At 36.2% G+C, this 61944-nt stretch overlaps 4 protein-coding genes and 2 pseudogenes across 5 annotated transcripts in view; 1 reads left to right on the top strand and 5 right to left on the bottom strand.

The window, feature by feature from the left end:
* The window catches only part of LOC120201888 (protein TRIGALACTOSYLDIACYLGLYCEROL 1, chloroplastic-like), a 1689-nt gene extending 521 nt beyond the window's left edge, over positions 1-1168 (bottom strand). Inside the window, exon 1 of the mRNA XM_039202418.1 lies at positions 566-1168. Coding sequence (XP_039058349.1) covers positions 566-1012 — 447 coding nt within the window. The 5' untranslated portion in view covers positions 1013-1168. The remainder of the gene's footprint in view (positions 1-565) is intronic.
* A 9376-nt stretch (positions 1169-10544) lies between these two features.
* On the top strand, positions 10545-16093 carry LOC120201884 (annotated as a pseudogene).
* A 186-nt stretch (positions 16094-16279) lies between these two features.
* LOC120201947 (mediator of RNA polymerase II transcription subunit 28-like) lies at positions 16280-16729 on the bottom strand. Its single transcript, XM_039202456.1, has 2 exons — positions 16589-16729; positions 16280-16497 (listed from the first exon to the last, which is right to left on the bottom strand). The coding sequence occupies exons 1-2, from the start codon at positions 16727-16729 to the stop codon at positions 16363-16365; spliced, it is 276 nt and encodes a 91-aa protein (XP_039058387.1). The 3' UTR covers positions 16280-16362.
* Positions 16730-21382: 4653 nt separating this feature from the next.
* Positions 21383-23691, bottom strand: LOC120201883 (probable aldo-keto reductase 2). The gene is made up of 4 exons (XM_039202415.1): positions 23221-23691; positions 22966-23138; positions 22775-22877; positions 21383-21820 (listed from the first exon to the last, which is right to left on the bottom strand). The coding sequence occupies exons 1-4, from the start codon at positions 23638-23640 to the stop codon at positions 21479-21481; spliced, it is 1038 nt and encodes a 345-aa protein (XP_039058346.1). The 5' UTR covers positions 23641-23691; the 3' UTR covers positions 21383-21478.
* Positions 23692-29382: 5691 nt separating this feature from the next.
* LOC120201946 lies at positions 29383-41124 on the bottom strand (annotated as a pseudogene).
* Positions 41125-42269: 1145 nt separating this feature from the next.
* On the bottom strand, positions 42270-44658 carry LOC120201882 (probable aldo-keto reductase 2). Of its 2 annotated transcripts, none has more exons than XM_039202413.1 (4): positions 44189-44658; positions 43933-44105; positions 43742-43844; positions 42270-42771 (listed from the first exon to the last, which is right to left on the bottom strand). In XM_039202413.1, the coding sequence occupies exons 1-4, from the start codon at positions 44606-44608 to the stop codon at positions 42424-42426; spliced, it is 1044 nt and encodes a 347-aa protein (XP_039058344.1). In that variant the 5' UTR covers positions 44609-44658; the 3' UTR covers positions 42270-42423. The 2 variants fall into 2 exon arrangements, with proteins under 2 accessions (XP_039058344.1, XP_039058345.1); XM_039202414.1 differs by lacking the exon at positions 42270-42771 and adding an exon at positions 43096-43155 and having other exon boundaries at positions 44189-44655.
* Between the last annotated feature and the right edge of the window lie 17286 nt (positions 44659-61944).

Below are 61944 nucleotides of genomic sequence, written 5' to 3'. Positions count from 1 at the left end.
CTCGGTAATCTTACATTACTAATAGTGGATTTTTTGGGGTATATTACCGGGAATGTCATTACCTTCCTTTCCTTAGGTATTGTTAGATTACCGGTGTTTTGGACTAAAATGCCCTTAATTTTTTTTTCTTTAAAAAATATCCTTATTTTGTCATTGAATAATAAAAATTTTACAAAGGTTAAATTATAAATTTATCCTTAAACTATTTTAGATTTACAAAAAAAATCTATAATTAAAATTTTATATGAAGTTCGAGGGTTAAAATAAAATTTTACCCTTTCATTAAATATTTTTTATATTTTCAAATTTGTAAAAAATTATATAAATTTTATGAATTTAAATTTTTTAAAGAAAATATATAAATATTTTCCAACTTGTTAAAAAAACAAATATATAATAAGGACAATTTGGTCAAATATACATTCCAATAATCTTTTATTCCTTTAACCAAATACGGTAATCTTACATTCCTGTTAAACCAACCAAACACAAAATACAACATTCTCTGTTAATCTTTTATTCCCCATTAGTAATCTTACATTCTGTGAACCAAACGCACCCTCAGTGTTTCTGTTTGCTCAGAGACCTGCATTGTTCCTAGTTCTGCAGCAAATACACTTCCAATACGCCCGATAAATGTTACCACATGACTTAGTTCCCTCGAGAATGCTAAGGACAAGACACCACCAACTGATCGGTTCAAACCCAATCGGGTAAATTCTCTAACAAATTGAATAGTGAAGGCCATGCCAACGAATGCCGCGGTTAGAAGACAAACCCTGACTGATTTAGGTCCAACTCTCTCCAGTTGTTGGAGGGCATTCCTCCAGTGGACTTTACCCTTCAGAATCCGAATAATAACCTGTCCGGCAAGGACAAGAACAGATAATCCTCTCCATAAGTAACTTGGAGGAGACCATTTGTTAAAGATTGTTTCGGGTTCCGAAGAGGGTGCGTGGTTTGTATTGATGTCTTCTTCTAGTGCAGGGGCATATGCATGGCCATCATCCATGTTGGAAATCACAAACAATCTAGTTTTGCAGAACGGTGTCAGAAATCTAAGATGATGACCTCTTCATTGAAGAGAAGTTTACTTGAATTCAAACCTCCGAGTTTCATCCACCCATCGGATGAGTTAGAGATCCTTCTACAATCAATATGTTTAAAGATATTGTTGAGTTAATCGATTGACGGAATCGGCCAAGAGGGGAGTGAATTGACAATTAAAATTTTGTGGAAGCTTTTGCAGAAAATTGAAATTAATTGCACAGCGATTTAGAGTGGTTTGACTTTCTCAATCAAAGTCTACGTCCACTACCTTAGCTATCCACACTCAGGATTTTCCAACAAATTCACTAATTTGTTCTTTATTTTGAGGTCAAAGAGATAACCTTATAACACCCTCAAGAATTATACCCCAATTCTTGAGAACACTCTTTCTCGAAGAGAAGATTACAAATTTCGCAAACTTACAAGAAAAACCTCACAAGGTAAAATGTTTACACAATTTTAGAACAAAGAAATAACACTCAAGAATAAATATAATTGAGCACAATAAGTGTTCTTGAAAGCAAAATGAATATTGAATGAAAAATACGCTTGAAATGCTCAAACTTGAGGTTTGATGCTTTCTCTTTGATTCTCTCTTGATTCTAGTTGCTTGATATTTCTTGTTATTGATCAATGGCTTCTAAGCTTGCTTAAATACACCTTGAATCATTTTTGAACATTGGGGATCATTAATAAAGTTATTGGAGCCGTTTAAGTGTGAAAACAATTAATATTTCTGCTTGGAGCATGGGGAATCGGTACCTCCTCATGGGGAACTGGTTCCCTAAGTGTAAAATTCAAATATTCGACCGTTGAACAGTGGGGGGAATCGATACCCCTGGGGGGAATCGGTTCCCTCCGAGCATACTGGAATTTCTCGGAGCCAAACCATTCAGGGGGAATCGCTTCCCTCTGGAAAAACTGTAATTTTTGGCTTTGAAACGGTTCGAAATACTTTGTAAAATTGTTTTGAAATTATTTTAAGATTAAAACTTAATTTTACACTTTAGTAAGGATTTAAAAATGAACTTTGAAATACTTTGAGTAATATTTTGATATTCGATTTAATATATCGAATATGCTTAGAAAAATCATTTTCAAAATTAAAATTCTTTTAATTTAATTTATTATATCGAAACATCAAAATGTTTTCAACAATCTCCCCCTTTTTGATATAACAAAACATTTTAAGATTTTCTAATTTCAAAATGAATTTTGATTTTGAAAAATACTACTCCCCTTACTTTAACACTTCTCTCCTTTAAAACATTTAACACTTCTCCCCCTTTTTGTTAAATCAAAAAATCATTTTAAAAGAATTTAAACAATGTTTTGAAAATTGATTATAAATATAGCTTAAGCTGCTAAGAACATAATCAAGAGAAACGTTAGCCATTAGTTTCATAATCAATATTCATAAACAATGTGATATGGCAAAATTGGTCATATATCTAACATGATGAAAATGATGCAATAATGAATAAGTTTAACCAAACCAAATATATAGAAATATAAGTTCAAACATCCATAATCCATCAAATAATTTCAAATATCCAACAACAAAAGTAAAACAATCCAAAAACATTCAAAATGTTTAAACAATAAGCTTTAAGTTCAAAGTACTAAAGCAAAACACAAAATCAAGCATCCGTAGGAGGATCGGGAGGAGGAAAATGAGCTCGCATAGTGGCCATCTCATGTGAGAGTTCATCAATGAGTTCATTCATAGAAGAGTTGTTTGTGCGCATCTCCCGGAGAATTTCCAATTGTTGAGCTCCCATTGTGGATAAATGAGACTCTATAGAAGTAAAACGCGAATCTATGGTAGCATATCAGAAATCGAATGTCTCCATAAAAGATTGAAAATATGGAGGCATTTGATTCGTTTGTTGTGCTTTCTCCTCGAGCTGCTCAGGCTCATCTTCGGCTTCATCGATATCTCGCATTAATTGTTCAAGATCAGGATCGTCGTCAGCTACCGGTGGAGCTTGTGAAGAACTAGCTCCTGGAGTATTCTCAGTGCTTCGAACCCATTCACCACTTTGTTTATCCTTAATCCATCCCGATCTCGTTAAGGAAAGGAGATTGATTTGTTTCTTTAGGGGAAAAGAGGCATCAAGACCAACTCTAAGCCCGGCTATAGAAAAGATATTACTAAGAATACAACCGTAAACTAGAGAAGAACAAAGTTTCTTATTTGGAACTTGGTTTACGGTTTCAACAATTTCAGCAAAAATAATCTCAAGAAGATTTATTTTAAGATTATTTTGGAAACAATGTAACCACAAAATATCTAAAGCACGAAGAGTATAGTAACGACCTCCGGATGGTCGAAACCACCAAGTGATCATTAGATGAAGAAAACGGTCATGAAGATCTAAGACACTCGCATTATCCCTTCTTTTATAATGAGAACCTAAAATTTGTTTTTCATTAGATAAACCATCATTATTTAATCCTAATGTATTAGCAATGTAAGCTGAATCAAGATGAAAGTATTGTCCTAGAAGATAAGAACGAACTGCTATTGTTTTGGTTTCAGCTTGATTTTTAATACACACGACATTAGAATAAAAGATACGAACAAGTTGATGAAAAACTTGAGGTTCAAGGTTACAAAGTTTATCAAATTTCCACTCTCGTAGGAGATGAAGATATCTAAAATTGATATCAATCATAGCCTGAAGAGATGGGATACGTTCTTCCCTGATTTTGTAAGAGTCAAAATATTGATAATACCAAAAACGATGATTTCTAGGACCAGGATGATTGAAGCACAAGTTTTGGATAGTCAAATTTGGATCAATGTGATTAGGATTAGGAATTGGAGGGATAGGTGAAGGATTTGGAGGTGGATTGGATTGACGGTTTGAGCGACTAGATGATAACCTTGCACGTTTTGGATTGGACATGGTTTAGTAAAAATATCCGCTAATTGGTGCAAAGTATCAACAAATTCTAGAACTACATCTTCCTTAGCGACATGGTCTCTAATGAAGTGATGTCTAATTTCAATGTGCTTAGTTCTAGAGTGTTGGATGGGATTTTTAGTGAGACAAATAGAACTAGTATTGTAACACTTAATAGGAATAGTACCTACTTCAACTCCATAATCAAAAATTTGTTGTTTCATCCATAAAACTTGTGCATAACAACTACCAGCTGAAATGTATTCCGCTTCAGTGGTAGATAATGCAACACAATTTTGTTTCTTTGAAAACCAAGAAATCAACATATTTCCAAGGAATTGGCAAGTACCGGAGGTGCTTTTCCTATCTAATTTGCATCCTCCATAATCCGCATCAGAAAAAGCATACAAGCTAAAGCTAGAGTCTCGAGGATACCAAAGTCCTAAACTAGGAGTGTCCTTAAGGTATCTAAAGATTCTCTTAACAGCTAGTAAATGTGATTCTTTAGGGCATGATTGAAATCTAGCACATAAGCAGACACTAAATATAATGTCTGGTCTACTTGCAGTTAGATAAAGTAAAGATCCAATCATTGACCTATATAATTTAACATCTACACATTTACCTCCTTCATTTAAGTCAAGCTTTGTTGAAGAGCTCATTGGAGTGTCATGAGGCTTGCCATTTTCCAGTCCAAATTTATTGAGCATATCTTTGACGTACTTAGCTTGATTGATGAAGATGTCATCTTTTTTTTGCTTGATTTGGAGTCCCAAGAAAAATGAGAGCTCCCCCATCATGCTCATTTCGAATTCGCTTTGCATTAGCTTAGAAAATTCTTGGCAAAGAACATCATTAGTAGAACCAAATATTATATCATCAACATAAATCTGAACTACTAATAAATCTGAACTACTAATAAATCTTTACCTTTATGCTTTAAAAACAATGTAGTGTCAACCTTCCCTTTTGAAAAATATTTTTCAATTAAAAAGTTTGACAATCTTTCATACCAAGCTCTAGAAGTTTGTTTTAAACCATAAAGTGCTTTTGTCAATTTAAGAACATGATCCGGGAATTTTGAATCTTCAAAACCCGGAGGTTGTTCCACATACACTTCTTATTTTATAAAACCATTTAAAAATGCACTTTTAACATCCATTTGATATAATTTAAATTCATGAAAACATGCAAATGCTAATAACATTCTAATTGCTTCCATCCTAGCTACGGGAGCGTATGTTTCATCATAGTCTATGCCCTCTTCTTGAGTATACCCTTGAGCAACAAGTCTAGCCTTGTTTCTCACTATATTACCACTCTCATCAAGCTTATTCCTAAATACCCATCTAGTACCTACAGTAGATTTATTACTAGGCCTTTCAACTAATGTCTATACTTTACTTCTCTCAAATTGATTTAACTCTTCTTGCATAGCCATAATCCAATGTTCATCATTTAATGCTTCTTTAATATTCTTAGGCTCTATGCATGAAATAAATGCAACATAATTACAAATATTTTTAAGAGAAGATCGAGTTGTTACCCCTTTGGATGGATCACCTATAATCTCACCATCCTTGACATAGTTGTACTCTCTTGGATAAGATACTTCCCTTTCTTCAATGGTTGGATTCTCGAGAGGATCATGAGTTTCCTCATCTTTCGTTTCTTCCTTTGATGATGATTCTCCAACGTCATGTCTAACGTCATTTGTATTTATAATACCTACATCATCATTAACACAAGAATCCTTCCTCAGAAGGAGATTATCATCGAAAACAACATGTATAGACTCTTCTACAACTAAAGTGTTTTTATTAAATACTCATTAAGCTTTAGAATTTAAAAAATAACCCAGAAAAACTCCTTCATCACTTTTAGCATCAAATTTGCCAAGGTTTTCTTTACCGTTGTTCAAAACAAAACATTTACATCCAAAAGGATGAAAATAGCTAATGTTAGGCTTTTTATTTTTGAAAATTTCATATGGAGTTTTTCTTTAAAATTGGCCTAATCATTACTCGATTTACAACATAACAAGCGGTATTTGTGGCTTCCGCCCAAAAAATATTTTGGCAAATTATTTTCACAAAGCATGGTTCTAGCCATTTCTTCTAAAGTTCGATTTTTCCTCTCAACAACTCTATTTTGTTGAGGGGTTCTAGGTGCTGAAAAATTATGGCTAATACCATTAGAATTACAAAACTCAATAAATCCAAGATTTTCAAATTCAGTGCCATGATCACTCCTAACACTAGTTATAGAGTAACCTTTTTCATTTTGGATTATTTTTGAAAATGTGATGAAATGTTATAATGCTTCATCTTTAGTACTTAAAAATAGAACCCAAGTATATCTAGAATAGTCATCTACCAAGACAAATGCATATTGTTTTCCACCCAAGCTAGTAGTCCTAGTTGGCCCAAAAAGATCTATAAGGATCAATTGTAATACTCTACTACTTGATACATTATTAATGGATTTAAAAGAAACTCGCTTTTGTTTTCCTTTAGCACAAGCATCACAGATTTTATCATTATCAAATTTTAGTTTAGGCAGCCCTCTTATTAAGTCTCCTTGAATTAGCTGTTGGAAAACACTCATGCTATCATGTCCTAGTCTCCTATGCCATAACCAACTATCATGCTCATCCTTAGCAACTAGGCACAAATTAGTTATATTAATAGAATATAAATGCACCATGTATATGTTTCCTATTCTATAACCAACAAGCATAACCCGATTAGATGCAATGTCAATGACTTTACAACCATTAATTTCAAACATGACATTGAATCTCTTATCGCATAATTGACTAATACTCAATAGATTATGCTTTAATTCATTCACATATAACACATTTTTAATTTGTATGGAAGAGATATTACCTATAGTACCAATACATTCAATGTGACCTTTTGAATTATCACCAAAAGTCACTTCGCCTCCATTTTTGGCGTTAAGCTCTATGAACCGGCTTTTGTCTCCGGTCATGTGTCTCGAGCATCCACTATCAAGGTACCATGAATTTGGATTTGTTTCCCGTGCCTTGTAGCAATGCTCCTTTTTCTACAAACATAGATTAATTTCTAATTTTTGGTACCCAAATTCTTTTGGGTCCATATTCATTAGTTTCTAAAATCCTTGTCCCCTTTGGTATCCATTTATGAAGGACATCCTTATCTTTAGTAGTAATGAATTCTTTAGGAACCCATATACTCATAATAATTTTACCATTCAAGGTTCGTTGAGGACTTCTATGATTGTAGCTTCTAAAACTTTTCTTAACAAAGTTTGATTTTGAATTCTCACCTTTTTCAAAACTTTTTGTTCCAACCTTATTAAAAGAAGTTTTAAGATCATCAATCTTCTTTTGATGATCATCATGAACTTTTGAAAGTAAGTTATGCAAATCAATATTTTTCTTTTTAAAATCATTAATTTTGATTTGCAATTCTTTGATCTTACTTTCAAGCTCATTGTTGGTCTTGAATATAAGACTATTTTCGTTTTTCAATTTTGAAATATCATTTTTGTATTTTGAAAATAGAGTCTTATAATCCGAAGTCAACCCATTATAATCCTCTAATAACTCATCATAAGATAATTCATCCAAATCAAATAAGTTAGAGGTTACCTTAGAATCTTTCCCGATAGCCATCAAGCACAAGTTTGCAACTTCTTGTTCCTCTTCATCGGAACCTTCTTCATCACTCCATGTAGCTACATGAGCCTTGTGCTTCTTTTTAGATTGACCATTTTTCTTCAATTGTGGGCAATCATATTTGACATGCCCTGGCTTTTTGCATTCATATAAAATGATCGGGACTTTCTCCTTCGATTCAGTTTTGAAGCCTTCATGACGTTTGAATTTTCTTTCTCGGTTGGGCATCATCAACTTTCTTAATCGTTTGGCAAATAATGCCATTTCCTCGTCATCATCATCGTCATTTGAATCACTCTCATCTTTTGTGGATTTGAGAGCAACTCCAATATTTTTCTTCTTCTCCTTCTCCTTTGGTGTCTCGTCAATATTATCGAGGTCCACTTCATCTTCAAGCATCATTTCATGAGTGAGAAGGGAACCAATTATTTCTTCAAGAGTTAAGGACGTTAGGTCCTTAGACTCGATGATTGTCGTCTTCTTTGATTGCCACGATTTTGGAAGGGAGTAGACTAACTTCCTCACAAGCTTTTCATTTGAAATGATCTCTCCATATGATTTGAGACCATTGCCAATCGTTGAAAATATATCTGTCATAGCTTTGATATCTTCATTTGGTTTCATCCTGAAATTTTCATAATTATGCGTTAGAATACTAATTTTATATTTCTTTACCTCATCGGTACCTTCATGAGTGACTTGAAGTTTGTCCCATATTTCTTTGGCGGTTGTAAAAGATGAAACTCTTCCGCATTCATCTGGTCCAAGAGCACAAAATATGGTATGGATGGTTTTGGAGTTGAGCTGGAACATTCTTGTCTCTCATTCACTCCACAATCTTGGATGAGTGAGAGGCTTGATGTATCCTTCTTCTACGGCATTCCATGCTCCCATGTCACTTGCTTGAATGAAGTACATCATCCTATTTTTCCAATAGGCATAGTTAGCCCTATTGAAGAAAGGAGGCTTGTTGACGGGCATCGAATCGAGACCGGAGTCGAAGTTTAAAGTAGAGGCCATTGATGACTTTGATTATCGATGTAACTCTTCCTGAATCGACTCAAGAGGCGATCAAACCTTCAAATGAGTTAGGCTTTGATGCCAATTATTGAGTTAATCGATTGACGGAATCAACCAAGAGGGGGTGAATTGGCAATTAAAATTTTTTGGAAGCTTTTGCAGAAAATTAAAATTAATTGCACAACGATTTAGAGTGGTTCGACTTTCTCAATCAAAGTCTACGTCCACTACCTTAGCTATCCACACTAAGGATTTTCCAACAAATTCACTAATTTGTTCTTTCTTTTGAGGCCAAAGAGATAACCGTACAACACCCTCAAGAATTATACCCCAATTCTTGAGAACACTCTTTCTCAAAGAGAAGATTACAAATTTTGCAAACTTACAAGAAAAACCTCACAAGGTAAGATGTTTGCACAATTCTAGAACAAAGAAAGAACACTCAAGAATAAATATAATTGAGCACAATAAGTGTTCTTGAAAGCAAAATGAATATTGAATGAAAAATAGGCTTGAAATGATCAAACTTGAGGTTTGATGCTTTCTCTTTGATTCTCTCTTGATTCTAGTTGCTTGATATTTCTTGTTATTGATCAATGGCTTCTAAGCTTGCTTAAATAAACCTTGAATCACTTCTGAACGTTGGGGATCATTAATGAAGTTATTGGAGCCGTTTAAGTGTGAAAACAATTAATATTTCTGCTTGGAGCGTGGGGGGAATCGGTACCCCCTCATGGGGAATCGGTTCCCTAAGTGTAAAATTCAAATATTCGACTGTTGAACAGTGGGGGGAATCGATACCCCCTTGGGGGAATCGGTTCCCTCCGAGCATACTGGAATTTCTCGGAGCCAAACTATTCAGGGGGGAATCAGTACCCCATTGGGGGGAATCGGTTCCCTCTGGACAAACTGTAATTTTTGGCTTTGAAACGGTTCAAAATACTTTGTAAAATTGTTTTGAAATTATTTTAAGATTAAAACTTAGTTTTACACTTTAGTAAGGATTTAAAAATGAACTTTGAAATACTTTGAGTAATATTTTGATATTCGATTTAATATATCGAATATGCTTAGAAAAATCATTTTCAAAATTAAAATTCTTTTAATTTAATTTGTTATATTGAAACATCAAAATATTTTCAACATATATTAAATCTAACTGCCCGTTTGAATCAAGGAATTTAACATTCCCAGCAGGCATATTTGTTTCCTGATGAAGGATACACATGTTTGGTTGGGGTATGATTCCCAAGTGAAGGTAATGTTACAATACCAACAGGACATTTTGGTGTTTTATTCTTAGGAATGTTATTCCCATATATGTGATAGGTTTTATTTTATCCCCATGATAAGGGCTAAAATACCCCTCTTTCCAGCTTGCCTCTGCACGATATCTTCTTCTCCCCCGTGCTGCGAAAAATTCATCATTTTTCAGTGAGATTCATCCTTTGCTTTCTCTCTGCTTACCTTCATTCAAACACATTGTAAAGGTACATTATCTTCCTTCTCTGTTTCCCTCTATCATTTTGCATGTGCTTTCTTCTATTTCTGTCGTTCTAATTTTAATTAAATCGTTTTTTTTCTTTTGTGGGAAACTCTTGAAATACCCTCACTTTTAGTGCATGATTGTTTCATTTGCTTCATCTGTGGTGTGTTTCATTTGTTTATTTTTGTGATTTTGATAAGGTTGTTATCGTGCTGCAAAAAATTCATCATTTCCCAGTGAGATTCCTGGTAAGATTTCTTCTCCACTCCCTTTCTTCTCCCCGTTAACGTATGTTTCTCGGTCCGAGTCGCTTAAGTTTCAAATCTGCAGAGTCTTGCTAACTTTTAATTTCAATGAATGAAACTCTGGGCCAAATTCCTACCAGGAACAGTGGTTCGGTTATGATCCGTACGTATTTCAACTCTCCAAATCCCCCTTAAAAATGCTTACATCATTTTCTTTTCCTTGATTTCTTTTTTTTCTCGAGTGATGATTGCAGAGTTGAAGAAGTCGTTGCACGCTGTGTTCTCACAATTCAGAAAGATACTGGATGTGTTAGCATTGAAGACGCTGAAACACAAATGTCAAGCTTAGGTTATTTTCGAGGATGTTAGCTCCGCTACCAAGGCTCTTAGGCGAATGCAGGGCTTTCCCTTTTATGACAAGGAGATGGTATATGTATTTTTGCAATTGGTTCCTTGTTTCTGTCATTGATGGATACTGCAACAAGTTTCCAAGCTCCGCTTTTAATATGTCAATTGTTTTTCCTTGTTTCTGAATAATAGGAAGTATATTATGAAGATATAGGCGAATTTTATGGATATTTTAAATATCAACCATGTTCTCTATCTGCATAAGGGGCATAGTATTTGCTACTAATATTACTAACTAACAAAAGCAATGTTTAAATGTTTACAGAGAATACAATATGTAAAGACTAAATCAGATATAATTGCAAAAGCATATGGCACCTTTGTACCTCGAGAGAAGCGAAAGAGGCATGAAGAAAAGGGTACGTTCTGCATTGCCTCTTATATTCAGTTGAAAATGTTAAAAGTTGAGCAAGTAACTTTTTCTTGTTGTATATGGTTTGGTTCGATCAGTATCGTTGATGTTTTTGTTGTTGGTAATAAGTTATTTCCTCTACTATTACTTGGATCTCGAAGCTTGAGCAGAGGCGTGGCAGAGCCGGCGCATATTGCGCGACGGCGCAGGGCCCCACAAAAATAGGGGTCCCAAAACACTGATGTAAAAAAACAAACATTTGACGTTTGGGAACACAAAAACATCGACTTTTTAATATATTTGGTGTAATACAACTGTACTGCTGATTAATATAATACTGTATTTAATGTTTTGCTATTGTTCCAGCTTTTCAACGCATGTGATTTCCAGCTTTTAACTGTTTTGCATGTGATTTTCAACTTTTCAATTGCTTTGTTTCCAGCTTTTCAATTATAATATTATTTAACAAAGGAAAAAATACATATTTTCTTTTTATTATAAACGCATGTTTCCTTCTTATTATTTCATAGACTTCGATTCTTCGTTCTTAATTCTTAGGTATTTTCCCAAATTCAATCTCTTTACTAATTTCAATTTTGAGAAATTGAATATTCCATTTCCAGGAGAAATTAAAGAGATGGGTATTACTTCTTTTTAATTTAATGGTTCAACCTTTTTTTCTTAGTTGTATTGGTAATTGTAACTAATTAAGTTTTGTGCTTTTTAGTTCTTATTATTGTATATAAATTGCAGATTTGATGATGTTAATTTGAGGAGAGTTGCCGACTGCAAGTTGAACTCAGAACTCTGGTGCTATCTTATCTCACTTTGATTTGTTTTTTATTTGTGTTGTGTTGATTTTGTTCAATATGATTCAAAAATATCAATCTGGATATAAAAAGCGTCAAAAAACTAAAAGAGTAGAACAATTAATTCAGTCTAAAAAATGTGCTTTGGATAAGTTTTTTTTAAAGGATACCCAAGTAGTAGAGGAAAATGATGTTAATTCTCACTCTCAGGAATTAAATGGAACTAATGTTGATGGTGAGAATGTTGAACAAGAGGAAATTGTGGATGGTGTTGTTAATAAGGAGAATGCCAATATTTCCCATAATTCTGAACAAAATATGGACCATAATTTTGATCATACTAACCGCAATGTTGAACAAAATGAATCTGTTTATGTTGAGATATATGATCCAAGAAAATGGGATTCTCTTGGGTCTAAATTAATTGATATTTTGGTTGTAAATGGCCCCAAAAGAGACTTGAGCATTGTGAAAGGCCCCAAAGACAAATTTTCTTGTAGATTTTCTTCAACCTTTTATACAAGATATTTGTTGAATGGTGAAACTTGTGATAGGGAATGGCTTGTTTATTCGAAAGAGCTCGACAAAGTGTTTTGTTTTTGTTGTAAGATTTTTAAAAAGGGTCCTGGTCTTGGGAAAGGTAATTTAATAAATGAAGGATATAATAATTGGATGCATCTTAGTACTAGACTTACAGAACATGAAACAAGTATTGACCATGTACTAAACATGGCAACTTGGTGTGAACTTAGGCATAGGCTGCAACAAAATGAAACAATTGATAAAGTTGCTCAAGAACAATTCAAGAAAGAAAAAGAGTATTTGAAAAATGTTATTATTAGAATTATTGTTATTGTGAAGTATCTTGCTAAAAATAACCTAGCATTTCGGGGGGAAAATGGAAGATTATATCAAAAGAGCAATGGAAATTTTTTGGGTTTGATAGAAATGTTGGCTGAGTTTGATCCTGTAATGATCGAACATGTTCAGCGTATTACTAGTGGTAAGATTCATCACCATTATCTGAGTAATGACATTCAAAACGAGTTGATACTTTTGCTTTCCTCCAAGATTAGATCTATTATTATCAATAGAATAAAAGAATCTAGATATTTTTCTGTGACGTTGGATTGCACACCAGATGCTAGTCACCAGGAACAAATGACTCTAATTATAAGGTGTGTTGATGGCTCTTCTAATACTTTTAAAATTGAAGAATTTTTTATCGAGTTCTTACAAGTTAATGATACAACTGGCCAAGGGCTTTTTAAAGTGTTAGAAGATGTGCTTAAATCTCATGATCTTGATATAGATAATATTAGAGGTCAAGGATATGATAATGGGTCTAATATGAAAGGTAAACATCAAGGTGTACAAAAAACACTATTAGATTTGAATCCTAGAGCTTTTTATACTCCATGTGGTTGTCATAGTCTTAATTTGGTTTTGTGTGACATTGCAAACACTTCAAATAAAGCAAGGGATTTTTTTGGATTAGTTCAACGCATATATATTATATTTGCTAGTTCAGCAAAGAGGTGGGATATTTTAAAACATTATGTGAAAGAGTATACTCCCAAATCACTGTCAGCCACACGTTGGGAAAGTCGAATTGATAATATCAAAGCAATAAGATTTCAAATTGTTGAATTAAGGGAAGCCTTACTTGAAGTAGCTACTGTTGTTATTGATTCTAAAACTAAGAGTGAAGCAAAATCTTTAGCAACTAATGAGCTTGGTAGTTTTGAGTTTTTACTATCTACAATCATTTGGTATGACATTTTATCTGTTGTGAACAAGGTTAGCAAATATCTATAGTCAGAAAATATGGTGATTGATATTGCTATGTGTGAGATAAAAGGATTGATTTCCTTTTTCAGAAATTATAGAGATGTTGGATTTTCAAATGCCATGGACCTTGCAAAAAAATTAGCCATTGAAATTGGAGTCAACTCTATCTTTCCTCAAAGGCGTATAATACGTAAAAAAAGACAATTTGATGAGGTTGATAGTGAGGAGACATCATTATCTCCAGATGAATCATTTAGAATTCAATATTTTATCTACATTGTTGATCAAGGTATTTCATCATTGAAAAAGAGGTTTGAACAATATGAATTATATGAGAGTGTTTTTGGATTTTTGTTTACTTCTGAAAATTTGCAATCAATGGATGACATTAAACTCCAATCATGTTGTAGTCACTTTGAAAATGCTCTTAGGAGAGGTGAGTTTTCTGATTGTCATGGAAATGATCTTTTTACTGAGTTAAAATTGCTTAGAGAGATGTTACCTAAGGAAATGATGGGATCAATGGATATATTAAGGTTCTTGAAATGCTTCAATTGCTTTCCAAATGTCACAATTGCATACATAATTTTATTGACTATACCTGTTACTGTTGCTTCTGCAGAGAGGAGTTTTTCAAAGCTAAAGTTGCTCAAGTCATACTTAAGGACAACCATGATGCAAGAAAGACTAAATGGACTTGCTTTAATATCTATTGAGAGTGAAATTTTGGAAGACGTTGATATTGAAACTTTTATAGATGATTTTGTTTTAAAGAATGTAACACGAGTATCACGTTTTAAGTGAATTTGTAACTTGTATTTTTTTATGGATGTGATGTAACTGATGATTTGAAATTACTATTTAAGTGAATTTTTTTAAGTTAATGAAATTAGTCATTTATTATTTTAGAAAAATAATTTCTATATCTAAGGGCCCCTTTACAAAAATTTGCTCAGGGCCTCCAACAACCTAGCCACGGCCCTGAGCTTGAGTTTATTAAAATCCTTGTTAGAGCATTTCATAGCATACCATTGAGATATTATGGTTGAATCTTTTCAGAATCTGCATGTAGATGCTTATATTTTAGACTTTAGTGTATCTTTGATAAGCATCAAGGTTTTGGAGAAGTAAAACTGACGATGCTTATATTTTAGACTTTCAGTACTAAACACGTGTTATCTCTCTCTCTCTCTGACCTGTTGCTTATTCTAAACTGTGGCATACCTTTTTATCTGTTCTTTCATGTTCTTCGCTTGAGATGTGTATATGTTGTCTCAATGTAGGAGGGAAGAAACGGAAATAGCAACTTGATCCTAATCAAGCAACAGCAGGTTTGAATCCAGGTTATGCGGATGCTTACGGTGCAACACCTCTTGTAAGTGATATGAATATAGTGTCTTATTATGGATTGACCACGTTTCTCTCTCTATATGAACCCTGGTTGAAATTAACTTTTATTATTCTGTTAGTATGGATTATTTAGAAGGTTATATATTTCAGTCTTTGTCCAAATTTATAATTTTTGAGCTGCTGAATTTGGTTGCTGCAAGAGCATCTTTATTCAACTACATGGGAATTTTCTTTGCTTTGCTGTGTTGAAAACTTATGGCCTATTTGTTTGCTCTGATGAAATCTCGGATGCTAAGTGAACTTGACCATTCTATATCATTATACTCTATGAGACTCGTGATGGTGCACAACATAACAGTTGAAAATTGGATACTTTTGAGTTGCAATCGAATGAAAAACATGGTTATTTGTTTGAAGGTCTAGTTATATTTTTTACTTTGAAATTAGTATCAGTTACATATCAAGAAAAAGGAGAATGTTAAGAGAGTAGATATTTCTCATTACTCTCTCATTTTCCTCCAAAATGCTGCAACTATCACAATTACCCTACCTGGGTGCTAGACCAATTGTTCCAGAAGCTCCCGCGCCACCAAATAACATTATGTTTATTCAGAATCTTCCTCATGATGTAACCACAATGATGCTACAAATGCTCTTCAATCAATACCCTGGTTTAAAGGATGTCAGAATGGTGGAAACAAAACCAGGTATTGCCTTTGTGGAGTATGAAAACGAGATGCAATCAACAGTTGCGATGCAGGAACTACAAGGTTTCAAGATGCAGCAAAACCAGATGATTACTTATGCAAAGAAGTAGACGGAAAGCCCGAAATAGTCCTCTTCTCTTGCATCCAACTTGAGAAGAAGGCAATGTGTATGGACCATGGATGATGGTCAATTAGATAGCAATTGCCATTTAGTCTAATAGTCGTTTTGTGGCATATTCTCTTTAACTAGAGCTTCAGGATTGTTACTATAGATTGTTTACCGGATGTTTATGTTTTAATCTATGAATTATTATTAAATTCTATATATTTTAACATTTGTTGCAGATACTAATCAGGTTACGTAAGTATGAATCAAATGACTAAATTTAATATATAAAGAGATTGTATTAATTGTACTTTCTTCAGTTACACAAGCAGCATATATAATGCAACTGTCACTACCAAGCAATAACACAACTGGTTGTGAAGCTAGACCCTAGGTTGGATCAATCTCAAACGAACTATAATCCAAGAGATTAGCATATCATTAATGCTTAATTCTACTCGGCTATACTCTCTCCAGTTCAGTATTGTGTTTAACCAGTTGGTCACTCAAATCCTTTCTCCATCCTTGAATCAGTCTCTCCTGATTCTTGATGATCTCGGACTTCATTTTCAATTCTTCTTCCACTGTTGCAATCTCCTGTTAGAACAAGAAACAAGTCAAATTGGGCTTCTTTGGAGTGTCTTAATCATACACCGCAATCATCTACAATAAAAGTTGATGGGTTTACTTTTATGAGCATTTCAACTTTGGTTGGTTGATCCTCACGTTGCAAGCCAATGAAGTATAACTGAAGCTTCTTGGCAGCCTCCATGAAATCTCTAGCATGCCTCTCCACATCAACTATGGCAATTGCAAATAAAAACACCATTTTAGAACACAAGAATTTGATCCAAAAAGCTTATATTAACTAAATTTATATGAACTTTTCTGGGTACTACGTTAGTAAGTTAATGCATTCATTAAAGTACATCTGTTTGATTCTGAACAGTGATAAAATATGGAACCAAGCATCAAAATAAAATATCGTCAATAACTGGTATTGAATTTAGATTGTTGAAATATCCTTGGAAAGTTACACTAAAGCTTCCTTAATACATCTAATTATGCCTTCCAACATTTACAATTTCTACATTTTTGGTGCCTTGTATCAGAGTAAACTATTCCAAATGCAGTTAGAAGCAGCCATTTTTATTTATTTCAGCCGGGTAGTAGTGCTTGCACGTAGGTCATGAAGAATTCCAGCTATCGATGCATCAGGTATGGAATCCTCTCGGAAAGTTTCCAAGTGTCTTGTATAAGACCTGCTAATGAAATTCTTGTATATGACAGAGAAAAAGGTTTTGGGTTTCTAATTCAGGTTTTTGGGAGGAAAAGTGTCTTTTCACTTTCTGTCTGATCCGTTGACATTAAATGATGATGATGTAACACAACGACGACTGTAGATTAAATATTTTTTTTCTTATGTTGTAGATCAGGCTTTAAATTCAATACTGAAAATCTCATTAATTTCCAGAAACCATTGACTGAAAAAAGTTTTCTTGAAAACTATATTAGCAACGTTAACGGCAAAGAAACGTTAATGGTGAGTTAATAGTCAAATTTTCTTGTCAAGAAATAATTGGTGAGGAGTAAAAAGACGTCAAGAGGGGAAAGAGGAAACATATTCCTTTCGTCGGTGCTCATGAATGATTCCATCCGGGGCCAGGTTATCAGCCAATGCTTAGCCTCGAAAAGCACATGCAAGTTCCTTGATTGCTACGCCGGTGCAAACAAGTGTGACACACCAGTTGAAGTAATCAAAGTGTTTCAGAATTCAATCTTCTGCTTACAGCCCTTACTCTGCGTTTGATGTTCGATTCGATTATGGTGAGTTGTTAGGGGTGCACAAAAAATCCGAATATTCGATTTTGCGAAAAAAATATCCGAAACTGGATTTGGGAAAAACCGGTTTTTTTTAATCGGATCGGATTTTTTTTAAACCAGTTATTTTAACCGGTTTGGAGAAAAAAACCTAGACCGGTTTTTTTACCGGATAAAAAACCGGTTTGAAAAAAGCCGGTTAAAAAACCAGTTTTTATCCGGAAAAAAAACCGGTCTGGGTTTAAAAAACTAGCCGTTAATATAGCCGTTGGGGGGTTTTGTGACCGTTTTTGACCGTTTTTTTTCTTTAAAAAATTACCATTTTACCACCCTAAACATGTATAAATAGGTTGGGGATGTATTTGGTTGATTACAAATTTCTCAAATCTTATTACACAACACTTAAACATCTCTCAAATCTTACTTTTGTAATTTTTTGTTCATCATGAGTAACACGGCTGAATCTTCCGTCGGGGGAAACCTTAAAGTCGTGAGAGTGATCGAACACACTCGAAACAAAGACATTTGGGATCACTACGATTTATGTGAGATGTCAAATGGCTCGAGGAGGGCGCGTTGTAAACTTTGTCTAAAGTTTCTTGCATCGGAAGGAAACACAACGTTGAAGAACCATTTGACAAAATCATGCAAGGCACTTCGCTCAAGATCGGATCCTAGTCAATCGAATCTTACACCGCAAGGTGGTGTTTTTGTTTACGACAACGAAAAATTACGAGAAGCGTTTACAAAGTTCGTGATTACAAAAGCATTGCCGTTCGACCACTTTGATGATGAAGATTTCACGATAACAATTCATCAACTAATGCAACCACGCTATACTCAAGTAAGTCGTACTACCCTTAGAAGAGATGCTATAAAAATGTGGCGTACAGCGAGGGGAAAAATGATTTTAGGATTCCAAGAACACCGTTATGGTGTGTCGCTTACATGTGACGTTTGGAGTTCCCCTCATAATACCAGAAATTCTTTTTTAGCCGTTACGTCACATTGGTTAGATCAAGATAATTGGCAAATGATGAAAAGAACAATCGCGTTTGAATTATTCGGTGAGCCACATACCGGTGCTAATTTATTTACACTTTTAAAAAGGGTAATTTGTCTTTATAAATTAGAAAATAAAGTTTTTTCTATATCCTTTGATAATGCATCGAATAATACAAACGCGGTTCCAAGATTGAAAATATTACTTTCACCGATTTTAGACGGTGCGTTTTTTCATACCCGTTGCGTTGCACACATAATTAATTTATCCGTGCAAGCCGGTTTGGAGGTTATTGAGCCGATTAGATTAGAATTTAAAACAATGATAAAATCGGTTCTTTGTAACAACAACAAAAGACTAAATGATTATAAACGATTTTGTAAGTCCGTTAATAAAAAAGCTTTGGGTCCTAATTTGGATTGTCCAACTCGTTGGAACTCAACTTGGATGATGATGCATACTGCCTTAAGGCAAAGGGAAACATTGCAAACATTTCACGATCGGCTTTTCGAGATGGGTCATGTCCCAAACATTTATCCGGATTCGAGTTGGGAAACTATAGCCAAATAACCGATTTGCTTGAGGTTTTTAAAAATGCAACAACTTTTTTATCCGGTGTTTATTACCCTACTAGCCCGTTGGTTCTTAATCAAATATTTTGTTGGCTACCCGACTAAATGACTTTGAATTTGAAACCGAAGTTTTTCAAGAAATTGGCTTTGCAATGAAGGAAAAACTTTTAAAATATTTTAAGGAGATTCCCCCCATTTTTACTTGTGCCGCCGCTTTAAACCCAACGTTAAATGTTGGTGGGGTTGAAACACTAATTGAACAAATTGCGTTTGCTTTTAATCTAACCGATGATGAACCCAACTTTGTCCAAAACCAAATAAATTATTTTAACAAATGTTTTCGAGACATGTTTGCAATTTATTTAACTAAATACGGATCAAGTAGTGTAATACACGATCAAATGAGAATGAATGTGGAATCATCTAGTAGACGTCCAAGTAACATAAATTTGAATCTTTTTAACACTCTTGTAAATTCTCAATCCAAACGATCACGTACTACCACCCCAAGTAGCGAGTTGGGAATTATATGTCATGCGATTTTCTATCAAAAATGACATTTGAAGAGTTTGAAAGTTTGGATATTTTGGCTTGGTGGAAAGAAAAGGAAGAACAATTTCCGATTCTAGCCGCCATGGCCCGTGATTTACTAACCGTCCAAGCTTCTACGGTAGCTTCGGAATCCGCTTTTTCTGTTAGTGGCAGGGTTATATCGCAACGGAGATCAAGACTAAGTCCCGAGTCGGTGGAAGTATGCATTTGTTTAAAGGATTATTTGGATGGAGCGGCTCGTAAGCAACATATCACCACCCTAGAAGATGCAATTGATGCCGATTTGGAAGCAAACTTACACATTGAAGAAGTCGAACTTGGAATATCCCCTCCAAACGAAGAAGGCGAAGATGATGAAGAAGAGATGGCAATGTAGTTTATTTTATAACTTTATTTCAATTATCGTAAACTTTGTTTCAATTATCGAACTTGAAGTTTTTAAGTATTTGAATTTATCGAACTTGGAAGTTTTTAAGTATTTGAATTTATCAACTTGGAAGTATTTAAGTATTTCAATTATGTTGAGTTAATTAAGTATTTCAATTAAGTATTTGAATTTATCGAACTTGAGGTTTGATGCTTTCTCTTTGATTCTCTCTTGATTCTAGTTGCTTGATGTTTCTTGTCTTTGATCAATGGCTTCTAAGCTTGCTTAAATACACCTTGAATCACTTCTGAACGTTAGTGATAATTAATGAAGATAATATAGCCGTTTAAGTGTGAAAACATTTAATAAAAATGCTTGGAGCGTGGGGGAATCGGTACCCTCTCATAGGGAATCGGTTTCCTCTCATAGGGAATCGGTTCCCTAAGTGTAAAATTCAAATATTTCGACCGTTGAATAGGGGGGAATCGGTACCCCCTATGGGGGAATCGGTTCCCTCCGAGCATTCTGGAAATCTCGGAGCCAAACCATTCAGTGAGGAATCGGTACCCTTGGGGGGAATCGGTTCCCTATGAGCAATCTGGAATATTAAAATCGGTTTTTTTATAACCGGTTTTTTAAAAAAATCGGTTTTTTTAAAACCGAAACAGGTTACACCGGTTAGGATATCCGGCCCTCCAAACCGGTTAAAAATCGAACCGGTTATTTTATAAACCGGTTTTTTTTCTATGAGAAAAAACCGGATCGGATAAAAACCGATCCGGATCGGATTGAAATCCGACAAATGTTCATCTCTATGAGTTGCATTCCGATATTATTTCATCTTTATTCCTTATATGCACAATACACATGGTACTTACCCAAAAATTAAACCTGATATTCAATTTACATCCCTGCAAATGACATCAAACATGGCAGAGTGGAGTATCAAGGAGACCCCGTCTTGGTTTTCAGGAGATCGAGTCTTTGCCATTTGAAAAGAAATTGCAATTGTCGGACATACGTAAAAAAAATAAAAATCCAAGCAACACAGGCTAATATGATCATGCAACTTACCGTAATAGCACTTCTCAGAAACCTTTGCTTTATTAAACAGGAATAGACGATCTCAACATATGCTTACAAACCTACAACCAAGCTTGCCATATATCATCAAAAGACCTCTTATTACATCCAACGGAATTTTCGTTCTCTCAAAACAAAGTAGAGATACATTAGTTCCATAACTCATACTGAAGATTAAATCTATGTGGCAGGTTTCCATGAAGACAAGGGAGGAGTATCAGAGTCATGGTAGGTTGTGATAGCTGCGCTATATCGGTCTCCCTTCACCGAATCTGCTGAAGCAATGGATTCCAGCTCCACCATCTCTTCAGGTGTTAATTTTATGGACAAAGCTCGGATGTTCTGGTTGAAGTTTTCGACCTTGGTGGTTCCAGGAATGGGACACACATCGTTCCCTTGGTGATGAACCCAGGCCAATGCAAGCTGTGATGGGGTGCACCCTTTCTTTGTTGCTATCGCATTAACTCGATCATACAGTCGTTTGTTATGCTCGAGATTTTCTCCTTGGAACCTTGGCATATGCTGTGACAAACAAACATTCATTCAAATGATTATCTCGTTCAAAAATAAAGATGATCCACACCAAAATCTTCTCTGTAAATAATACAGATGCATGACTCAAAGACATTTCAGAAAGCCCATGACTTTGATTAATAGCACAAATTTTAGAACGGTCAATACAAGGCACATTAGATAATTTAAACATATTTGCTTATGGTGAGCCTTAAGAAGAAGCCAATGATTACTATCATATATAAGATAACAGACTCCTCAGAAATTCTCTACGTGCGAATTAAGGGCATTACTACTCAATACAATTTTTACAAAAATATTTGAAAAGAGACTCAAAGCTTACCACCTCAGCATTTTGTTTCGCTAGGTGATTGCTTGATGCATGTAATACACTACATAATGGCAGGGGAATATGGAAGAAAAGAGGAAAACATTACCAATATGATCGAACTTCAGTTCTAAACTACTCAGCCATTACCACAGGACAGATAGAGACTGAATGAAAATTTTCAACCTAGTAAACATCAACATCTAGTTAAACCCAATTTACACGAGTTTAGCATTGAGGCACCTTGAAACTAAAATCCAGAGTTTACCAATATGAAAGCCCTTGAAACTTTTCATGTGCTAAGTATCTGTGTCCAAAACTTTTACGGATGTGGGAATGGAGATATGATATGAACCTCAAATGACAATTCCAACACTCACTCCTAAAGTCCAAGTAATGTAAGAGTATGCTAGCAAATAGGAGACTGTTGCAGGACAACTTAAGCATCAAGGAAATACTAGATGTAAGATACAAAAACTCTTCTCATGTCCAGAAACTCTTAATTTTCTTATGCCAGTATAGATGTAGATTTTCTCTGATTTACATATCTCAATTACGAATATGCACCCAAAACCGTGAAACTAGATATGCCCGAAAGTACAAATTTGCAATGTTGAAACATATCTACAAAGAACCTTTCTGAAGTCACCCTCGCCCAAAGTTTCCACCATTTTCGGCCCATATGAAAAGAACCCTCTCCCCAAAGGACTGTAAGTAACAATCCCAATCCCAAGTTCCCTGAAAGAATACTAAGAATCGCATCAAAACAAGAACACCAAATCAGTAATTTTTTAACAAAAACCATTAGGTCTTGTTGATAAACAACCTGCAAGTAGGAACAATATCTGCCTCCACATCTCTAGACCACAATGACCACTCCAATTGCACAGCAGTTATTGGATGAACAGCATGAGCCCTCCTAATAGTCGATGCAGACGCCTCAGATAAACCTATGTACTTCACTTTCCCTTCTTCAACTAGTTTCTTAAGTTCTCCAATCTGTGCATTCAAAATATCACAATTTAAATCCATAATACCAATCATAAGAAAGGACAAAAAAAAAGTTGAAACAAAAACAAACCGTGACTTCAATAGGGACCCTGGTATCCACCCGATGCAGATAATAAAGATCAATACAATCAACACCAAGACGTTTCAAGCTACCTTCACAAGCCGCCCTCACATAAGCAGGGTCACCCCGGATTTCATTTTTCCCATCGGTAAAAGCTATACCAAACTTAGTTGCCAGTTCGACCTTGTTTCTAACACCATCTTTGAGTGCCTTTCCGATAAGGATTTCATTGGTGTGGGGACCATAAACATCGGAGGTATCAAGAAGGGTAACCCCAGAGTTTATTGCATGGTGGATGAGAGCAATCATATCGGGTTCTGGCTTCGGTGGACCGTAGAAAGCGGACATCCCCATGCATCCAAGGCCCTGTGCCGACACTTGGAGGCCTTGGGAACCCAACTTGATCCTTCCAACTTCTGAATTCGCCATTCTTGAGCTGTGAAAGCTGATGCTAAGTTTGGTGGAGATGTGTGTGGTGGGTATGGTGGGGGTTTATGGGGAGAATTTAAAAGACAAGAAGACGCGGAAATCGATTACGTAACGACCGATGTTTACAAGAGCCCGCATTACGTAAGGACGTATGTAATGCTTTCGACCTTTCTTTGGGTCAATATTTCGACTTTTGAAGTTTGGTTTTTCACTGTTTAAAGTCTGACTAAAATTAGGTTTGAACTGAAGTTTAGTTATTGTTTTTCTAGAAAAAGATTACAGAGAGGTAAAAATATCGAGTAAACCATCGAATTTATACTTATCTTTTATATTTATATTTGTATATTTTTATTCATCAAATTCGATTTTTTTTTTCATTTTGGTCAATTAAATTATTAAATTATTAAGTTTTGATTACGTAGATGTTAAGTATCATTAGTTTTAATGATGTATCACATTAATAAAATGAGTTCGTTTTCAATTTAACTCATAAATTTTTGATATATTATCGATTTGAAATAAATAATAGCACATTAGTATTCGAAAGGCATGAAGCAAGATGTATGGCATGGAAAGACAAGTGATGCACAATCGACAAGAAAAAGGGCCTTAGGGTAGGTTGATGATGTCAAAATAGTTTGTGGGTGAAAGGGTCTGCATAAGAGGGGTGTGCAATGACGAGGGTGTGGTTCGAACAATAGACGACATTCGATTGAAACAAAGAAAGGTGTAGAAGCATTAAGGTTTTTTGTTAATAGGGATTAGTGCAGTGTAAGACGATCAACAAGGGCGTTGGGTCCTATGATGAGGAGAGATTAGTCGACTTTCACTGGTGCATACAAAGTAGGTGGCTATCAATGAGTGGAGAAATGATGTAAAGAGGATTTGGGTTTTCGATAAGAGAAAAAAATGATATAAGAGGTTAGGGGCTTTTGGTGTAAGTGTATGTTCGTGAAAAGTGCTTGAAACTCGGATAGAGGTGATGGACATGAAGTACCGCACGATGCATACAAAGTGTCACACAATGTCCACAAAGTGACACGTGGACACAAAATTTCACATAATACCCACGAAGATCCACGACACACAAAGTGTCACGTGAAATATCACGACGCATACGAAATGTCACACGATGCACATAAAATGCCATGATACAAACAAAGTATTACATGATACACACAAAATTCACACGATTCACACAATGTACACGAAATGTCACACGATGCACAGGAAATATTAAACTTTGATAATCATAAGACGTTATGATCAATTTTCATAACATCTCAATAACATGCGATATCATACCTCGACTCATAGATAGAACATACAATACAAAGACTTATTACAAGTCTCTATTCATCTTAAATGCATTCATAGATTTCCTATACATATAATTATACTGGTGTAGATGAATATCTCCACATATTTCATATGATCATACTCAGATTGTGTAAACATAACCAACTTGAAAGATATCATATAATTATACTCATATTGTTGTAAACATGATCAACTTCACATATTTTATATGATTATATTTACACTAGTGTTACCATAATTAATTTTACATATTTTATATAATTCATAATTACACTATTATAAACATGATCAACTTCACAGATTTCATATAATCTATAATTACATTAGTGTAAATATGATCAATTCTATGGATGTCACATACACATAACTGACTTAATGTAGATACAAACACTTCACAAATTTTACATATATATACTTACAATGGTAATATTATGAATGTTTCACAGATTTCACACATGTTACTTACATGGATAATATTATGAATGTTTTTACATATTCCAGAACAAATAATTACATTGGTGTAGATATCAACATTTTCATAGATTTTACATATCACATATATATTTTTTACATTGTTTCACATCACATATTTTAAGTTTATTAACCACTCAAAAATAATTGTAATTATAAATTCATGAATAATATCATATAAATTAAATAGGGTAAATTATATAGGTGGTCTCTTGTACTTTTAGTCCGTCTGGTTTTGGTTATGAAGTTAAAAAAATGATTTTGGTCTCTTACATTATCGATATGTATAGTTTTGGTCTATCGATCATTAAATTCCATTAACCTACTAACAAAAGTTTGAACTAACATTTAGAAAATAAAATAAAAAAAGACGTTTTTTCTTTTCTTTTTTTCTTCTTCCATCATAAACTTACAAAAGGATAATAATGGATAAATGGATAATTGTGTAGCCACCATAAACTCTACTTCCAATACCCTCTTAACAACCACTATCTCATCAAATAAAACCCCTTTGAAAACAAAACTAAAACTGCCTCACCCTATGAAATTCTTTTTCAGAAAATTATCTGTTATAGTCTCGAGATCAGAGTTTGAACCACATTGAACATGTGTTAGGCCTAAAACTGAAGTTCGAGCATACTCGTAACCTTTTCCTCTCTTCGGCCATTATGTAGTGAATCACATGCGTCAAGCAACCACCTAGTGAAACAAAATGGTGAGGTGGTAAGCGTTGAGTTCCTTTTCAAATAATTTTATCAAAACCGTATTGAGCAGTAATGGCCTCAATCCGCACATAGAGATTTTCCGAGGAGTCTGTTATCGTATATATGATAGTAATCATCGGCTCCTTCTTAATACCAGAGCTGACTATATTTATGTCCCTAAATATGGTCCCTTACCTTGAGTTTTTAGAGGACTGCAAATATCTCTTGTGATCCATTTATTTGATTTTATCCATTAGTTGGGTGAAAAGCCTCGCCGTAAGCAAAACAGTTTATAATTATCTGACGTGTCTTGTTACTCTTGTACATTTTCAAACAAAACGTCATGAAAGTTTCGAATTTGTGCTATTAATCAAAGTCATGGGATTTCTGAAATGTCTTTGAGTCATGAATCTGTTTTATTTACAGAGAAAATTTTGGTACCGCTCATCTTTATTTTTGTTCGAGATAATCATTTGAATGAATGTTTGTCACAGTTTCTGCCAAGTTTCCAACGTGAAAATCTCTAGCATAACAAACGACTGTATGATCGAGTTAATGGGATAGTACTAAATAAGGGGTGCACCCCATCACAGCTTGCATTGGCCTGGGTTCATCACCAAGGGAACGATGTCTGTCCCATTCCTGGAACCACCAAGATCGAAAACTTCAACCAGATCATCCGAGCTTTGTCCATAAAACTTACGCCTGAAGAGATGGCGGAGCTGGAATCCATTGCTTCAGCAGATTCAGTGAAGGGAGGCAGATATAGAAGCATTTTCACAACCTACCATGAATCTGATACTCCTCCCTTCTCTTCATGGAAACCTACCATGTCGATACGATCTTCAGTATGAGTTATGGAACTAATGCAAGGCCTTGGTAGTGTTCTATAAATAGTAAATATCTACTTTGTTTTGAGAGAATAAATTGTCCGTGAGAGGTAATAATAGGTCTTTTGATGATATATGGCAAACTTGGTTGTGGGTGTGTAGCTAGGGGCGTAAATGAACATAACGTTCGATGAACCGTTCATGAACTGTTCGTATAATGTTCGTTTATATTTGTTTATTAAAATAAACAAGTATGAACAAAAATTTTATGTTCATTTAATAAATGAACAAACTCAAACAGAAGTGCGTTCGGTTTGTTTATGTTCATGAACAAGCTCGTTTATAAGCTAGTTTATAAGTTCGTGTATTTTTTTATATTTTGAATATTAGTGAAAGTACATAATAAATTGAATACATGATGAAATTTGGAGTTTAAACTAAAAATCCTAAGAAGTTTAAGCACTAGTTTAATCATTTTCCCTATTATAACACAAGAAAAAAAAACCCTTTCCAGTCACTTTCTTTTTCTTTTTTATTCTAAACGAACATGTTCACGAATGCTAAAAGAATATATTCGTGAATGATAAACGATCCCTAAACGAACACGTTCGTGAATATTAAACGAACACGTTCGTGAACGTTAAATAAACAAACACAAACACCTTAAAAAATAAATAAACGAACATAAACACAATACTAAAAAATTAAACGAATATGAACACCTTCAAAAATAAACAAATAAACACAAACACAACTTTATTCGTTCAAGCTCGATTCATTTACACCCTTACATGCCGCATATGTTGAGTTTGTCTATTCCAGGTTCATAAAGCAAAGGTTTTGAGAAGTACTACTATAGTAATATGTTATCTTTTTAGTCTAATTTGTGTATTTCTCAACTTTAATTTTTTTTTTTTGGGATAATGACAGAATTCTCTAACGTTTGTATAAATGATCACTTTATTTTTATTCTTTTATTCTTTTTTTTATTATTTTTACCCTTTAACATTTCATTTTTTTATCAAAACAATCTTTGTTAGATAAAAAATATTAGTTGACTAACTTTCAACATACATTTTCACTGTATTTTCCATTTTGTTTTAATCGTTTTACCCTTCAATATTTCATTTTTTGTCAAAACAGTCTCCGTTAGATAAAATTGTTAGTTGACTAATTTTCAATACATATTGTTAATGTGACATTTTCATGTGTATTCAATTATTTACGTGACATGTGTCGTGTCATCATTTTAGGTGACATAATACATACTACATTATTATATTGAATGACATTATATATGGCACATCATCACTTTCGATGACATGACATGTACAACATCATCATTTTGAATGATGTAACACATGTCACATTATCAATAGATTACATGTGAAAATGTTATTTTAATAACATGTATTGACCGTTAGTAAACTAACATTTTTTATCGAATATGATCTGTTTTGATTAAAATTAAAATGTTGAGGGATAAAATTATCCAAAAATAAAATAAAGAGCTAACTGATCATTTATGCAAACGTCGAGAAGTTGTCATTATGCTTTGCTCCAATGGAGGGTCTCCCTTTATTCCAGACAATTCCAACTTCCCACAGTTCCGTACTGCAAATCCAAAACCGGGATCCCTTGTCATCTTTCTTTACCCTTGTCATCTTTCTTTAACTTTCTCAACTCCCTCAATTACTTCTTTAACTGCAATGTCAAATGCATCCTCAAATCTCTCATTCCTGGACTTGGGATCTCCATAGATCACTTCGCTTTACAACTTTGTTTCCTCATGGGTAAGACTCGATCTTCCAAAATCCGAGACAGGGTCTCCTTGATACTCACTCTGCAATGTTTGATGTCAATTGCATGGATGTAGACCGAATATATGGTATAATTTTTTGGTAAGTACCATGTGTATTGTGCATATACGGAATAAAGATGGAATAATATGGGAATGCAACTCATCAGGATCGAATCGAACATCAAATGCAGAGTAAGGGCGGTAAGGGTGGTAAGCAGATGATCAAATTCTGAAACACCATGATTACTTTAACCGGTGTGTAGCACTTTTTTGCACCAGAGTAGCAATCAAGGAACTTGCATGTGCTTCTCGAGGCTAAAAATTGGCTGATAATCTGGCCACGGATGGACCGGCGAAAGAGGATAGATATCGCCTTTTTGGACTCCTTGCATGTTTCTTCCAACGGATTACATCAATGTGGGTTGATGGATGAAAGTAAGTCGGATATGGTAATGCAATTTCATTTCAATATGAGCTTGGTTCTATAGATAACATGGTCATAGTTACTGATTCTCGCATTGACACAAGGTTTGTTATCCCACCTATGATTCACTTAGCGTTATATGTCGCTGTAGGTGCCATCCAATAAACAACAGTAAGGAAGCTATTAAGATTGTGATGCTGACAAAGAGGCCGGCCTGGTTATACACAGTTCTTCAATGAATCTCCGGCTCCTTGGAAGAAGCAATATGATAGTGAGAAATCAGCCATGAAAATACCAACAAGAGAAATAACCACAGCCGATGTTGTTGACTCGCCCACACCTTTGGCTCCTCCCATGGTGGTTAGCCCCCAAGCACAGCTGACAATAGATATGATCATGCCAAAAACCTGAGACTTCATCATTGAACTAATTATATCCCATGCTCGAAGAACCCTTTGAGCTGAATCTAAGATTATATTAATGCTAATCACATAAACACTCTCTGCCTGTAACAACTCGGAAAAATTTAGAATAATATTAAATTAAAATTTGAGGTTAATTGTGAAAATTGGTAAATTTTAGGGACTAAATTGAAAGATTTTAAAATTTGAAGCTTGTTTTAGAGTTAAAGGAAATTCAGGGACCAAACCCTAAATTTATCCTAAAAGTGTCGACAGCTTTGGTGATTTAAGCGTGTTTTTGGTTTCAAATCAGAAACCACAAATGTTAAATTGCTCAAGTTTTTCTCCTCCCGTACCCTTAATTTCAAGTCTGATTCTGAAGTCGTTCGACCTCCAATCGTAAAATTGAAACCACCGTCGTGTTCATATTTGACCCGTGAACAAAACCCAGTAAATCAATTATAGCAAAACGCGGCCAAACGTCGGGAATTTCCAGTCAAAGTATCGACGTTTGTTTTAGCTCTATCGCCGAGAAAATCTTAAATTCACCGCCGATCGTTGCTCTGTTTACGACACCTCCAGCACCATCGTGTTCCTTGTGTCGTTGCGAGTCCGCCGGTGTCAACCTTGTTCGCCGTAGACGACAGCGCGTGAGGAGGTGGAGCAGTCAAAGATTCGGCCGAGTTGAAATCGAGCTCTCCGCCGTCCAAAAATTTGAACCGATCGTTGTAAGTATTTCGAAATCGCTCAAAATAATTTTTAGAAATTTTTCAGGGATTTTTAGGGCCCCGGATGAGGCCTCACGCGCCACACGCACCGCCGCAGGGAGAGTGGACGCCGCTGGAAATCGGTTTGACCAGTTTTCAACCGGTTTTGACAGGTTTGACCGGTTTCGACCGGTTCGAACCGTTTTGACCGGTCTGACCCGACCTGACCGTTGACCGTTGATCGTTGACTTCCTTTGACCAAAACTTAAAATGGCTTTGACCGAGCATTAAACGACAGTTAATCTTTTCCGAGTATACCTATCCTGATAGTTTTCGACGTGCCAAATCTGTTTCCGCTGTCCGTTTTGTCAAATTCGAACCCGAAGGCTTCCAAATTGACGGTCAAAGTGGTTGACTTTAACTTTGACCAAGAATTTGAATTTGCGGAAAGTCATACTTTATGTTTTTCGACGTCCTGATTTCGATTCCGCAATCCGTTTGGCCAAATTCAGACTCGAAATACCCTAAATTGATAGTCAAACCCGAAAAATGCTTATATACTTAAGAAGTTTAGCTTTGAACAATTAAATAGGATTTGAGACTGATAAATTATTATTGTTTGAAGGTACAAGAGACTCTCCGGATCGTTCGACAGCTCGACCCAGCTCTTCTAGATCAGTTAAATCACATGTGCCAGTATTCACCCGTAAGACCCGTAAATTTTATGATTTTAGAGATATATTTATATTACTCATAAGTAATATAGTGTTATTGTAAAATAGGTTCGAAAACTGTAGCAGAGCGTGGTGAAACCAGCAATCAGTAGATTTGCTATTTGAACCTATTATCGAGGTGTGTTCCCTACTTATTACTGAACTGTTTTATTGGTTTTAATATGTGGTACACCGAATTCATTAGCTATTGTTTTATGGATGCACCAATTTAATGTGACAATTTATGGAATATGGATGCTATCTAATTTTTGTTTTGAAATGGTATATGATTACCATGTTTTTGGATTTATGGAATTTATGTCACAGTGCAATTGAATTTTGGAATTGAATTACGATGGAATAGCTCTGATCAAGCTAAATGGGCCTAATGTGACTCTTGAGGGCCCCAAGATGTTTCATTAGGTCGGCTTTCCTTTGCTGTGTGCTTAGGGTAAGCTATATGGACTTATTGACTTGGACTTAAGGATACAAGCTTCATAGCATATCCTTAAGTCGGCTTTCTTTTTGCTATGTTCATAAAGTAAGCTATATGGAAAATAATTTTGGGAACTACTGATGGTATACCAGAAAAGGGTTTAAACTATGATTTTCAAAAGTTAAACTCTTTTATGAATTTGTGAGATTTATTGGACTATGATTTGTACCTATTATGATTTTATGGAAATGTTGGGACACACTGAGCCTAGCTCACCTTTCGAAAATGTTTTCCCCCTTTCAGATACTGTTGGTTAGATACCTCGGTTCGAGCACTTGGAGGATCAATATATCTCTTGAAGTAAATCAGATTGTAATGTTTTTATTTTTGCAAGTTGACTTTATTTTGGTGACATGGACCTTATTTTAAAATATCGGATTTTATAATGATGACTCTTTTGCTATTACTGTTCGGTTTATTGTGATTTTGAATTTGAAGACATGTTTTAAATTAATTTATTACTTATTGGTACTATATTTACGAGTTGGATTTTGATAGTATAATTTGTTTATAATTTCATGTTATTTATAATGTGATTTTATATTGATGGAATAACGGTTTCGAAAAATGTCTTTAATAATCATAATGTGATCCACTAGACTTAGTCGAAACGCATAGGCCGGGTCTAGGGGGTTACATTTATTGGTATCAGAGCCTTTGGTTTTTAACCCTCGGACTGTGTATGAGTCCACATTGAAAATACGGTTTTGAAATATTTTTACAAAACAAGTTACAAAGGCCATATCACAAAAATATTAAGATTTTTAACTGTGTTCGAGACTCCAAGTGCTTATTTAACCCTAAGTTTTATCTTCTGTAGTAAACTTGAGAACCATCAAAATGAGTGCTAGACGTGGTCGTCGAACTAGCCGTGGACGAGGTCGAGTGGCTAGATTCGCAGATCCGATCGATGAGATACGGGTAGATCCCCCACCTCAGATAGGTGATCATGCTCCTACGACCCCAACGGATCTGCCTCCTGCCACTGGTATTGGTATGACTACACCGAACATAGGAGCAACGGATATTGAGCCCGAGTCTACCAGAGTTGCATTGGATGAGAATTTTAGTAGACAATTTCTGTAATTAATACAGGGAGCAGTCAGAGCTACTGGTGTTGTATCTGAGGTTCCTATTTCACAGACGTTGATTGCCAATGGAGTTAGAACTTTTGGGGGACAGATTGGTGGAGCTCCTACTGAAGCTGAGGATTGGCTCCAGGATACAGAGAGACGCATGGATCAGTTGGGTTTGGACTCAACTAAGAGATATCAGGGTGCTGTGGCGATGTTAGATGGTAACGCCTACACTTGGTGGGAGTCAGTGACCAGTAGTGTTCCTATCGATCGTTTGACCTGGAATTTCTTTAAGGATCGCTTTCGGAGCCGTTTTCTAGGAGAGCGCTACTTAGCTCAGAGACGACAACAGTTTCAAGACCTGGTTCAGGGAGACATGAATGTTTTTGAATATGAGATCGAGTTCCTGAAGTTGCTGAAGTATGGATTCAGTATGGTACCTACGGAGAGAGATCGATGTCGTAAATTTGCCCTTGGACTCAGATACGAGCTGCGTAGGCAAGTTGTAACCCATCAGGATGAGATATTTGATGTGCTGGTGGGCAGAGCCAAAGATGCGAAAGAGGTGGAGGTTTTAGCTTCTGGTAGAGAGCATGTTGATCAAGAACGATCTAAGAAATTTTCAGGCCCTGTTGAGTCATCAGCACAGTCCGGGAAGAGGACTCGTACTTTGGCCCCTCAGAGAAGCAATACACGTTTCAGGCCTGCAGCATCCTCACCTTTAGCTGTTAGTCGAGGCGTTTCCTCGTCATATTATAATGGGCCCCTTTGTGAGTATTGTGGTAAACAACACACAGGAGAGTGTCGTAAGAAGATAGGTCTTTGCTATCAGTGTGGATCTAGTGGTCATTATCGGAGGGATTGTCCTCAGCTAGCTTCGTTTGAGCAGACTGCTACCCAAACTCCTGTGCGTTCATATACTACAGTACAGACCCCAATTAGAGATCGTAGTCAAGGAAAGACTCGAGGATCAGCGTCCAGGAAAGACAGTAGAGCCCGACCTCAGCAAAATAGAGGGCCAACAGCTTCTGAGGCTAGACAGCCAGCTTTGGTTTATGCCACTAGACGTCGTGATGACAGAGATGAGCCTGAGGTTATTGCAGGTACATTTACTATTTATTCTACCCCATACTTTGCATTATTGGACAATGGCTCCACTCACTCCTATGTATCGAGCTCGGTATCTCGAAACCTTCAGATTTCGATTGAGAACACTGAAAATACTGTTACAGTTACGAGTCCAGTAGGACAAGCGGTATTAGTGAATAAAGTATTTCGACGTTATCCTCTTGAGGTTCAGGGAGAAATTTTTCTCGCTAATCTTATGGAGCTTCCTTTAGAGGAGTTCGATCTAATTCTTGGGATGGATTGGTTGAATAAACAAAAGGTAAATCTAGATTGCGAATACAAGCGGGCTACTCTGAAGACTTCAGATGGTCGGACTGTTGTGTTAATTGGTGAACGTCGCGGCTATCTCTCCAATATAGTTTCAGCAATGGAAATTGATCGTATGATCCGGAAGGGATATGAGACTTTCATTGCCTGTATTTTGAACACTAAAGGTTCATTGTTCATGATCGAGGAGATTCGTACAGTTAGCGAGTTTCCTGATGTTTTTCCGGAGGAGTTGCCTGGGTAACCTCCTGATAGAGAGGTAGAGTTCGAGATTGAGACTTATCCGGGATCTTCACCTATTTCTATGGCACCTTATCGTATGGCTCCAAAGGAACTTAAGGAGTTGAAAATCCAATTGCAAGAATTATTCGATCGAGGATTTATCCGACATAGTACTTCACCATGGGGAGCTCCAGTCCTGTTCGTGAAGAAGAAGGATGGGTCGCTAAGATTATGTATTGACTATCGGAAATTGAACAAGATGATGGTCAAGAATAAATACCCACTACCCAGGATTGATGACTTATTTGATCAATTGCGAGGAGCTATTATATTCTCTAAGATTGATCTTCGTTCGGGGTATTATCAATTGAAAGTTAAAGGATCCGATGTTGCAAAAACGGCCATTCGCACTAGATATGGTCATTATGAATTTTTAGTGATGCCTTTTGGTTTGACGAACGCTCCTGCAGCTTTCATGGATTTGATGAATCGAGTGTTCCGACCATATTTGGATCAATTTGTGGTGGTCTTCATTGACGATATTCTGATCTATTCTCGTACTGAGGCAGAGCATGACGAGCATTTGAAGATCGTTCTGCGGACTTTGAGAGAGCATCGTCTATATGCCAAACTAAGCAAGTGTGAGTTTTGGCTTCAAGAAGTGTCGTTTCTGGGGCATATTATTTCTCCGCGAGGTGTTCAGGTCGATCCCAACAAGATAGAGGCTATTATAAATTGGAAACGACCTAAGAACGTATATGAGATCCGCAGTTTCTTGGGCTTGGCTGGTTATTATCGACGTTTTGTTGAGGGCTTCTCGATCATTGCTTCTCCTTTGACAAAGTTGTTAAGGAAGAATGTGCCGTTTGACTGGGACGAGGCAGAACAGGAGAGCTTTGAGAAATTAAAGGCGGTTTTGACTCAAGCACCGGTGTTGATTCAACCAGAGTTCGGGAAGGATTTTACAGTGTATAGTGATGTGTCACATTCAGGACTCGGTTGTGTTTTAATGCAGGAAAGTAAGGTGGTGGCTTATACATCCCGTCAGCTGCGACCGCATGAGTGTAACTATCCTACTCACGATTTGGAGTTGGCAGCAGTAATTTTTGCCTTGAAGATTTGGAGACACTATCTTTATGGAGAGAAGTGTTACATTTTCACGGATCATAAGAGCTTAAAGTATCTTCTGACCCAGAAGGAGCCTAATTTGAGACAACGTCGCTGGTTAGAGCTTCTAAAGGATTATGATTGCGTGATTGATTATCACCCTGGTAAAGCTAACATTGTAGCGGATGCTTTGAGTCGAAAGACGGTATCGGAGTTGAGGTCTTTAATGGCCAATATGAATTTATATGACGATGGCACTTTGTTAGCAGAATTGCAAGTTAAGCCGACCTTGGTTGATGAGATCAAGGCTAAGCAGCCCCTTGATAGCTCATTGCTTTCCATTTTAGAGCAAGTAGAGCAAGGGACAAACTCATATTACACCCTTGATCAGGATGAAGTTTTATGCTTCAAAGGTCGGTATTGTGTGCCTAATGATGCTGAGTTGAGGCAGACTATCCTTATTGAGGCTTATAGTAGTCCATATGTTTTGCACCCCGGTGGAGATAAGATGTACCGGAATTTGAGAGAGATGTATCATTGGGTCGGCATGAAGAAGGACATTTCGAATTTTGTGGCTAGGTGTTTGACTTGTCAGCAAGTTAAGGCAGAACATCAACATCCATCAGGTTTGTTACAACCTATCAAGATTCCGGAATGGAAATGAGAGCGTATTACTATGGATTTTGTTACTGGTTTACCTATGACTCCTTCGAAAAAAGATTCAGTTTGGGTGATTGTTGACAGACTTTCAAAGTCAGCTCACTTCATTCATGTGCGGGTAAATTATACTTTGGACAAACTGGCGAGATTGTATATTTCAGAGATTGTCCGATTACATGGTGTTCCATTGTCTATTATTTACTTCGAGATTTTGGAAGGCGCTACATACGGCTTTGGGAACAAGATTGGATTATAGCACATCCTTTCATCCACAAACTGATGGTCAATCTGAGAGAGTGATTCATATTCTGGAGGATATGTTGCGGGGTTGCGTAATCGATTTTCATGGTAGCTGGGAGAACTTTTTGCCTTTGGCTGAGTTTGCTTACAATAACAGTTATCAGACCAACATTCGTATGGCACCTTATGAAGCACTCTATGGGCGTAAATGTCGCACTCCGATCTGTTGGACTGAGTTGCGTGATAGGAAAACACTAGGACCTGAGTTAGTGTGAGAGACGGAGGACACAGTCAGATTAATCCGTGACCGTCTGAAAGAGGCATTTGATAGGCAGAAATCTTATGCAGATCAAAGGAGAAAGGATATACAGTTTGAGGTTGGAGATCAGGTCTTTTTGAAAGTTTCACCCTGGAAGAAAGTATTGAGATTCGGGCGTAAGGGTAAATTGAGTCCAAGATTTATTAGACCATTTCATATCTTGAAGAGGGTAGGACCTGTTGCATATCAGCTTGAGTTGCCTTCTGAGCTAAGTCGTATTCATGATGTCTTTCATGTATCAATGTTGAGGAGATACCATCCAGATCCAGGTCACATTATTCAGGTTGAAGAAGTAGAGCTGAGACCTGATTTGTCATATGAAGAGGAGCCCATTCAGATCTTAGAAAGAGATGAGCGAGTTCTTCGGAATAGGCGCATTCCAATGGTCAAAGTTCAGTGGAGTAATCGTAGCCCCTCAGAAGCTACTTGGGAGACAGTAGAGTCAATGGAGACTCAATTTCCTCATCTATTTTCATAAGGTAAATTTCGAGGATGAAATTTCTTGTAGAGGGGGAGAATTGTAACAACCCGGAAAAATTTAGAATAATATTAAATTGAAATTTGAGGTTAATTGTGAAAATTGGTAAATTTTAGGGACTAAATTGAAAGATTTTAAAACTTGGAGCTTGTTTTAGAGTTAAAGGAAATTCAGGGACCAAGCCCTAAATTTGTCCTAAAAGTGTCGGCAGCTTTGGTGATTTAAGCGTGTTTCTGGTTTCAAATCAGAAACCACAAATGTTAAATTGCTTAAGTTTTTCTCCTCTTGTACCCTTACTTCCAAGTACGATTCTGAAGTCGTTCGACCTCCAATCGTAAAATTGAAACCACCGTCGTGTTCATCTTCGACCCGTGAACAAAACCCAGTAAATCAATTATAGCGAAACGTAGCCAAACGTCTGGAATTTCCAGTCAAAGTATCGACGTTTTTTTTAGCTCTATCGCCGGGAAAATCTTAAATTCACCGCCGATCGTTGCTCCGTTTACGACACCTCCAGCACCATCGTGTTCCTTGTGTCGTTGCGAGTCCGTCGGTGTCAACCTTGTTCGCCGTAGACGGCGGCGCGTGAGGAGGTGGAGCAGTCAAAGATTCGGCCGAGTTGAAATCGAGTTTTCCGCCGTTCAAAAATTTAAACCGATCATTGTAAGTATCTCGAAATCGCTCAAAATAATTTTTAGAAATTTTTTCGGGATTTTTAGGGCCCCGGAGGAGGCCTCACGCGCCACACGCGCCGCCGCAGGGAGAGTGGACGCTGCTGGAAACCGGTTTGACCGGTTTTCAACCAGTTTTGACCGATTTGACCGGTTTCGACCGGTTCGAACCATTTTGACCGATCTGAACCGGTTTGACCGGTCTGACCCGACCCGACCCGACCGTTGACCCGACCCGACCGTTGACCGTTGATCGTTGACTTCCTTTGACCAAAACTTAAAATGGCTTTGACCGAGCATTAAACGACAGTTAATCTTTTCCGAGTATACCTATCCTGATAGTTTTCGACGTGCCAAATCTGTTTCCGCTGTCCGTTTTGTCAAATTCGAACCCGAAGGCTTCCAAATTGACGGTCAAAGTGGTTGACTTTAACTTTGACCAAGAATTTGAATTTTCGGAAAGTCATACTTTATGTTTTTCGACGTCCTGATTTCGATTCCGCAATCCGTTTGGCCAAATTCAGACTCGAAATACCCTAAATTGATAGTCAAACCCGAAAAATGCTTATATACTTAAGAAGTTTAGCTTTGAACAATTAAATAGGATTTGAGACTGATAAATTATTATTGTTTGAAGGTACAAGAGACTCTCCGGATCGTTCGACAGCTCGACCCAGCTCTTCTAGATCAGTTAAATCACATGTGCCAGTATTCACCCGTAAGACCCGTAAATTTTATGATTTTAGAGATATATTTATATTACTCATAAGTAATATAGTGTTATTGTAAAATAGGTTCGAAAACTGTAGCAGAGCGTGGTGAAACCAACAATCAGTAGATTTGCTATTTGAACCTATTATCGAGGTGTGTTCCCTACTTATTACTGAACTGTTTTATTGGTTTTAATATGTGGTACACCGAATTCATTAGCTATTATTTTATGGATGCACCAATTTAATGTGACAATTTATGAAATATGGATGCTATCTAATTTTTGTTTTGAAATGGTATATGATTACCATGTTTTTGGATTTATGGAATTTATGTCACGGTGCAATTGAATTTTGGAATTGAATTACGATAGAATAGCTCTGATCAAGCTAAATGGGTCTAATGTGACTCTTGAGGGCCCCAAGATGTTTCATTAGGTCGGTTTTCCTTTGCTGTGTGCTAGGGTAAGCTATATGGACTTATTGACTTGGACTTAAGGATACAAGCTTCATAGCCTATCCTTAAGTCAGCTTTCTTTTTGCTATGTGCATAAAGTAAGCTATATGGAAAATAATTTTGGGAACTACTGATGGTATACCAGAAAAGGGTTTAAACTATGATTTTCAAAAGTTAAACTCTTTTATGAATTTGTGAGATTTACTGGACAATGATTTGTACCTATTATGATTTTATGAAAATGTTGGGACACACTGAGCCTAGCTCACCTTTCGAAATTGTTTTCCCCTTTTCAGATACTGTTGGTTAGATACCTCGGTTCGAGCACTTGGAGGATCAACATATCTCTTGAAGTAAATTAGATTGTAATGTTTTTATTTTGCAAGTTGACTTTATTTTGGTGACATGGACCTTATTTTAAAATATCGGATTTTATAATGATGACTCTTTTGCTATTACTGTTCGGTTTATTGTGATTTTGAATTTGAAGGCATGTTTTAAATTAATTTATTACTTATTGGTACTATATTTACGAGTTGGATTTTGATAGTATAATTTGTTTATAATTTTATGTTATTTATAATGTGATTTTATATTGATAGAATAACGGTTTCGGAAAATGTCTTTAATAATCATAATGTGATCCACTAGACTTAATCGAAACGCATAGGCCGGATCCCAGTATGGCACTCGATGCCATCCCTACTGTGAAACACATCAGTCAAGAAAGGTATAGCTAAAGAGGAAGCAATAACTCTAGGTGTTACCAAATAATCAACAGGGTTTGATCCAAGAACTCTCAGTGTATCTGTTTGCTCAGAGACCTATCTGCAGCAAATGCACTTCCAATATGCCCGGCAACAACAGTCGATGTTACCACAGGACTTAGCTCCCTTGAGAATGCCAAGGCCAAGACACCATCAACTGATCGGTTCAAACCCAATCGGTAAATTCTCTAAAAAACTGAATAGCAAAGGCCATGCCAACGAATGCCGCGGTTAGAGGACAAACTCCGACTGATTTAGGACCAACTCTCTCCAGTTGTTGGAGGGTATTCCTCCAGTGGACTTTACCCTTCAGAATCCGAATAATAACCTGCCCGGCAAGGACAAGAACAGATAAATAAGTAACTTGGAGGAGACCATTTGTTAAAGAATGTTTCGGGTTCTGAAGAGGATGCATGGTTTGTATTGCTGTCTTCTTCTAGTGCAGTGGCATATGCATGGCCATCATCCATGTTGGAAATCACAAACAATCTAGTTTTGCAGAACGGTGTCAGAAATCTGAGATGATGACCTCTTCCATTGAAGAGAAGTTTACTTGAATTCAAACCTCCGAGTTCATCCACCCATCGGATGTGTTAGAGATCTTTCTACAGTCAATATGTTTAAAGATATTAAGTCTAACAGATAAAACTCAATGAGTGAACTTAGGAGAGAGAGAGAGAGAGAGAGAGAGAGAGAGAGAGAGAGAGAGAGAGACCTAGAAAAGTAATATATCGGATGAAGTAGAGAGGCTGTTTGTAACTTTGGCTCCTTGAGTTTCTACGATAAGAAAATTCAATTAAAACCTTAAAGTTTGAAAATTACTCCAATCAAACTAAGAACTTGACAAAAAAAGTTATCTTTTTGGTTCCCTGGAAGAAGCAATTGCACCCAAAAGTTAGTAAAAATATAAAAAATTTTGTCTAGTACGTTTAAAAAGATAAACAAAATCAGTTTTTTTCCCCCATATAGTATAGCAAGATGCAATGAATACACAAAGAATCAATCTAAACTATATTTCAGCATTGTTCATATTCAAGTTAAAAATACTAATCTTTATTCATTTTCTTTACGGGTTTCTTTTAAATTTTGAATTAAGCATGGGTTATGTACTGGATTGGAAAACCCCAAAAAATATCCATGTAAGACTTTGAATTTAGCATAATTACAGAAATAGGCTACTCGGTGAAATACCCAGAAACAAATTTTCAAGATTTATCTCAAGAACATCTCAAAATATCTAAATTTATAGGGAAAGCTCAATCATAAACCTCAGCAACAACAACAAAAAAAACCCAGAAACATTTTCGCAAATAACAATCTTAAATTAACAAATTCCAAAAGAGAGCGGCAATAAAACCCCTAAATATACTGAAAAAGAGGAGAAATTTTATAGGAAACAGTGTTGGAATACAATACCACTGATTGAAGATGGAATGTAACGATGACAGTGGAGACTGATTGTCGGCTTTTCCTGTTATTGTCCCCAATACATGCGTCGCGGCTTTTATTATCATGTTATTAATTAAATAATCTATAATTAAATTATGGCTTCCTTAATGCATCTAATTATGCCTTCCGACATTAAAATTTCTACATTTTTGGTGCCCTGTATCATTCCAAATGCAGTTAGCAGAAGCCTTTTTTATTTATTTCAGTCGGGTAGTAGTGCTTGCAGGTAGGACACGAAGAATTCCAGCTATCGATGCATCAGGTATGGAATCCACTTGGAAAGATTCCAAGTGTCTTGTACAAGACCTGCTAATGAAATTCTTGTATACGACAGAGAAAAAGGTTTTGGGTTTCTAATTCAGGTTTTGGGAGGAAGTGTCTTGTTCACTTGCTGTCTGAATCCGTCAAAGACAGCAACTCATCCGTTGACATTAAATGATGATGATGTAACACGACGACGACTATAGATTAAATATTTTTTTCGTTATGTTGTAGATCAGGCTTTAAATTCAATACTGAAAATCTCATTAATTTCCAGAAACCATTGACTGAGAAAAAGGTTTCTTGAAAACTATATTAACAACGTTAACGGCAAAGATACGTTAATGGTGAGTTAATAGTCAAATTCACTTGTCAAGAAATAATTGGTGAGGAGTAAAAAGACATCAAGAGGGGACACAGGAAATCTATTCCTTTCGTCGGTGCTCATGAATGATTCCATCCGGGGCCAGGTTATCAGCCAATGCTTAGCCTCGAAAAGCAAATGCAAGTTCCTTGATTGCTACTCCAGTGCAAACAAGTGTGACACACCGGTTGAAGTAATCAAAATGTTTCAGAATTCAATCTTCTGCTTACAGCCCTTACTCTGCGTTTGATGTTCGATTCGATCATGGTGAGTTGCATTCCCATATTATTCCATCTTTATTCCGTAAATGCACAATACACATGGTACTTTCCGAAAAATTACACCTGATATTCAATTTACATCCCTGCAAATGACATCAAACATGGCAGAGTGGAGTATCAAGGAGACCCTGTCTCGGTTTTCAGGAGATCGAGTCTTTTCCATTTGGAAAGAAGTTGCAATTGTCGGACATACGTAAAAAAATAAAAATACAAGCAACTCAGGCTAATATGATCATGCAACTTACTGTAATAGCACTTTTCAGAAACCCTTGCTTTAATAAACAGGAATAGACGATCTCAACATATGCCGACAAACCTACAACCAAGCTTGCCATATATCATCAAAAGACCTCTTATTACATCCAACGGAATATTTGTTCTCTCAAAACAAAGTAGAGACTTATTGTTTATGGAAACACTACCAAGGTCTTGCATTAGTTCCATAACTCGTACTGAAGGTTATATCGATGTGGTAGGTTTCCATGAAGACAAGGGAGGAGTATCAGACTCACGGTAGGTTGTGATAGCTGCGCTATATCGGTCTCCCTTCACGGAATCTGCTGAAGCAATGGATTCCAGCTCCACCATCTCTTCAGGTGTTAATTTTATGGACAAAGCTTGGATGTTCTGGTTGAAGTTTTCGACCTTGGTGGTTCCAGGAATGGGACACACATCGTTCCCTTGGTGATGAACCCAGGCCAATGCAAGCTGTGATGGGGTGCACCCTTTCTTTGTTGCTATCGCGTTAACACGATCATACAGTCGTTTGTTATGCTCGAGATTTTCGCCTTGGAACCTTGGCATATGCTGTGACAAACAAACATTCATTCAAATGATTATCTCGTTCAAAAATAAAGATGATCCACACCAAAATCTTCTCTGTAAATAATACAGATGCATGACTCAACGACGTTTCAGTAAGCCCATGACTTTGATTAATAGCACAAATTTTAGAAAGGTCAATTCAAGGAACATTAGATACTTTAAACTGATTTGCTTATGGTGAGCCTCAAGAAGAAGCCAATGATTACTATTATATATAAGATAACAGACTCCTCAGAAATTCTCTACCTGCCGAATTGAGGGCATTACTACTCGATACAGTTTTGACAAAAATATTTGAAAAGGGACTCAAAGCTTACCACCTCAGCATTTTGTTTCACTAGGTGTTTGCTTGATGCATGTGATACACTACATAATGGCAGGGGAATATGGCAGAAAAGAGGAAAACATTACGAATATGATCGAACATCAGTTCTAAACTACTCAGCCATTACCACAGGACAGATAGAGACAAACTGGAAAATTTCAACCTAGTAAACATCAACATCAAGTTAAACCCAATTTACATGAGTTTAGCATTGAGGCACCTTGAAACTAAAATCCAGAGGTATTTGTTATAGAGGATGCCTACATCACTCCAACTTTTCATATGCTTTAAAGTATCTGTGTCCAAAACTTTTACGGATGCGGGAATGGAGATATGATATGAACCTCAAATGACCCTTCCGACACTCACTCCTAAAGTGCAAGTAATGTAAGAGTATGCTAGCAAATAGGAGACTGTTGCAGAACAACTTAAGCATCAAGGAAATACTAGATGTCAGATACAAAAACTCTTCTCATGTCCAGAAACTCTTAATTTTCTTATGCCAGTATAGATGTAGATTTTCTCTGAATTACATATCTCAATTAAGAATATACACCAAAAAAGTGAAACTAGATATGACTGAAAGTACAAATATGCAATGGTAAAACATATCTACAAATAACAAACCTTTCTGAAGTCACCCTCGCCCAAAGTTTCCACCATTTTCGGCCCATATGAAAAGAACCCTCTCCCCAAAGGACTGTAAGCAACAATCCCAATCCCAAGTTCCCTGAAAGAATTCAAACAATCCCATCAAAACAAGAACCCCAAATCAGTAAATTTTTAACAAAAATCATTAGGTCTTGTTGATAAACAACCTGCAAGTAGGAACAATATCTGCCTCCGCATCTCTAGACCACAATGACCACTCCAATTGCACAGCAGTTATTGGATGAACAGCATGAGCCCTCCTAATAGTCGATGCAGACGCCTCAGATAAACCTATGTACTTCACTTTCCCTTCTTCAACTAGTTTCTTAAGTTCTCCAATCTGGGTATTCAAAATATCACAATTTAAATCCATAATACCAATCATAACAAAGGACCAAAAAAAAAGTTGAAACAAAAACAAACCGTGACTTCAATAGGGACCCTGGTATCCACCCGATGCAGATAATAAAGATCAATATAATCAACACCAAGACGTTTCAAGCTACCTTCACAAGCCGCCCTCACATAAGCAGGGTCACCCCGGATTTCACTTTTCCCATCGATAAAAGCTATACCAAACTTAGTTGCCAGTTCGACCTTGTTTCTAAAACCATCTTTGAGTGCCTTTCCGACAAGGATTTCATTGGTGTGGGGACCATAAACATCGGAGGTATCAAGAAGGGTAACACCAGAGTTTATTGCATGGTGGATGAGAGCAATCATGTCGGGTTCTGGCTTCGGTGGACCGTAGAAAGCAGACATCCCCATGCATCCAAGGCCCTGTGCCGACACTTGGAGGCCTTGGGAACCCAACTTGATCCTTCCAACTACTGAATTCGCCATTCTTGAGCTGTGAAAGCTGATGCTAAGTTTGGTGGAGATGTGTGTGGTGGGTATGGTGGGGTTTATGGGGACAATTTAAAAGACAAGAAGGTGCGGAAATCGATTACGTAACGACCGATGTTTACAATACCCCGCATTACGTAAGGACGTATGTAATGCTTTCGACCTTTCTTTGGGTCAACATTTTCTTCTTATGTTGTAGATCCGACTTCAGATTCAATACTTAAAATCTCAATAATTTTCAGAGACCATCAACTTAGAAAGAGGTTTTTCTTGAAAAAAATTTATTAATAACGTTAACGGCAAAGATATGTTGATGGTGAGTTAATAGTCAAATTCATGTGTTGAGAAATAATTGGTGGGGGCATAAAAAGACATCAAGTGGCCAGGTTTGTAACACCCATTTCTTGTATACATTTCCATACTCAAGTCACAGGTGTCACATGACTTTTAAAAATATTTATTTATTTGTAAAACCCATAAAATTTTGATTCGAAATAAAACAAAACATTTTAATATAATAATAAAACATTCTTTATAACATATTACAAAAATTATAACTTTAATACATTCCAGAGCATTTTCATAAATTCAAATACATGTCATCTAATTATTAAAAGTAGACATAATTGTCCTATAGTTACTGATGAGTCAACCTTGGATTCATGATCTCTTATGCACTCTTTACTCTGTCAGTCTTTGATTTTACCTACTCGTGAAATCAACACAAGCTAAGTATTTACTTAATGAGGCATAATAATATAAAGGAACTAAAACTCATACATAAGTATATCACGTATATTGAAATACGAACTAAATCGTATACTTCATAAAAATCATTTAAAACCATCTCAGTTAAACAAAGTTTCTTTCATATAGTCATCAAAACTATTCTTAGTATGCCCATCATACCTATTTTTCCGTATATTTTTCCCAGTTTTCCTTTATTTTGCCCAATGTATGTCAAATGAGAATGTAAGGTACATACATTGCACCGAAGTATCGAAATGTTCATTCATCTTTTATGAATACCATGAGTGGCACCTTTTATGCTGATAATGCACCGTTATGCATTAATCAAAATCGATTGATAATTTTCATTAGTAGCACCTTTTATGTCGATAATACACCGTCATGCATTAATCAAAATCGATCTATAATTTTCATTAGTGGCACCTTTTATGATGATAATGCACCATTATGCATTAATCAAAATCGATCGATAATTTTCATTAGTGGCACCTTTTATACCAAAATGCACCTATAACGCTCAATGTACATACAATGGGCTTTTAAGTCAATTTCACATATTTAGACATCTATTTTGGCAACATCGATAACCATTGCACAACATCAATATTTATCCATTCATTTCAGAGCAGTTTATACTCTAAAACTTATTCATAATATCATTATCGTACACGTTATGAAAATAATACCAAGATGTTGTAAAACATATATTTAACAAAACATTCGAGGTTGACTAATCGCGAGTCTTCCTCATTTCATACAAGTACAATAAATACGCTCACCTGATAAGCCTCACTAGTATACTGTAATGATGTCTGACTATTCGGTAACTTTATCTTTGCCCTTTTTCTTGCTTGACTCAGGAGATTGGTTATGATCTACACAAGCATCCATTAAGTGCACATACCATATCAATTTTAGTATACTATCTAATATTTATTCTTTTAATAATACTCAAAAGTACTATTATATTCAATTTCTATCAAAATTCATCATATCCTAAATTTTCCAAGCTCAATAGTATCGATACCCCTACAATGGTATCGATACTTCTATATTATGGTACCGATACTCCATTTCAGTATCGATACAATTTCTGTATTCTAGAATCCATGGTATCGATACCTTCCTCTTAATATAGATACCCACATCAGTATCGATACTAATTGCATCAGTATCTAAATTGTTAATCGTATTTCTTCAAATTTAAACCTATAGTATCGGTATTGTTCTTCCCAAACTGATACCCTTACCCATATTTTCCATTTTTCAGCTCAATTTTTACACTAATTTCGTTTAAATTTCTTACTTTTACCTCCAATAATACCATTAAACTCACTATTACTTAACCCAACTAACTTTCCTCCATTTAGCTTCTTATAACACCCAAATTCTCTAAAGAACACTCCAAACCAAGAATCATACTACTTTTTCTAACATGTTTTTAATCACATCCAAGGCTTCTAATCTCTTATTTACTTTTTTGACAAGTTAAATATACTTGTAAAGATCAATAAAAACTCATATTTCAACAAATCACTCAAAAACTCATTTTATTATATCTCAAATAAATCATCAATCTTTTAGTTTTAATCCTCTTTAAACCTTCTTTAAGCTTACACATCACTTAATGTTTCAAGAACAAACCAAAAACAAAAGAAAAACTAGTTAGACGAAGCCTTACCTTTGGCTATGAGGAGAACGGGAATACGAGAAGGAGAAGAGAATATGACTTAGCTTGTTTTTCTACTTTTCCCCTTTTTTTCTCTTCTTAAATACCCCAATTAAAATAAATTTTAAATCCATTTTCCCTTAAAGGACCAAAATACCCTTTCTTTTTTCCATTATTATTAATTGGTCTTAAACACAATATCTAAATCATTTCTTATACTTTATCATTTATTCAATTTAATCCCCCAAAATTTCAAATTCTTTCAATATAGTCACTAACCCGATATTTGGGGCATTACAATTCTCCCCCTTAAGAAAATTCGTCCTCGAATTTAAATAAGTATCTGATATGAAGAGGTGTGGAAACTGTTTCTTCATGTCCTCATCTCTTTCCCAAATAGCTTATTCTACCTTATGGTTTTGCTAGAGCACTTTAACTAAATGAATCTTCTTGTTACGCATTTTCTTTTTTTCTCTAGCTAAGATCTGCACTGGTTCTTCCTCATAAGTTATATTTGGTCGGATCTCTATCTTTTCTGGTGTGATAATATGGGATGGATCTGATTGGTACCTTCTGAGCATCGACACGTGAAAAAAATTGTGAATTTTGTCCATATCCGGAGGTAAAGATAATTGATATGCTATTGGTCCGACCCTTTTCAAAATCCCATAAGGTCCAATGAATCTCATACTCAACTTTCCTTTGCACCTAAATCGCAATACTTTCTTCCAATGCGACACTTTCAGAAATACCTTGTCTCCCACTTAAAATTCAATTTATTTTATTTTCAAATCTACATAAGACTTTTATCGATCAGAGGCTATCTTAAGATTATCCTGGATAACTTTCACTTTCTCTTCTATTTCTTTTATCAAATCTAGGCCACCTAGGTCTCAATCTTTTAGTTCAAACCAATTTAATGGTGTTCGACACTTCCTCCTATACAAAGCTTTATACGGAGCCATCTTAAATTACTCAATTGGTAACTGTTGTTATAAACAAATTTCGCTAAAGGAAAATACATTACCCATGATCCTTTGAACTCAATCACACATGCCCTTAGCATATCCTCCAATACCTGAATAGTTTGTTATGAATGTCCATCTATTTGTGGATAAAAAGTTGTGTTCAATTCAATCGAGTACCCAATGCCTCATGTAAAGACTTTCAGAATCTTGTAGTAAACCTTGGGTCTTGATCAAACACTATCGATATGGGCACTCCATGCAACTGAACAATTTCCTTAACAAACAATTCAACATATTTATCCATCGAGTAATCTACCCGATCTGGAATAAAGTGAGTTGTCTTGGTCAATCTATCCACAATTACCCATATTCAGTCCTTTTTACATTAAGACAAAGGTAGCCCCGAAAATAATCTATTGTAATTTGTTCACACTTTCACTCAGGAATGAATATCAGTTGTAGCAATCCGAATGGCACTTGATGTTCAGCTTTCACTTACTGACATGTCAGACATCTCGCAACAAACTCTGATACAACTCTTTTAATGTCAGGCCACCAATATCAACTCTTTATATCTTGATACATTTTATTTCCTCCTAGATGCATAGTCAAAGGACTATAATGTGCCTTGGAAAGAATATATTTCTTCAGTTTATCATTATCGGGAATGTAAAGTCTTCCATGATAATATAAACATCCATCATCCCTCATTTTGAAGTCTTTGACCTTTTCTTTTTCTACTTGTGTCATTCTTGTCAAGCATTTCTCATCTTGAGCTTACAGCTTTTTTACCTGATCCAAAAGCATCGGCTTTAACTTAAGCTCAGCAATTAAGGCACCATCTTCCTTTACTAACATACGTGCATCCAAAGCTCATAGAGTTGCAAAAGTCTTTCGGCTAAGTGCATCTGCAACCACATTAGCCTTCATGAGATGATAATCGATGACCAAATCATAATCTTTTAGAAGCTCGATTCATCTTATTTGTCTTAAATTCAATTCTTTTTGAGTCAACAAGTACTTTAGACTCTTGTGATTTGTATAAATATGACACCATTCACCATACAAATAATGACGCTAAATTTTCAAAGCAAACACGACCGCCTCCAATTCCAAGTCATGTGTCGGATCATTTATCTCATGAGTTTTTAACTATATTGAGGCATAGGCCACAACTTTTCCATCTTGCATAAGCACACATCTCAACCCATTATGAGATGCATCACTAAAACTACATAGTTTTTACCCGACTCAGGTTGTACAAACACTGGGCTTCTGTTACAATTCTCTTTAGCATTTTAAAACTTTCTTGACATTTATCCAACCAAACAAAAGGCACATATTTTCATAAAAACTTAGTTAACGGTGAATCTAACATTGAGAAGTTCTTCAAGAATCGTCTATAATAATCAGCAAGTCCCAAGAAACTTTGAACTTCATGAACATTCTTTAGGAGGTGTAATTCCACTATGGCTTGAATCTTTTTAGGGTCTACTCTTATGCCTTCTATGGAGACTATATAACCAAGGAAAACAATCTCAGCTAACCAAAATTCACACTTGGACAATTTGGCATACAACTTCTTCTCTCGAAGCGTCTGAAGAACTACCCGAAGATGAGCATCATGTTTCTCTTTTGAATTGGAATACACCAAAATATCATCTATAAAATACCACCACCAATTGATCCAAGCAAGGTTGGAATACTCGGTTCATCAAGTCCATAAATGTTACAGGAGCATTAGTCAATCCAAATGGCATCACCACAAATTCGTAGTGTCCATACCGAGTCTGAAAAGTTGTCTTTGAAATATCATCCTCTTTTATCTTTAATTGGTAGTATTGCAACCTCAAGTCTATCTTAGAGAACACTGTTGTGCCTTTCAATTGATCGAACATATCATCAATCCTCAGAAGATGATACTTATTCTTTATCATTACTTTATTTAAGTGACAGTAGTCGATGCATAAACGTATAGACTCGTCCTTCTTTTTGACAAACAACACAGATATTCCCCAATGAGAAACATTGGGTCTCACAAATCCCTTATCGAGTAGCTCTTGCAATTGGGATTTTAATTCTCTTAAATCTGTTGAAGCCATTCGATATGGAGCTACATAAATAGGTTCGGTATCAGGGTAAACCTCAATCTTGAATTCTACTTCACGATTTAGAGGTAAACCTGGTAATTCTTCCAAAAAACCTTGTAGAAACTCCTTAAGTGTTGGAATATCATTTAATCTCGCTTCTGGTACTCGAGTGTATATCACATTAGCTAGGAAAACTATACACCCCTTTTGACATCATTTTCTTTGCAGTCATGGTTGATATCACATTGGATAATGATTTTTTTTGTCGATCACTACTAATTCGGAGTCTCCCGCATCCTTAAAAAATAATTGATTCTCGCGACAATCAACCCATCTATGATGTAGAGACAACCAATTCATGCCCAAAATGATTTCAAATTCATCAAAAGGTAACTTCATTAAGTTTGTCGGGAACACAATCCCTTGAATCTTTATCGGGTATTTTCTATATACCCGAGTTACTCTCGCACTATGACCCATAGGGTTTACCGCTATCATCTCACTAACAATTGGTTCTAAATGAATTCCTCTAGTTATAACCAACTTTGTACTAATGTAAGAGTGTTTAGAATCAGGGACAACCAAAACAATCACAGACTCATAAAAAAGATGGAATGTACATGTTATGATCTTCGGGTCATCCCGATCCTCATTGGTCTTAATATTGTAAATTCTAGCAACTCCCCAAGTCTTTTGTCGTGACATTAATTTAGATTGTCCCCTGGATCTACTTCTTCCTCTACTACTATTATAAGTTCCCACCGATCTCTCAGATTGTGTTGAATTATCCCCGGATTTCTTAGGACAGTTTCAGGCAAAGTGACCAGTTTCACCACACTGAAAACAAGCTCCATTAAGAAATCTGTATATTCTACGGTGAAATTTGCCACATGTCTAACATGGATTTCTCTCTCCAAATGATCTACCGAGCTAACAGCAAAAGATTGAGATTGTTTAGTTTTCTACGAAGTTGCCGTAGAACCATCTCTGTCAGTATATTGGGAACTCGAGCCCCTGCCTCTCTTAGCACGATGGGGAGTTGAAGTCGTTCCAACTATTTTCTCCGTCTGTATACTCTGCTCCGCTGTTAGGGTCTTCTCTTGAGCTCTTTCAATAGCCTTAGCTCGGTTTATGACTTCTTGCAAGCTAGGCAAGTTTAAAGCCAGCATCATCTCTGTCAACTTTGGCCTCAAACCTTCAATGAACTAATCACGTCGAGCCTTGTCATTAGGAACTACCTCAGTAACAAAATGGCTTAACTTGTTGTATTCAGCCTCGTACTCATGTGCTGCTCGATCACATTGTTTTAAATTAAGGAACTTTAGCAGCATCAACCGTCTAAACTATTCTCCCACATACTTGTTCCTGAATTCATCCTAGAAGAACTGCCAGGTCACTTGTTTCGATGTTGCATACATCGTAGTATTTGACCATCATACTCTAGTTGATCCTCGAAGTAAAGATACAACTCCACCCATATTTTTTGAATTCGAGCAGTGAAAACTTTCAAGCATTACCATAACATCATTTAGCTATAAGTCAGCCTCCATAGGACTTTTATCCTCTTCTCCCCGGAACTCTTGAGCTCCCAAACTCTTCAGCTCTTTTGGGATCAACATCATCGGTGCTGCAAGAGCAGAAAGAGGCAGAGGAGGTTGGAACCGAGTCAGAATGTTATCGAGAGCTTACGTAAAAGCTCCAAACTCTGGAATGGGAATACTCTTATGTGCCAGTGCGCTACCGTTCTCGGATTGAATCAAATGCTCACTATTCTCATCATAACTTTCGCTACCCGATCATTCTCTAAATTCTTGTTCCCCCGCTCTTCGCGAGTTCAAAGATTCCAACATCTAATAAGACATACATAATAATAATAATACTCAAGTTAGTAAGGAGTGACATCAATCACACTCTATTGACACCATATCAGTAACCTTGACAATTTTAATGACATGTAACCTTTTTCTAAATTCAAATAAACCCATTTTCGACTGAGAATCGACTAAATTTGTATGCTCTGATACCAATAAATGTAACACACATTTTCTGTATATGTTTCCATACTTAAGCCACATGTGTCACATAACTTTTAAAAACATTTACTTATTTGTAAAACCAATAAAATTTTGTTTCGAAATAAAATAATATTTTAATATAATAAAAAAATTCTTTATAACATATTGCAAAAATTATAACTTGAATACATTCTAGAGCATTTTCATAAGTTCAAATACATGTTATCTAATTATCAAAAGTTTACATAATTGTCCTAGAGTTACTGATAAGTCAACCTTGGATTGATGATCTCTAGTGCACTCCTTACTCTGCTAGTTTTTGCTTTTACGTACACGTGAAATCAACACACGTTAAGTATTTACTTAGTGAGGCATAATAATGTAAAAGAACTGCAATTCATACAAAAGTATGTTATGGATATTGAAATACGAACTAAATCGTATACTTAATAAGAACCATTTAAAACCGTCTCAGTTAAACCAAATTTTTTTCATATAGTCATCGAAACTTTTCTCACTATATCCAATATACCTATTTTTCTGTATATTTTTTTCCAATTATCCTTTATTTTTCCCAATGTATGTCAAATGAGAAGTAAGATACATGCATTGCACCGAACTGTCGAGATGGTCATTCACCTTTTATGAATACCATGAGTGGCATCTTTTATATCAATAATGCACTGTTATGCATTAATCAAAATCGATCGATAATTTTCATTAGTAGCACCTTTTATGCCTATAATGCACTGTTATGCATTAATCAAAATCGATCGATAATTTCCATTAGTGGCACATTTTATACCGATAATGCACCGTTATGCATTAATCAAAATCGATCGATAATTTTTATTAGTGGCACCTTTTATGCCAAAATGCACATATAACTCTCAATGCACATATAATGGGTTTTTAAGTCAATTTCAAAGATTTAGACATCTATTTTGGCAACATCAATAACCATTGCATAATATCAATATTCATCCATTCACTTCATAGCAGTTCATACTCTAAAACTTATTCATAATATCATTATCGTACACGTTATGAAAATAATACCAAAATGTTGTAAAATATACATTTAACAAAACATTCGAGGTTGACTCATCGTGAATCTTCCTCTTTCCATACAAGTATAATAAATGCACTCACCTGATAAGCCTCGCTAGTTTGCAGTAATGATGTTCGACTATTTAGTAACTTTATCTTTGCCCTTTTTCTTGCTTGACTCAGGAGCTTGGTTATGATCTACACAAGCATCCATTAAGTGCACATACCATACCAATTTTAATATACTCTCTAAAATTATACTTTTAATAATACTCAAAAGTACTATTATATTCAATTTCTATTAAAATTTATCTCATCTTAAATTTTCTAAGCTCAATAGTATCGGTACCCCTACCATGGTATGGATACATCTAAACTGTAGCACCGATACTCCATTTCAGTAACGATACCATTTCTACATTAAGGAATCTGTTGTATCGATACATTCTTCTTAGTATCGATACACACATCTGTATCGATACTCATCAGTATCGATATTGTTCATCGTATTTCTTCAAATTTAAACCTATAGTATCGATATTGTTCTTCCAATACCGATACCCTTACGCATATTTTCCATTTTTCAGCTCAATTTTTACACTAATTTCGTTTAAATTTCTTACTTTTACCTCCAATAATACCATTAAACTCACTATTACTTAACCCAACTAACTTTTCTCCATTTAGCTTCTTATAACACCCAAATTCTCTAAAGAACACTCCAAACCAAGAATCATACTACTTTTTCTAACATGTTTTTAATCACATCTAAGGCTTTTAATCTCTTATTTATTTCTTTGATAAGTCAACATCAATAAAAACTCATATTTCAACAAATCACTAAAAAACTCATTTTCTTCAATCTCAAATAAATCATCAATCTCTTAGTTTTAATCCTCTTTAAGCCTTCCTTAAGCTTACACATCACTTAAGGTTTCAAGAACAAACCAAAAAACGAAAGGAAAAACTAGCTAGATGAAATCTTACCTTTAGCCATGAGGAGAATGGGAACACGTGAAGAAGGAGAAGAGAAAATGACTTAGTTTTTTTTCCACTTTCCCATTTTTGTTCTTCTTAAATACCCCAATTAAAATAAATTTTAAATATATTTCCCCCTAAATGACCAAAATGGCCTTTTATTCTTCTATTCTTACTAATTTGTCTTAAATACAATTTCTAAATCATTTCTTATACTTTACCATTTATTCAATTTAATCCCCCAAAATTTCAAATCCTTTCAATATAGTCACTGACATGATATTTAGGGTATTACAAGGTTATTAGCCAATGCTTAGCCTCAGAAAGCACATGCAAGTTCCTTGATTGCTACTATTGTGCAAACAAGTGTGACACGCCAGTTGAAGTAATCAATGTGTTTCAGAATTTGGTCTTCCGCTTACAACCTTACAACCCTTACTTTGCGTTTGATGCTCGATTCGATCATGGTGTCCCATATTTTTCCATCATTATTCCGTATATGCACAATACACATGCTACTTCTCAAAAAATTACACCTGATATGTAATTTACATCCCTGCAAATGACATGAAACATGGCAGAGTGGTGTATCAAGGAGACAATGAGACCCTGTCTCGATTTTCAGAAGATCGAGTCTTTGCACATATGGAAAGAAGTTGCAATTGTAGGACATACATAAAAATAAAAATCCAAGTAACACATGCTAATATGATCATGCAACTTACTGTAAAAGCACTTTTCAGAAACCTAAAATAAACGATCTCAACATTTTCCTACAAGCCTACAATCAAGCTTGCCATATTATCAAAAGACCTGATATGATAGCCTATAGCAAATACCTGGATAAGTACCCAAGTGGCCCATCACACGAGCAAGGGCTTATTACATCTAACAAAATTTTGTTCTCTCAAAACAAAGAAGAGACTTATTGTTTATGGAACAATAACAAGGCCTTACATTAGTTTCACGACTCAAACTGAAGATTATATCGATATGGTAGGTTTCCATGTGTTGAGAATCACGGTCTTTCCCGCTTCGTGAAGTTAAGATATGCACTTAGAGATTAAGGATAATAAAGAGAGCATAAGAGTATAATTCTCCAATTTGGAGATTCTTCCACTATACAAAAAAATAGTATGATTACAAGGATGTGTTTAAAACATTTGACTCATACTTGGTGGCTCACTCAAGCTTGAGGATAAAGACTTCCCAAGCTATCTCTTTTCTCTTTCAAAGAGGCTTTCTAACTCTCTTAGTATTTTTGGATTTCTTGGATGGTTAGGAATGAAGTCTCTCACGCCTATTTATAATATTTCACCTCCACAATGAATGGTGGAGATTACTTATATCCAAGGGTGAAGATTAATTATCTAGAATACTCTACACACTCTAAGAATCTCTACACTCTTTTACTCCCTTCCATACTCTTCCATAAGGTTCCACACATCTCCAGAATATTCCAAAGGATTCCACACTCTTCCACAAGCTTCTAGAGAGTTCTACACTTCTCTAGAGTTCTCAGGAATGTTCTAGAAAAATCTATAATTCACTAGAAAGCTCTAGAATTTTCTAGAACTTCTCCAATTAAGGAGAGATCCAACACAATGAAGATAATGAGGGAGTATCAGACTCATGGTAGGTTACGACAGTTGTACTATGTCTGCTATTTGAGAGTACTATAAATGGGTGCGGATATATGTGCAAGTATACACAATCGAACAAGTAATACAATGATAAGTTGAGTATCGTCTCCACAGGGAATTGGGAAATCAAATAGGTTTGTCAATGAACTTTAATTTGTCACCTAAGTAAAGTTAGTGATGATATATACAAATGAGAATGTTGTGGAAAAATAGAATGAATGATGTGAAAATGGAATGGTGGTAGTGTGGTCGCAATTGCATATGTCGTGGCAAGTTGAATGAAATGTCATGGCAAATTCAATTGTGATAAGTGTAAACAAATGAAAATGTCAAGGCAAAATAAAATATAAATATACGATTTGATTTATATGACTTTAGCTTTCTTACACGGCAAGCTGCTATGGAAATGAGTGACAGGAGTCACTAGGAAAATCTAAGTCTATTTCTCCTAATGCTATTTCTTCTATGCCTAGCCTACCCGACAGAGTCTACTAAAGTGCCCTATACTATCTCTAGTAAGGGACTCGATAGATTAAATATGCCCTGGCATAACCGATTGGCGTAAACCTCTGCAGTGATCCTATTGGTCTAGATAACAGGATATGTCTCGGCAATACCTTTTTGTGGCAGCATCAACATCTAACCTATCATTTTTGTACAACTCCTTTTAGTCGAATGAAATTCTAACCTTATCTCTAAGGTGGATTAGGCCTAGTTACTACCTAAAACCCCTTGTTTATCTAGTTCCTCCCGAACACTAAGGATAATTTGCCAAGGCATTCTCTCGAACCCTCAAGACCTCCTAAGAAAAGGCTACTCTCGTAGCTCCTACAACCTTAAGGCATTAAGTTTCATAAAAAATAGGTTAAAGCATAGAAAAGCAACCATTCATTGAAATATAAGCTTAAATATCCAATCGAACTCCCACCAAATAGGATTAGTTCATGGTGGGGTTCGAAATAAACAAGCACAAAGTAAGTTTCATCCGTTCCTTACAAGCCAATAACAAACTATGAAACCAAAGAACAAATGGGAGGAGAGAAAGCCTTCGACGTGCACTGCCCAATGCTTCTCTAGGCCACCAAGAAGTACTCCCAACGAATTGGCTCTTCTCGGATGCTCAGAACGTTACTCCCTTAGGCTTGTCTAGGAGAAATGCCACGGCAAGTAGGATTGACTGAGGAAAGTAATACCTTCTCTCTTTAACTTTTAAGCTCAAATGGGTGTGAGACCAAAAGTCCTTTTCATTTTGGCTTCATCCTCTATATATAAGGAGAGAAAAACCCTAGGAATTGGTGTTGAAATTCCTAGGATACCCTTAACTTTGCTTGATTCTTGTGATGATTGGGTAGTGGTCCAGCATGGGTAGATGGAAATGGCCCATACTGGGTGGTTAGTTGAGCACCTGACATATGCAGCAGGGCGACATGGTCCAGCATTGGCAGCATGGTTCAGCATGGGCATTTGCAGTGCTAATCCAGGTGGATTTCTCGCTCTTGGTGAAATTGGGAGACAGCTGGCTTCAAAAATATCTTCTCACACTTTGTTCGCTTTTGAAATTCCAATCCAACTTGGCATTTTCATTATGCCCAGCAGTCTCCTTATGTCATGGCATTTCCCTTTCTTCTTTCCTTGCTCTCAATTCCTACACATCATTAGACAAACACCTTCCCCATAAGGCAGCACTGATGGTGAATTAGAATACAGCGGCAAATTGAATTCAACCACATACTACATGGTCCTAAATGAGCTCTTAGACATTCAATAACTTAAGTGAAAAGGTCCCAAAATGTGAACTTTTTACGGAGTTATCATACCCCCAAACTTAATCTATTGCTTGTCCTTAAGCAATGGGCAGTATTAAGCAAAACAAACATACCATGGCAAGTTCAGAAGCAGAATATTTATCTGGGATAAAATTTCAGCCCTCAGCACAATTGGCTTCAACATGCTAGACTAGTTTGAGAAATCAAGCACTGTCCCCTAGGGCAAGATTCTTTGTGTGGGTGTGTGCGTGTTTGTATCCAGTCCATGCTTAACAAACTTAAAAAATTTCTAAGCAAGTTTTTCTTAATATGCCATGACATTTATAAATTTTTACTCCCACCTTGTTTTCTTTTCTTTCATTAATTTTGCTACAAGGGGAGTCAGCCTATCACATCTACCATCCCACACTCTAGGTGAAAGTGAGCATACCTTCCACCCCCAAGCTAGTCAGGTAGAGTCATCCCGTGACTACTTTCATTCACTCATATGCCATAGCTGCTATATATTTATATGCAGTTTCCAGGTAATGCCATGGCATAGCGGAGTGTCCCTCTAAAGATATGTCGAAGCATTTATTCACAACTTCATTTTTTTGTGGGGTTTTCATCATTCAAAGTTTTATGATATGATATTCAAGAATTCTCTTATAAATTTTTTTTTGAGTTCCTTAAGCATGGAAAACATACAATCGTGTATTCGAAGGTCTCAAAGAAGCAAGTCCTAGAGTTGGTTCTGTCATCCTCAATAGTCATATACATTCAATCCTAGCCATAAAAATTCATCATCATCTGGCATCCTTAATTTACTCCAGAAAACTAATTCTACATTTACTAATGTCATGGCATATTTATTTTACTAATAATATCATGTAATGATTTGAGAACCCTACCTCCCCCAAACTTGAGAGAAACATTGTCCTCAATACTAACTAAAACTAAGGAAAATCAAACAACATGCTATGAAATGCAATGTAATACAAGGTACCTTGACTTTACGCTTGTGGTGGTACGACGATCGTGCGACGTATGCACTTCCAAAATTGTGTGGGGCTGGAGTGTTCAGAATCTGTTGTTTTTACGGTTGAAAGTTGTATGTACCCTAACCTTGCAAAAATAAAATAGTCAATTAAAAAGAAGCGAAATAAACATTTATTTATGCACATGAGTAATTTTAAAATGTCACGACATCCTTAAGATGATGGGCCAGTATCAACTTCATGCAAGAGAAGTGCAGTCTTGTCACACAATGGTGGGACTCATTGGTATGCCTTCAGGCGTTGGCCATTGACTTTAAAGACGAACCCATCATCCATGTTCTTGATATCCACATCGCTATACGGGTAAACATGGTAGACTTCAAATGGTCCCGACCATCGTGACTTCAGTTTGCCAGGGAAGAGTTTGAGCCTAGAGTTAAACAGGAGCACTTTCTGGCCAACATGAAAATATCGTGGCAAAAGCATTTTGTCATGCCACTTCTTCGTTTTTTCCTTGTAGAGCTTGGCATTTTATATGCTTGTGCTCGAAACTCTTCCATTTCATTCAGATCAAGCAGTCGTTTCTCCCCAGCTAGTTGTGCGTCGAAGTTCAGCTTCTTGATTGCCCAGTATGTCTTAAGTTCTAGCTCAACTGGCAGGTGACAGGCTTTTCCAAATACCATCTTGAAGGGTGACATTCCCAAAGGTGTTTTAAATGTCGTCCGGTATGCCCAGAGCGCTTCATCGAGTTTTAGGGATAAGTCTTTTCTTCGAGGGTTCACCACCTTCTCGAGAATCTGCTTGACTTCACGATTTGATACTTCAGCTTGCCCATTTGTTTGTGGGTGATATGCTGTGGCAATTTTATGTCACACTCCTTATTTCTGTAATGCCTTGGCGATTAGCTTGTTGTCAAAGTGGGTGCCCTCGTCACTGATAATGGCACTTGGTGCTCCAAATCGAGTGAAAATATTCTTATGAAGGAACTTGAGCACCGTCTTCGAGTCATTTCTTGGTGTCGTAATCGCTTCAACCCACTTGGATACGTAGTCCACCGCGAGTAAAATGTATAAGTTTCCAAAAGAATATGGGAACGGTCTCATAAAATCAATGCCCCAAACATCGAATAGCTCTATCTCCAAAATATTTTGCAGCGGCATTTGGTGTCGTTTGGAAATGTTCCCAGTACGCTGGCATCTTTCACAGGCCTTGCAAAATTCGTGGGCATCCTTAAATAGCGATGGCCAGTAGAAGCCTGATTGGAGGACCTTGGAAGCAGTCCTCGCACCTCCAAAATGCCTTCTACAGGGTGTTGTGTGGCAATGGTGTAAGATATCACGTTGTTATTCTTCAGGGACACACCGTTAAATCATTTTATCGGCACATTGCTTGAAAAAGTACGACTCGTCCCAAAAATATAACTTGGCATCATGCAGAAACCTCTTTTTGCTTTGGCTATTCAATTCATATGGAAAAACACCACTAACAAGAAAATTAACGAGGTCAGCGTACCACAGAATTGTCGTGGCATATAAGATTTTCTCATCAGGAAATTCTTCCTTAATATCAAAAATGTCATGGCATTTTGAAATGTTTTATATCCTAGACAAATGATCTGCAGCCTGGTTTTCAGTACCTTTCCTATCGATTACCTCTAAGTCGAACTCTTGCAGTAGTAATATCCACCTAATAAGTCTAGGTTTGGCATCTATCTTGTTCACTAAATATTTTATAACTGAGTGATCAGTGTGAACTATGACTTTGGTGCCTATCAAGTATGACCTAAACTTGTCAAATATAAATACCACGGCAAGTAATTCTTTCTCAGTAGTAGTATAGTTTAATTGTGCCTCATTCAAGGTACGGCTAGCATAATAAATAACATGAAAGATTTTACCCCTACGTTGCACAAGCACAGCCCCCACGGTAAAATCACTTGCATCACACATTAACTCGAACGATGCCGTCTAATCTGGGGGAACCATGATCGGTACAGAGATAAGTCTTTGCTTCAGCTCTTTGAATGCGCCATGACATTTCTGATCGAATACGAACATCTGGTTATGTTGTAGCAAGGTGCACAAGGGCTTGGATATCGTGGAGAAGTCATTGATGAATAGTCTATAAAATCCAGCATGTCCAAGGAAACTCCGAATGCCCTTGACAGAAGTTGGTGGGGGTAGTTTCTCGATCACCTCAATCTTGGCTTTTTCTACCTCAATGCCCCTTGTAGAGATTTTATGGCCTAAAACAATGCTTTCGATCACCATGAAGTGGCATTTTCCCAGTTTAACACAAGATCGACATCCTCGCATCACTTCAGTACCTTTGCCAAATTGCCGAGGCATTTTTGAAAGTCATCTCCAGAAACAGAAAAATCATCCATAGAAATTTCCAAAAAATCCTCGACCATGTCTGAAAATATGGCTTGCATGCAGTGCTGAAAAGTTGTTGGGGCATTATAGAGTCCAAAAGGCATTCTTTGAAAAGCATAAGTGCCATAGGGACACATGAACGTCGTCTTCTCTTGGTCCTCTGGTGCGACGGCAATTTGATTATACCCTGAGTATCCGTCCAAGAAATAATAAAATGCCTTGCCAGCAAGTCGATCCAGCATTTGATCGATTAACGGCAAAGGGAAATGATCCTTCTTGGTGGCCTTGTTGAGCTTGCGATAGTCCATGTAGATTCGCCACCCATTGACTGTGCGTGTAGGTAACAACTCGTTGTCACCACGGTCGTGCCTCCCTTCTTCGGCACACATTGGATGGGGCTTACCCAAGAACTATCAGAAATGGGGTAAATCACTCCAGCATCAAGCCATTTGAGAATCTCTTTCATCACAACTTGCTTCATGATTGGGTTCAATCTTCGTTGTGGCTCTATGGATTTGTCGTGGCATTCTTCCAGCAGGATCTTGTGCATGCAGATAGTTGGACTTATTTCCTTCAGATCTGCCATCGTCCATCCCAACACTTTCTTATGATGTGACAAAACACTTAACAAACTAGATTCTTGGTTAGGAGTAAGGGAAGAGGATATAATCACAGGCAAAGTTTCATTACTACCCAAATAAGCATATTTAAGATATTGTGGCAAATTATTAAGTTCTAGGGTAGGTACATGATGTAATGAGGGCTTAGGAGGAATAAACTCGTCAAAGTTAAGAGGTTCAAAATGCTTACTTTGGGCTAGCTTTAAGGAAGCTAGCCTGTTATTCCTCTATAGAAAAAGCATTAGGCTCTTCAGCCTTTAAGCCTTTGAATAACCTTTCATTAAGTCCAGCTGAATGAAATTATCTTGGCAAAATTGATCTGTTTCCTTTGCAATTGTTGTATCTACTTCAAAAATGCTCTAGAGTTCTTCAGAATCATCCATGTACTTGAGAGATCGGAAGAAATTCACAGTAACATGGTAATCGGCCACT

This window comes from Hibiscus syriacus, unplaced genomic scaffold (assembly GCF_006381635.1).
Source record: "Hibiscus syriacus cultivar Baekdansim isolate YM2019G1 unplaced genomic scaffold, ASM638163v2 tig00008013_pilon, whole genome shotgun sequence".
NCBI classification, from domain to species: domain Eukaryota; kingdom Viridiplantae; phylum Streptophyta; class Magnoliopsida; order Malvales; family Malvaceae; genus Hibiscus; species Hibiscus syriacus.
Note: the sequence above shows the minus strand (reverse complement) of the source record. Positions and strands in the feature narration are given on the sequence as shown.

Bases quoted from the DNA above. Each gene is read 5' to 3' on its own strand.
- LOC120201883 (XM_039202415.1), bottom strand. From the start codon at position 23,640: ATGGCGAATTCAGAAGTTGGAAGGATCAAGTTGGGTTCCCAAGGCCTC. The intron at 23,139-23,220 runs GTTTGTTTTTGT...TTGAATGCACAG, and splicing joins GGGTCCCTATTGAAGTCACG to ATTGGAGAACTTAAGAAACT. The intron at 21,821-22,774 runs GTTCTTTGTAGA...TGTTTGTCACAG, and splicing joins GCGAGGGTGACTTCAGAAAG to CATATGCCAAGGTTCCAAGG.
- LOC120201947 (XM_039202456.1), bottom strand. From the start codon at position 16,729: ATGGTGTTTTTATTTGCAATTGCCATAGTTGATGTGGAGAGGCATGCT. The intron at 16,498-16,588 runs GTAAACCCATCA...TTGTTCTAACAG, and splicing joins AAGTTGAAATGCTCATAAAA to GAGATTGCAACAGTGGAAGA.
- LOC120201882 (XM_039202413.1), bottom strand. From the start codon at position 44,608: ATGGCGAATTCAGTAGTTGGAAGGATCAAGTTGGGTTCCCAAGGCCTC. The intron at 43,845-43,932 runs GTTGTTTATCAA...GAATTCTTTCAG, and splicing joins GATATTGTTCCTACTTGCAG to GGAACTTGGGATTGGGATTG. The intron at 42,772-43,741 runs GTTTGTTATTTG...TGTTTGTCACAG, and splicing joins GCGAGGGTGACTTCAGAAAG to CATATGCCAAGGTTCCAAGG.